Genomic DNA, 70,240 nt, shown 5'->3' with positions numbered 1-70,240 from the left:
TTCATTTATTCCACTAAATAGACTAGGTAACATATGCCGTAAATACCCAAAAGATGCATGCCCTAACCGACGATGCAACAACCACACTTCTTGTAAATTACTAGACCGAGACGCTCGAACTGCATTAGCTCTGCCAGAAACAACGTCGTCCACATAGTACAACCCCTCTCTCTTAGTGCCACGCCCAATTATCTCCTTGGTCTGAATATCCTGAAATAGACAAAAAGACGGATACATTAGAACAACACAATCCAATTGTTCAGTAACTTGTGGTATGGACAACAGGTGATGGGATAAAGAAGGAACAAGCAAGCAATGATGTAAGGGAAGTGAAGGGGTGAGATGCAAAGTGTCGGCACCACACACGGGTGCCAAAGTACCATTGGCAGTTGAGATATTTTTCCTGTGAGATGTAGTCATGTATTGAAACATATTTTTATCATATGTCATATGATCAGTTGCCCCAGAGTCCAGAATCCAACCTGTATGGTGCTGAATTTCGGAGGCTAAGAGAACACGTCCCACGGTACTTGTGTCGGAAGACGAGTCACCTCGAGTACGAGTCAACAAATTATAACTAGAGTCACTTGGGCTAGGCACGACTTCCTGGACTGTTGGTGTAGCCGTAGCAAGGGAGGCACGGCCTCCATTAGACCCGGCTGCTCCACGCTCCTTGGCACGCAATTTTTTCTTTAATTCTGGAAACCAATCAGGCACCCCATGCTTAGTAAAGCATGTATCTTCAGTATGACGGGTTTGTCCACAAAAAGTACACTTCAAATCATCTTTATTTTCTCGGTTGAAGGGACAAGAATTTAAAGATTGAGTAGAAGAATTACTAGGACGAGAAGCACCAACTGGCCGAGAGATCATGGCCATGGACGGCAACCCTCCGTGATTATTATTTCCACCCATCATAGTAGCATGTCGTTGAGCTTCACGCCGAACAACAGAAAACACCTCTTCAACAGATGGTAGGGGCTGAGTACGTAAAATATCACTACGCACTTTATCAAACACATCATCCAAACCCGCCAAAAAAGCATACACATGATCAATCTGACGTTCTTCTCGAAGTGTCTTGAGATCCACATCACATTCCATCTTGATTGGTCTCCGTTGATCTAACTCCTGCCAAACGGACTTGAGATCAGCATAATACACGCCAACTGGCCGACCCTCTTGACGAAGTCTGAACGATTTAACCTTCAATTCATAAATTTGAGAAATATCTGAGCCATCATAATAAGTCCGAGCCACCTCTTCCCAAATTTCTTTAGCGGTACGCAGGTGAATAAAAAATCCCATGATAGCAGGTTCCATGGAATTGATCAACCACCCTTTTACTATTGCATTCCCTGTCTCCCACGTCTCATACTCAGCACTATTCTCAGCAGGCTCCTTGGTGCTCCCAGTCACAAAGCCCTTCCTACCGCGTCCAGCAATGTGCATCTCCAAAACTTTGGACCAAAGAGGATAATTTGATCCATTTAATTTCACGGTATTTGGTACAGCAAACGCATCACTCTGAATAACAACCGGATTCAATACTGGATTATTGGTTGAGTTACTACCCTCTAACTTCAACATGCCACTGCTTCCTTCTGATGCCATTCGACTTTACTCACAAAAAAAATAAATAAAGCAAGACTGATACTGAGATTCACCACACTGCCACACATACACTGCAACACTGCAGAAAACCACACTGCAGAAAAACACAGCACACCCACGCAGCACTACCACACATACACGGCAACACTGCAGAAAATACTGCAGAAATCGCAGCAATACCACACACACACAGCAACACTGTTTGCTGCAGAAAAATTGCAGAAAAACCCCACCACCCACACTGCTACACACGCAGCAAGATTACACACACACACGATACCCCTGTTTTCTGCAGAAAATTTGCAGAAAAAACAGTCAACCAAGCACAGCGGAAAAACTAGGGTTTCGGCGCTCTTGATACCAAATAGAACTTTTACGGGAATATCTTATTGTATTGCTTCTTTAGAAATATAAATATATATACAATCAGTGTTCAACTAGGAAACTAAATAAAGCTTATAAACAACCTACTTAATAAAGGACTCCTACTATTTACATTCCCTTTTTTCCTAATATTGACTCATGACTAACATTAATATCTCTTTAAACCCAAATTTACTACCTACACTACCCTCACAAACCGAATGCAATATGTAAATTTATCATTGCACCCATTTGAAAAATAAAAAACCAAAATCAAAGTATTATCTTTTATGGCGTTCTTTCCTTCGAACATTTGCTTTTGATGGAGTCTCTAACTACAACATTGCTCTCGATAAATTTCCGGTTGCTTTGCGTGATCATGTCAAGCAAGTCGTCCCCTTTAAACTACCTTCTTGCATTTATTTTGGCTTCACCTCCTTGATGTGTGCATATATTTGCACCTAGAAGCAGTTTGAAGGAATAAAAAAAAGCTAGTTGACAGCAACTCCCATTTGGTGAGAAAACTTCTTGTTCACTTGTATTGGATGTTGTCATTTTTGGTGTAAGAGATAGAAGCATGATCATAAACATAAAAACTGTATTCCTGATCAATTTTTTAATAACATGTTTTGTACTCATACTACTAATTAACTTACCACAAATTCAAAAAGAAAGAAGTCAAATTCCTTAAAGTGAAAGCTTTTAACACTCACAGTGGGACATTGACTGAAGTGCAAGAGAGCTTCTTAGACATCGACTGTATTTCCAGAATAGAACGTATGAGAAGGATTACGTGATAGTTAAGGTTTGATTATTGAGTGTGAGTTTATTAATAAATCTTATTTATTGTTAATTTCATCTTGTAGTTGATATAATTATGCAATAGGGTAATAAAAACATGTCACATTGAAAGTTTAAGTTGAGTTTAGAGAGGTTAAATGGGTTCAAATAAAATTTTCCTTTTGAGTTTCAAAGAGTAAAGTGATAACTTTTGAGTTTCATGGCGCTTAACTAAAAATAAGCCTAAACTTAAACAGTAATACAACATAATACATAGAAACAAGCCAAAGTAGAGCGAATATTGAGTTTCAGAAGTAAAATAGAGACTTCTAAATTTTAAAGAGCAAAATAAGATCGAAATCGAGTTCCAAAAAGTGTAGCTAAAAATAAGCCTAAAAACTTTTCTGTGCAAACATGATCATCTTGTTCAATTACCTTCTTGTTTAATTAATGTTATTTGTTAATTGATCATATCATTGCTTGTTGACACTGTCATCCATATTAATAGATCCGTTTATAAATTTTGCACAAGGCCTAAAATCTAAGCCACGACCCTAACTAGGGCTTTCCAATTACCAAAAAAAGGTTGTACGTGTAAGTACAAGGTCGCCATGCATGCATACAATGGATCAGTTATGCCAAATCTGTCATGCATCACTACATACTAAATGGTGTGTGTGTTGCAAGCAATCCGATGTGTTTAGATATATATCTAGCTCACCAAGATGGGCAAAAGTCAAGCCATTCTATTTCTGTATGTCCGAAATACTTGTGAAAGTGGAAGTATCGACGGGCTACGATTCTCTGAACTATTTACCTACTTTGAAAAGATACTAAATAGATCCACGTACACCATATCCATAATCCATGATCCACGATTAATTAATTGTCATTTGTCAAAAAAAAAAAAGCAGATTTCGAAAGTGACTCCATTTCAGTCCTGCCGGACTATTTTTTCTCACAAGGCCAATTGTTTGAATTTCCTCTTTTCTTTTGTGTTTTTTTCTTCCATTTGTTTGTTCTTCTTCTTACTTATAAGTCACGCAAACCACCTATACAGGAAATCCATCTTTTTATATTTTTCACTATCAGCAAATAAACGTGTTACTTGCATTATTCAACGTACGGCTTCTTTATATAGAATAAGTTGAAGAAAATGAACTATATAACAAAAGAGAATTAAACTGTTTGACATATGAATTCCGAAAAAACTTATTTTGTACCAAACTGAAAAGAGAGCATGTTCGACTTGTGGTTTGGGCAACACTAGAGAGATTCTTTTGCGTGACATGAAATATATACTCATGTATGTACAACTTTCCTCATGTGAATTGTTAATACAAAGAGATATATCTTCGGTTGTATGTAAGAATCTATGATGATAATAAAAAGAAATAAGCTACGATTTAATGTAAAAATTGAGACTCAGATATATTATTTGATCCGTAACTAAACTCCGCAACTCTGTCCACAAGTTTGGAGTAATAAAGGCATTTGCCTTCAATTTAGTAGCTTGAAATTGTAATTAATTGAATAATTAGAATGGGTGATTGATGATTAGAGCCTAACTAGGAGGGGGATCCCTGGTGGGGTAGTTGATCCTCAATTATTTTGAAAGCATATAGAAATTTAGTGAAGCTCTTGTGATGCTCTAATTTATGGAATGATATTCGAAACCAAATGCAAGAGACGGTCATACTATCCTGACCAACTGATTTAACCACGTCTGCGACAAGAGAATATTAATCTCATCTTTTATGCTTCGTGGGTTAGCACTAATTTTGCCAGCTCTAATCTTCATTTTTTATTCCCTACTGAGATTTACATTAAACCAAAACCTCGAATACAACGAAGAATGAGATATTAACACATGTTAGACGCAATTCCCACACAAAGATTCCTAAAACCTCCACAAACTCCACCACCAAACATTAATTTATTAAATTGCCTTCTGGTTGCAAATTCCAATTTTGTTTTAATTCCAGCTACCTAATGTGAAAACCCTATAAATTAATACAAAATATATGATACGATAAATTTAAAATATGCGGGCAGCTGGCCAAAACATAATAACATGTGTGCAACTAATCCATAGGCAAACATGTCCTCTCCCAGTTGTCCAATTCACTACCAATCTGTCGCTGGATTTCCAAGCAGTATAATCCTGTGCGATCTAAGAATTGAGGTTAAATACTGTTTGGCATTTGTTGGGACTGGATTAAATTGGCCTTGGCTTAATGGGAAAAAAAATAGGGTTCCACGAGTGTCCCAAGGGACAGCTTGGAGGGCATAGCTTCCAATCCCAAGGGCCAGCCTGGTCTCATCCCAAAAACGTAAGAGATCGAAAAGCTGCCACAGAGATAGTTGGGGCCTGTTTCTGTCCAAAACAACACTGAAAATCTTGTTTTCAATCTAGTTCTAATGTTTCTGCAAACTATAAATAAATAAATAATAATAATTCATGTTTGAGCATTCCAAGTTGGATATTAAATATTCTCTGATGCTATGCAGTATACCAAAGATCTAACTGTTAAAATTTCGAGCATTCGATACTCCAAAGCACTATAAAAAATCTCATTGAATATGAGTCTTTCAATCCCAAATGCAAAAAATATAAAAAAATCAATCATTTCTTTTGCGTTCTTTTACCAACATAATGTGTTCGATTCCTGCATGCTCAAATTTTAAATCTTTGAGAATTGGGATAAAATGTCAAGTGTTTTAGTTAGAGACAGTATTGACGTTGCACCAATTAGTAGTCCATCGCTGATACGTTGAAACATCTTTATGAAATCATGAGATAATTACTCTATTAATTTTAAAGTTAATGGATCCGCTTATTATTTGTATATAAACTTAGGGTTAAATTAAGGATGCCCGACATTTTAGGGGATCTTCCCATTGGCAGTGCTGTCAATATGACTAAACTAATCTCATCATCACCTCCAATTTGTACTTATTTTTAATGCCGACATTGTTTACTTAAAAGCTTAATTTAGAACTTCTTCAGATAATAAAACTCAGAGGCAAGGGTCAGATGCAAATTACACCTCATCGATAAAACGAAGTTGACGGTCGAGAGGTGAACACCGCCTGCTGGTTGGTTGCCGGTCAGCGAATCAGGCCGAAATGACTGTAAATTATAGACCAATGACTAATCAACTCATGGATTGTGCATCGACCAACAACAAAAATAGGAAAATAATTTTCGCACATTTTTTTTTTCTTATGCACATTCCTGTTGTTTATTTCGGTATCTTAATTTTCTTTTAGTTTATTCAATGGACAAAATTTGGCCGTTGAAAAAATTAGCAGCAGCTCTTGTTGCTAGCCAATCACAGATAGACACGTGTCCAATATGTGATTAAAATTTTAATTAGTTGGATACATATCCATCTGTGATTGGCCAGCAATAGGAGTTGCTGCTCATTTTTCAGTAGCCATGTTCTGTTCTTATTCAATTCAAATGTCACAAATAAACATATATATATATGCATTGAGAGGAAAAAATTGTGCCAAAATTAGTTTCCTAAATCTATTAAAGCAAAGGAATAGTGAAATTCGTTATTTTTACTCTATTTGAAATTACCATTTACAATGCAACGTTCAATGGTTATCTGCCAAGCAAAACATAGCTCATTGAGATGCATTTTGGATCTATGTGTCTAAGCTTGTAAATCGAGAGATTCGAATCATTCTATTTTAATCATACGATTCTTATTAGCTCATTTCACCAACCTACTTTACAAACTCAAAAACTTAAACAGCTATAATTTTTCTCTTGAATAAAATCTCTTGATTCGTGAGCTTCGTACACAAAATCCAAAGTGATTCTTACTCCATCTCTATGCCTGCAACAACCTGAAAAGGTTGGGGACCCAGTGGGGCTTGTAGTTTAAAAAAAAAAAAAAAAAGACAGCCTGACATCATTTTCTAATTCTCTTATGATATATTTCATGTGTAATTCGACAATTTCTTCTGGACTACTCCTGATATGCCCCTCGAACATTTATTTTGACTAAGATTGACTAATTTCCCTTAACATTTTATTTTGACTAATTTTCACTTAAATTGTCCTTAACTTGTAGTAATATAAATAGAGAAATGTTATTGACATTCTAAAAATTTCATTCTACACTCCTCAGAACTGTATTTTTCTTTTCAAATATAAAAAGTTTGGAGTGTAAAATGAGATTTTTGGAGTACCAATAACAATTCCTTATAAATATGTGAGTAATGTTATTCATATCAAGTTTTTGTACCACATTTTCATACCACCTTAGATGGCATTTGATGTGGACAGCCACATCATTTGAATTAATCAGATTTTTAAATTTAGTTCATTATTTAATAAACTAATAATTAAGAAAAATTATTTAATTAAATGATAATTGTTGTATACAAGGAGTCTTTCTCTTTTCTTTCCTTGGGTTTTGCAAAGTTTTCAATCCACATAAAATGTCACCTAAGATGGTATAGAAATATGATATAAAAATATGGTATGAATAACATTACTCTAAATATATTTCTTCTTAACGAAGCGGATAATATATTTGAACATAAACAACACCGTAAGGATAAACGTTTTTAACTATCTAAACTTCAAGTTGCCCTATCACTGTTTACTAGCATTTCTTTTCATTTGTGAGTGAAATATTTTAAGTTCGAATTTTACACGAAATGACGAATTTGAATCATATTATTATTAGCTTATTGTGAAGAACTTATTCCTACACCCCACTTACTTAGTATAAATAATATCATTTATTCAAGAAAAAAAAAGTAAGAATTTTACTTAGTACTAGGGTTCGGTGTAATATATGATGTATAAAAAATTAAAAAAAATCCAAGTCACTTGCAGTCCATCCTTTTATGTGTATTTATTTCCAAAAACGTTGGAAAAAAAAGTCAAGAAAATGAAATCGAGCCAGTAAAGAAAGAAAAGGTCACAGTATTTATTAGGAAATGTTATTGGCATTCTAAAAATCTCATTATACACTTCTTACCATTGTATTTTTCTTTCAAAATATATAAAATTTGAATTGTAAAATAAGATTTTTGAAATGGTTATAACAATTCCATATTTATTATATCTGTGAAGAAAAACTCATTTGACCAGACGTTGTAGAACCCGTGGAGATCTCAAACTCATTGCATTTTTGCAGCTCTACAAAAAACCCAAAACCACGAGTCTTTCGAGCTCTCCCTCTCTTCTGCCCTAACCCCACGTCACGTCTGCCGAAATATTCATCTCCGAATTTCTGCAGACCTGCCACAGACCCATAGCACGCTACCCAATTCACATCTCCAACCTTCGTCCTCCCAGAGATCGATATTCCGATTCCAGACACCAGAACAAGAATACCCTTTTGTGTTGTTTGATCCAATCTGTGATTTTTCAGTCAGACATTTCATCAAAAACCTTGGTGTCCTTGGTCCGCCGTGCCAGCCATGGCGGACATAGTGAAGCAAATCTTGGCGAAACCGATCCAGCTAGCCGACCAGGTCACGAAGGCAGCCGAGGAGGCCAGTTCGTCGAAGCAGGACTGCTTGGAGCTCCAATCCAAGACTGAGAAGCTGGCGGGGTTGCTCCGGCAGGCGGCGAGAGCCAGCTCCGACCTCTACGAGCGCCCTACTCGGCGGATCATCGACGAGACTGAGCAGGTGCTCGATAAGGCTCTTTCTTTGGTGCTCAAATGCCGAGCCAATGGCATCATGAAGCGAGTCTTCACCATTATCCCGGCTGCCCAGTTCCGGAAAATGTCGTCCCAACTTGAAAACTCCATCGGCGACCTGTCGTGGCTGCTCCGGGTGTCGGCTCCTGCGGATACCCGGGAAGATGGGTACTTGGGGCTGCCTCCAATTGCTGCAAACGAGCCAATTCTGTGCCTCATTTGGGAGCAGATTGCAATTCTGCATACTGGATCGGTTGATGATCGATCTGATGCAGCAGCTTCGCTTGTTTCGCTTGCTCGGGACAATGATCGGTACGGGAAGCTGATAATTGAGGAAGGTGGAGTCGGGCCCTTGTTAAAATTGGTGAAAGAGGGCAAACCGGAAGGCCAAGAGAACGCCGCCGAGGCACTCGGGCTGCTTGGCCGTGATCCGGAGAACGTGGAGCACATGATCCATGCCGGTGTGTGCTCGGTATTTGCAAAAATCCTCAAAGAAGGTCCGATGAAGGTGCAAGCAATGGTGGCCCAGGCGGTGTCGGAGCTTGCAGGTCACTACCCCAAATGCCAGGACCTTTTTGCGCAGCATAACATCATTCGGCTGCTGGTTAGCCATCTTGCTTTTGAAACTGTTCAGGAGCACAGTAAGTATTCTATTACCTTCAACAAAACTACATCGATTCATGCCGTTGTGGTGGCAACCAATAATTCGAATGCGAATAACCATTCGAACAAGGCGGGTGAGGAGGATGAGAAGCAGGGTTACAGTCGCATTCCTCATCCGTTGGGTAATCGAACCCCGAGTCGGTTGCACAATGTGGTTGCTACTACCATGGCAATGCAGGGCGGGTCGAAGCCTGGTGGGAGTCAAACCACTAATGCCAAGAGCAATGGAAACGGAACTATCAACGGAAAGCAGAATCCTCAGCACCAACAGTCTCACCATCATCATAATCTTTCCGGGACGAGCATTAAGGGGAGGGAACTGGAAGACCCTGCCACCAAGGCCAACATGAAAGCAATGGCGGCCAGAGCTCTTTGGCAGCTAGCCAAGGGGAACTCGCCTATTTGCCGCAGCATCACGGAATCCAGAGCACTGCTATGTTTTGCAGTGCTCTTGGAGAAGGGCTCCGAAGATGTTCAGCTCAATTCTGCGATGGCATTAATGGTGATTACAGCAGTAGCAGAGAAAGATGCTGAGTTGAGAAGATCAGCCTTCAAGCCTAATTCCCCGGCTTGCAAGTCTGTGGTTGACCAACTACAGAAGATTACTGAGGAAGCTGATGCAGATTCAGACCTCCTGATTCCATGCATCAAAGCTATTGGGAATTTGGCAAGGACGTTTCGGGCAACTGAGACGAGAATGATTGGCCCGTTAGTGCGGCTTCTCGATGAAAGAGAGGCTGAGGTCACTAGGGAGGCTACCATTGCCCTCACAAAGTTTGCCTGTACAGACAACTATCTTCATCTCGACCATTCCAAGGCGATAATAAGTGCTGGTGGTGCTAAGCACTTGATCCAGCTTGTGTATTTCGGGGAGCAAATTGTTCAAATTCCAGCACTGGTTCTCATGTGCTACATTGCACTTCATGTACCCGACAGCGAAGAACTTGCCCAGGCTGAGGTGCTCACGGTGCTCGAATGGGCGTCCAAGCAATCATGTATGACCCAAGATGAATCACTCGAAATGTTGTTACAAGAAGCGAAGAGCAGGTTGGATCTTTATCAGTCCAGGGGCTCGAGGGGATTCCATTGATTCAATCACAAGGCAGAGTGGTCTTCCTCATACTTGAAACAAAAAGGAAGACATCTCATTTTTTTCTCTTGTTTTTATGATTCTCATTGAGTGTACATACTATGTAATTTACAACTTTCTTAGTCAAATTAAAATCTTCTTCTGAATTTCTGTTTCCCCTCCGTTGTTGTCGTGAAAACGGGTGATCAGAAGTTCGGATTCTTGACATATCAAGTTATTTTCCCTATGTAATTAACTTCTCGAAGCGAATACAAACGAGTTTCTAGTTTTAGCATACGTCTAAGTTCAGATTTTTTTATGCTAAAGATGGTTGTTATTCGCGTTATTAGCAGATTTGCTGACAAACTTTTGCTTAATGTACTATAGTCCCTAAAACATCTTAAGAACGGAATGCTAACTGGACCGGAGTGGTACTTGATCTGGTTTTGTAGCTGTCGTGAGATAAAATTTCAAACACCACGCCGTAAAACTAGATTAAACTTTAATTCTGTTCATCTGATTACATCAGTAACTAAATTATGAATGCTTTGAAATCAGAATGCAGAAGTAAAACGAATATCTGCAGTATACAAATCTCTGCACCAATCAGGATTCGTGATCGATCTTGCGTAATCAGCAAGACATTGTTTGGGTAATTATAGAAGTACCAGCTGATGGATGACTTTCCTGCAGCCATCGAAAGTGCAGGTTTTCTGAACGAAAATATGGTAAGAAAGGAAAAACACAACGTTTCCAAGCCAAATACAACCTACAATAATGAAATCCATGCAAGTTGAGAGGGAGGGAGGGAGAGAGAGCATTTTCAACGTGAACCGTTCAGAAAAATCGACATGAAACCAGGGCTACTCCGAGTGAGCTAATTCAAGTCGCGGTGCACGTTGAAATGTTTCTGAGAAGATAACCAAAAAATGATTTGAGCAATTTTCTAACTGGACAACCGGGAAACGAAAAACAACTTGTTTCCAAATCGGCACTTTTGGCGAGTAGGCCGCAAGTACTAGACAACAATACACAGCAGCTTGACAAATCTGATGTAGTTAAAACCTTAACCAATGCTCAAGAACCAACCACTTTGGGGAGTAGGTGACAAGATTAATGGACACCAATTAAGAACATAAAAAATCTGAATCAATGCTCGAGAACTCACCAAGCTGGCGACTAGGTACCAGGAATTATACACCAATCTGCATCAGAAGAATGGGTCTCCTTGTAAAAATCTGCAGCTGTTTGAGTACATAATTGCAAGAAACAGAAATTACAGCTTCGAACTAGCGGAACAGAGTCGATGTCCTGGTTAGTAAGAAATAGTGGAATACTGATTCCAGAACTTACAACTTTGGAGAAATTGGCTACTCAATCACAAACTGTATCAACGCCGAAATTGGTTAAACCAATTTTTCTTCTAACACGGTGTTCATTCAGGTTTACAAATGTTTGGGGCATTATGCAGTTACATCACATAGTTAGTGCACAAATCTTCTCCGTCCAGTATACACCGTGGGCGGTCTCAAATCAAGAACCAACCCCTTCCATTCCAACTACAATACCTCCCGTTGCGCCACACTCAGGTGATAGTGTTATGATCTTGGCTACACCAGAAATGGTGCAGTGGTAATTAAGTCTTGGGTCCTCCCGTCTATTGGACTTAGGTACTCAAGCTCAAGGGAAGAGCCCAACCCAAAAGACTAGTTCAATAGGTGGGAGGATCCCAAGGACTTAAGTACCACTACACTATTAAGCTTTGACCTGGAAATGATTACCTTAATGGGACGATCAAAGGGTGCGCAGCCGTTAAGAGTGAAAGCCACCAGAGTAAGGGCTGCCGTGGACGTCGGGTCTTCCGAAGGGTGGTGTAATGTTATGATCCCACATCGGCTACATTAGAAATGGTGTAATGGTACTTAAGTTCTTAGGGTCCTCCCACCTATTGGACTAGTCTTTTGGGTTGGGCTCTTCCCTTGGGCTTGAGTATGATGTATATTTAGCAAGCACTTCTTGATGGAAATAGTTCATCTGACCCGGTAAACAGCTTATTGCTTTCAAATGAGAATTTGCTTTAACAGTCTCCACAAGCAAATAGTGAGAACAAAATTTCAGCTAAAAGGTGTGAAAAAATCAGATACAGAAGCAATTAACCATGACATTGCAGAGATCACGAAGACATGAGTGATGAACATTTGATTACATTTCAGAAATTGAGAATCGGAAACTCACCCAGTGACTCCTTGAATTCAAACAAGTACAAAAGTAAATGCTCTTAAACAACTAAGTAGACCACTCTAACACCTGCTCCTACTTCAAATTGTCCTTGTCCAATAACATGCACTAATTAAAATGCAACGTTTATCATCTTGTCTTTAAAAGCCTCTCCAATGGCATGGTTTCGGGGTCATCATTCACATTTACATCGCAATTAGTCTTGTTCTCATCGTTAGTATGCACACATGAACAATTTCGAGTGCGAGATGGTTAATTAACCAGCAAGGGACTACAGAGTGTAGTGCAAAACCGTCTTGGAATTTCGGTTGTTTATCCGCGAGCTCAGACACTGCCCAAGACACACAAAAAGAAGGCTTTTTATTCATCTGACTAAAGAATTTGTAAATTCGAATAATTTGTACACATTGATTGAGTTAAGGGCATCCCCTTGAGCCCCTGGACTGATGAGGAAGATTCAGCCTACTCTTAGCCTTCGGTAACAATGTGTTCAGCGTTTTGTCTTGGGTCATATAAGATTGATTCGACGCCCATTTAAGCGCGGTGAGCATCTCAGCTCGTGTAAGCTCTTCAATCTCTGGTGCAATGTTGCAGATAAGAGCCAAGGCGCGAATTTGAATAATATCCGTCTCTTAAAATACAAAAGCTGGATTAATTGCATAGCCCCTCCAACACGTACTATTTGCTTGGAAAAATCATGGCGAAAATAGTTGTTTGGACGTACGAATTTTGTGAGGGCAATGCAAGCCTCTAACATCTCATCTTCTGTTTCGTGTAGAAATCCGACCAATGCGTCTATCATCCTTGTTTCTGTTGCCCCAAAGGCCCATGCCAAATTCCCAACAGCTTTGATGCAAATTCCCAACATATTTCCAAGCCGGAGAATTTGAATGCAAAACCATGTTGGCATTCGGGGTGTTCATCCGCAAGCATAGACACGGCCCGGGCCACAACAACCTGAACTTTCATGGGGGCTTCTCTAAGAATTTTTGCAAACACTTTAAGCACGCCCGCATGTATCATGCGTTCGACACCTTGCCGAACAAGTGCCAGCAGCCCATGGGTCCTGGCAGCACTCTCTTGTTCTTCCATTGTACCCTCTTGGACTAACTTCAATAAGGGTTCGACTCCACCTTCCCCAACAATGAACTCCGAATTTCGACAGTCGTCCCGGACAAGCGATCTGAGAGCAGATGTTGCATCAGATCGACATTCAAGTGAAACAGGCTAGCGGCGAAGAATAGCAATCTGCTCCCAAATAATGAACAGAATCAACTCGTTAGATGCGATTGGAGGCAGCGTCGAGTACTCGTACTCACAGTTCCAAATGAGATGTAGAATCCACGGGACATCTTGGATTGAATTGTCGAGTAACCTAGAGATAATGCGGAAGTCAGATAAGGGGGTGGTGGTGGTGAAGCAAAGCTTGATCTTGTCAATGACAGTGCAATTGACAGGACAACGCTTGAGCAGCTTGGACAGAAACCGGCTGAGGATTTGTTCGACGCCGTTGAGTACGAGCCGTTGTAGGCGACCGTAGGAACCGAGGACGGAGAGGTCACGGCTGAGGAACTGGCGGAGCAGCCCCGCCAACATTCGAGTCTTGGATTTGAGCTTGGTCGGCAAGTTCAACCGTCTTGGCCAATATTTGCTTCACCATTATTCTTGCTCTGCAATGTCAATCAAATGAATTCAGATTGAACAATAAAAAGGAAAAAAAGAAAGAAAAGAAATGGGAATCACAAAGAGCAGGAATGTGGGGAATTTTTCTTCACAAAGCCGCGAATATAAAGCCAAACGGTTTTAATTTCTGTTAAGAGGCTTTGACCTTTTCCTGCGTTTAATATCATCCGCTTTGTTATGGACACGTCTCGATTTCGCACTTTAGAGTAGGAAATTTTAAGAGTTGAATTTTAATTTTTGCATATTTAATACCGATATTGCGATATGTCTCGATCCTGATATTTTTCGAACTCCAGGGTAAGTACGTGCTAACCGACACCCAAAGGTGACGAAGCCATATTAGAATGCATGAGAACAAGAAATAAATAAGACTTATAAATTTAAATATAATTAATATGCAATTGAAGAACGTGTTCAGAGCATACAACTAATTCTATACACTAGAAAAGAAATAATATAAATTTAAATGAGCAAAGGAATGAGTCCTACACCGAGAGGACTCGAAGATGACGATGTGAGAGTGCCTTGATGCATGGATTGTATGCCTCGAATCTAAATCCTAAGGGGGCGCAAAATAAATATGAGTGTACCAAATTGATATATATATATATATATATATATAAAATACTGAAACAGTTATCAACATACTAATCCCCAGAGTTTATAAAAACATTAATAGCATAATACATAATAGGTATTCCGAAAACTCTAGCATGCCACAGAACCTTCATGGAATATATCTCGTATATAGTGTGCTAACTAGTGCTATCAGTGTCACCCAAAGGCATATAGAACTCTTCCTTCAGAACACTTCCGTCATAAGTATTAATCGCTTGTAAGCTCCTACAACACCTAACCCGAAGGTCAATATATAGTATCAATAGCACCCAACCTGAAGGTCAATATATAGTATCATCGCCCGTAGGCTCCTACAGCACCCAACCCGAAGGTCAATAATAATGACCACTAGGTACGCACAAAACATTGAACATAATCTTTCCAAACATGGGTACATATATCTCAAAAACATCTTCATAGTATAAAGTCATTCATCATTTATACTATAAAGAAGTGTGTAAAAGCATATTTATAAGCAGTATAAAGGCATCCATCATCTATACTACAAAGAACTTGAGTTCGATAAAATATGGTATTCCAAAATATTCTTAATAAGCAACCTAGCTGTTAGAATGAAACCTTATTTGTTTAAATAGTTTGATCAATGTCCGTAGCATCATTTAAGTGAATAACTATTGATATATTTTAAAACATAAAATAAACATATATAATTAGCATGGGTAAGTTCATAAAAAAAAATATTGGTACAAATTAAATTAAAAATATGGGTACATATTAAAATTCCAAACCACGGGTACAAATTAAATTGAAAATATGGGTACATTTTAAAATTCAAAATTATGGATACAAATTAAAACTAAGAACAATATTAGTATAAATTAAAAAAAAGGATACAAATTATAAATAGAAATATATGAAAATAATTTAATATTCAAATAATGAGATGAAAAAAAGTCAAGGGATCTTGATCAAAAATGAAAAAATAATAAGGTTTTAATTAATGAGAATGAGAAATGAGGGATGAGAACCTAATTTATCATTATATATAACTATTTTTGGATTAGTTTCTTACGAAAATTAATGAAAAATCCAATTGAAAATATGGGTACATTTTAAAATTCAAAATTATGGACACAAATTAAAACTAAGAACAATATTAGTATAAATTAAAAAAAAGGATACAAATTATAAATAGAAATATATGAAAATAATTTAATATTCAAATAATGAGATGAAAAAAAGTCAAGGGATCTTGATCAAAAATGAAAAGATAATAAGGTTTTAATTAATGAGAATGAGAAATGAGGGATGAGAACCTAATTTATCATTATATATAACTATTTTTGGATTAGTTTCTTACGAAAATTAATGAAAAATCCAAAAAAACTTCCCTTTTAATGAAAAGCCTTTTTTAAAGGTATAGTGAATAGTACCAGAGAAATATATAAATGTGATTTTTCGTTAAAAGTGAACAGTGCCAGAAGTGTTTTGTTAAACCTCCCTAGTTTCTTTCCAATATTAATAAAAAATAAAAGGTCACACGCGTGACGCAACAAAACCAACTGTTGTCTTTTTTGGTTCACTACGCAACCTGTGATGGATGCTCAAAATTAGGCCTGACAATTCCTGATACTACCCGATAACCTGACATGAAATTAACAGGTGTTTGAGTTGACACGATAACTAATCAGGTCGTTATCGGGTAACCCGATAAGCACATGTTAAGATAACGGGTTGGTTCGGGTATACACGTGGATAACACGATACACGATAAGCAAAATATTAATTTTATAATTTTATAACCCTAAAAAAATACTATAATAATTATATATATTAATTTAACAATTTTATACCCCTAAAAACTATAATAATTATATATATAGGGATGTGATATCCACACACTTTTTTTCACTTCTTCCACACCTGTTTAGTTTTCAGCCATCAGATCGAATGAATTGAAGAAGATCAACGAACATAAATTACCAAGGGGTGTGTGAGAAGTAAAAAGCAGTGTGTGGATAGCACACCCCTATATATTAAATTAAATTTAAAAAATTGGTGACCATTGGATCGGCTGAGATTTAATCTCAATTGTCCAATGTGCATTAGGTTGGAGACTATCCTTCTCTTCTCTCTCATTCACTCTGATATCTCTAGTCCATACTTACTCCCGCGCCGTCTTCTTAATCCTCATCTCTCTTGCATCCTCCTCCGTTGGCAAGGTTTAAATTTTTTAGAAAGGCTTCACAACTTTGAAAACAAAAATTCTTTCATTTTGCATATCCTTGCTAGGGATGGGCAACGGTTATGGCAAGCGGGTAACCACGGTTATTTACCCATAATCATTTAAACTTTTACCCATATAACCGTTTACCCGTTGGGTATTTACATAAACGGGTATACCCATACCCATAACCGTTTATAAACGATTAACCATACTCATAACCGCATACCCATTTACCCATAACTGCTACCCATTTACATTTTTTTTTTTTTTTTACCCGTCTACCTATTTTTTTGACTTGAAAATTAAAAAGAAATTTGTCATAATTTTCTTTTTTCTAACTATTAAATACCATTATAAGTACATTTAACATGTATTTTTATATTAACGGCCATATTATTTATGAATATATACGATGTCTCCCAATTATTGGACGGTTAATCTATTACTAGAACCATGCATGGTTGTAGGTTAATTAATATTCTTGTATGCACACACACACACACACACATATATATATATATATATATGTAAGTACGCATCAGTCTGCTAATAGGCTAATTTGATAAATATTTGGATTTTTATTTAGAAACATATGTTCATCGATCCAAGCCATTTAATCGATTTCTAATTTTGGGGTCAAATATTTATTGAAAACTCGAGGCCAATTAAATATATATATATATATATATAGGTACACATCATCTAATAATAACATGTTTCTAAATGCTCAAGGTAAGCATTATCTTGAATTGGTCAAAACTCCAAAAGACTCCAAAACAAAACTGTCGAACACTAATGCTTTAGCTTATTTAATCACATATATTAAACATTAGTCCATTCTATCAACTATATTTTTCTCTCAAATGAGGCATAAATATATATATACACACACACACATATCCCCTTATAACCAAATATATATCGGGATACTAAACTTAGTTAGAAACTAATTTTTTTTATTTTTAGTTTTACATATATTAAAAAAAACGGTTAAATGGGTACCCGTTTATAACCACAGGTAATACCTATAACCGTCCATTTAAATTTTACAGGTAAACGGTTATACCCATAACGATTTATTTATCTAAACGGTTACTCATAACTATAAACGTCAAATTTAAATGGGCGGATAACCTCGGTTACCCATAACCAATGGGTATTTGTCCATCCCTAGTGAGGATCCTCCTGACCAAGCCCATCGGGCCGTTGAAATTTTATCCAACGGCTACAATTATTATAATTTTTAGAGGGGGCCCCTATTTGTAGCTGTTGGATAATTTCAACGGCCCGATAGAATTGGTCATGAGGATCCTCACCCTTTGCTCAGGAGAGAATCTTGATCCACGTGTTTTGATATGGGTCTAATGTATTGCATAGTCATAGGTAAGGTCCAATAAGTAGAGCAATTAAAGTGTCCATAATTTGAAAATAAAATTGCATCAACTGTCGTTGAATGTTTCATCATGACTCTTCTAGAATTAACATGGAACTTTAAGTTACACATCAAATCTCATCATTTCATTAAAAAACTCTTATATTTTTTAGTGTAAAATATATCGTTGTATTTAAAAAAAAAAAAAAAAAAAAAAAAAAAGCTACTCATCAAATCTCGTTGTTTCATCAAAAACTCTATCCGACTCCTATTTTGAATTTTCCTCGCAATACATGTAGATTAGTATCCAAATTTGAATTTGAATTCGCATGAAGTTATGAGAACTACAAGTAATTTTACATGTTTTCGTTGAGTCGTTTACAATAGTAAGCTTCATTTTTGCTGGTATTTGTTACATGATTTTAGTCTACATGATTCACGAGCATTATACATTGATTGTCTTATGTAAGTAATTGCTCAAGAGGCTTTTGACATTGATTGTGTTAGCCTTAAGGGCTTTTAACATTACCAAGATGGAGGACTACATCTTACTGTTAAAATCATGTAAAAGTACTTATTCCCTCATGATAGGTAGTTTAACTTGTACAAGTACTTATATGGCAGGTAATTCAGAATGTAAAAGTACTTATATAATAGGTAGTTTAGATTATAAAATATTAGTTGAAATCTAAGTTTATGCCGACTAATATTATAATATGATAGGTAGTTTAGCTTGTACAAGTACTTATATGACATGTAGTTTAGACTGTAAAAATACTTATATGATATGTAGTTTAGATTGTAAAAGATCAGCTGAAATTTGGGTTTATGTCAACTAATAGGGTACCTAAGTTGAAAAAAAAAATAGAAAAATAATATAACTAATAGCGAGGCCCACCAAGAGATTTATAGGTGTCCAAAATTTTGGAAATGTCCTAAATTAATTTTAGGAAATATGTGGTGCGAATATAATGACTCTAACTTTGGCTTATAGCACTCAGTTTTTTATGAAAAAAAAAATTGAAATTTTTAGCTTTAAGAAATATTTTGCGCTGGAGTTAAGGAAAATATTGCAAAACCTTTGTATGTGATCCTACTGATTATTAGGTCTTGAAACTATTTTTATTGATTCTTAAAGTGAGAAAATAGAAAAATATCTTTAAATTTAGGTTTTAAATAAAATGAATTATAATATATTTTGCATGGAAAAAATATGTTTTAATGTGGTAGTTTGTTGTTATGGTAAGAGAAATAAAAGAAACATTAACAAAATAAAAATAAAAAACTGAAAAAAAAAATTGAAAAGGGATGGATCGGTATGAAAATAGCGACCTTTTTGGGAATCACTCGCTATATTTATAGCGATTATTATTCATAATAGTCGCTAGAAAAGTACCGATCGTATCATTTTCTATATATATATATATATATATATTTTTTTTTTTTTCTTTTTCCATTGAATAGCTATAGTAGAGTAAAATAGTAATCACAATGCAAAGTATCAACCTAACAACAAAAAGCGTTGACACATGGAGTCCTATTCATGGACCTAAATAAAAAAATAACTAAAAATTAGACTAATCTAATTGTTAGGCCATAAAATTGGGAAAATGATCATTTCCGAATCTCTTCCACCAAATCCACCCAATCATCTAATTCGGACCCTTGAAATTTAGTACAACGGCTAAAGTAGTTATAACTTTTAAAGGGGCCCCCTACTTGTAGCCGTTGGATCAAATTTCAAGGGCCTGTATTGATTGATTGGATGAATTTGGTGGAAGGGATCTGGAAATGATCTCTTTCCATAAAATTAGACATATTTCAAGTTAATTTATTTACACATAACAGATTTGTAAGGAAGAAGTTAATTTAAACCACATATTAATGAAACTCTTTTTTTCAACTATAAGAGGGTGAAAAAACATTTTTTTCTTCTATCACAAAATAAAATTATGGACAACAAAGTAATTTGCACAAACTAAATTTTATAGTTGTTTTTAAAATCATCATCTACATGTAATCCTACCAAATCACCTACAAGAACTCCGGATTTTTACGGGTGTATTGTTTTATGAAACTTCGAGTTTCTATGGCACTTATTTTCAAAGCTTCAAGTTCGAGTTTAAGTACGAACTCTAGGTTCATGATACTTGCAAACAAACACAATACACATATGCAGTGAATGGGAATAGTGCGAGACCTATGTGTGAAAAGAATGAGTGACGACCCAAAATATGGGGCTGTCGTGGCTTGCAGGCCCAAAAGAGTGGTTGTTGGGTTGCTGGGCAACAAAGGAGAAGTAAATAGGTTAACAGATTATATACCCAATTATTGGGCTAAGAAGGAAAAGTGAAAAACAAGGCCTAACCCATGGGCTTGTTATTTCATGCGAGCCAAAAATGGCCCAAAAGAAAAGAAAAAAAACTGGGGGACGATTTGGTGCATATGCCCAATTGGGTTGCGGGTCGACTGCAGGCAGCCCATGTCCGTATGAAAGGTGATGCAAAACGGCTTTGTTTTGGACCTTAGAGTTTTGGAGCAGGAACGACTTAGTGGCTCGGGCAGTGCGGCTTCAGGCTGCGGCTCCCATGCGTGTAGGGTTTGAAAAATCCCATTTTTTTCCTTCTCTTATTCACGCATATTCAATTCACCACAATTATAAGAACAATAAATTTAAGCTAAATTTATAATTTGAAAAAAAAAAAAAAAAAAAAAAAAAACGTAAAATTAGAGTTCATGCTTCATGGTGAATGATTAATGCAATCATTGCTGAAAAAAATATCAAAATTGAAACCATGCTTTATAGATTACTTGGATTGCTTGATGAATATTGTGAACTGCTTTGTAGTAAACAAGCATTCAGTTCCTTAGCTCAGTGTCAGGAGCGTGTTTAACAATGCGTTGTGGCCTAAATTTAATTGAAGGAGAGAGAGGGGGGTGCAGCTGCATAAAGAGAAAAGATAGGCTTGCGTTTTACTGTGATAATATTTCTCCATACCTTGTGCCTTTTTTAAGAAAAATAATGGGGTTACTTGCCCTACAAGTAATACAAAGTTGTGCCTTTTTGTTTTTTGTAATTAATTCTTGAATTGTTTCTCACTAACATTAGTAGTTGTTGAGACTATAAATACTCAAGTAATGATATTTCTGTTGTGAAATTGGTGTGAATGCCCACATAAGAAAACAACCACATATGGCTAAGGGTGGAAAGTGGAAGAATAGAAGTCAAAATTATATTGCTTAAAATAGTAGAAGTTCGGTTTTTATTGTTTTGGTGTGTAAGCCTTTTATATTCATTAAAAGAGACGTATGCTTGTATCGTATGGCTAGTACAAAAAAATGAAAAGCATAAAGTAATAATCATGTTTTCCTCATTTGTCCCTCTCTATGTTCATTTCTCTTATCTGATACTAGTGAAGAAAATAAACAGAATAATACATGGCTCCCGTTTCACTTCAATCTCTAACAACTTTGATAATATATATATATATATATATATAGAGGTACGCATCATCTGATAATAACATGTTTCTAAATGCTCAAGGTAATCATTATCTTGAATTGGTCATAGCTCTAAAAGACTCCAAAACAAAACTGTCGAACACTCTAATGCTTTAGTACATTCAATCACATATATTAAATATTAGCCCGTTCTATCAACTATATTTTTCTCTGAAGTGAGGCATAAATATATATATATATATGTATATATATATATATATATATATATATGTATATATATATTTTATGGTCCTTTATAACCAATTATATCTTGGGATACTAAACCTAGTTAGAAACTAATATTTTTATTTTTATTTTTAGTTTTACATATATTAAAATAAACGGTTAAATGGGTATCTGTTTATAAACGCGGGTAATACCCATAACCGCTCATTTAAATTTCACGGGTAAATGATTATACATATAACTGTTTATTTATCGAAACAGTTATCTATAACCTTAACCATCAAATTTAAATGGGCAAATAACCGCGGTTACCCATAACCAATGAGTATTTGCCCAACTCTAATCCTTGCACATTTAATATTTTGTAATAGACTAGTAGTGTATGAATATTTTTTTATTAGGCTCTTATTTTCGAGTATAGATATAGTAGTTAAACGACAAATGTGTTTTAATCTTTTGAAGTAATATTTATGTGGCAATGTATGGTATGTGCAAATTTAAGAAATTTTTTTTTTTTTTTTTTTTTCTTAACAGGTCAAAACGGGTCAGGTCACTTTACCCGTTGGGAAAAGTGACCCGACCTGTGGGTAAAGTGACCAGACCTGTTAAGGACCCGTTAAGATAACAGGTGTGACACAACATGACCCGTTAAGATAATAGGTGTTACACGAAAACGACACGAACACAACAAACACGACCTGTTTGCCAGGCCTACTCAGAATGCTCATTCCTTGGATAGGCATGCAATGAGATGAGTACATTCTGTTTTCTCCTGACTAATACCATAATGTGCATGCAAAACAAAGCATGGATGCATGGAAAAGACAACCATAAAACGATAAGAGCTGTTTATGTAAGTTAGAGGAAAATGATTATTAGTGCAAATTAAGGGTATAAATTAAAAACCTTGTATTAATCCTCCCATTAAGCATACATTCGTGTTTTGCAAACTGGGAATGGAAATCTCTTCTTCCTAATTCAAACCGCAGTGTAACCAAGTCTTGAGCAAATTAATAGCAGTATATTGCCAAATATATTGATTGTTTCTAAGATTAGGGCAGTTTGGATTGGATGCCTGATTTGCTGGTTTAAGAAGGATTTGGGAAGGTGGTAATTTGGCTTAGCTAGGGCAGTGATAAATCAATCCATCTAATCTATTGTCAAACCCTAGTTTTTGTATGATCAATTCCAACAAACGTCATTCATTCATGTTGTATGCCTTGCTCATGTCTAGTTTTAATCTCAGTAACGAGCAACTTCACCAGCTATGAAGCTATATATTACCTGTTCCCGGATTAATGAATGCACTTTGCCCTGGAAAGATGATTTGATTCAAATACACTTGAATCTAATCTACTAGTCAAGACGTAGGAGCAATTTTACATATAATTAACGTTACAAAGGATGACTGGTTGCGGTTTAGTCCTGTTCTTTGGTTTCTTGAATAATTAATGCCCTTGATTTTTAAAACAAATATTGAAACTCTGGCATGCATTTACATGCTATATATAATAGTCATCTCACCGTCATTGACAACCAAATAGGGTTATTTTATCGCTCGTTTACGTAACCATAATTATAATAAAAGGAATTAGATTGGAGAAAAATCTTAATTAGTAATTAACCTGTAAACATCAATTATTTGTTATTTTTCATTTCATATGTTTAAAGAAACGTGAAATTCAAGAAAAACAACCCAGCAAAAGCTCCCTTGTTAGCAATGAACGGTGTTGGGCGTCAAAAGTGAAATTATAGTAAATATCTAAGGACATAATGAGTAAGAAAAATTGATTGCAATTCTTCCATACCATCTTATATTGTGTCGGTTGGACCTTTCATTTTGTTCCCAATCTCGTAGTCACTAAAACCGTAAAATGATAAAATTTCTTATTTTCTTCAATGAGAATAAAAGAAAATAATAAGATTTGATGATGATAAGAATTAACATCAATATCGTTAAAAAAGAAGAGAAATATGGTTGATTACAGCATTGAAGATTAATTCACAATAAGTAACGCTAGATTTTTCGCAATTTTTCATACCGCTTAATTTTACACGCAATGACGGAAAGTCCATAAAATGTTTCACTTTGAAAGAATCTCTTTATAATTTCTTTATTTTATTTTGTAGATGGACAAGTGTTAACAAGTTTAAGCGACTGCAAGGACTGGCCAAGCAAGATACAAATCTGGTCCATAACACAACCATCGTCCTCATCACCTCCATCGTACAACAGCATTCTTCCAGGCCCACCTATGGACCATTAACATTGAGTTCGGCAACACTAATGCTGGTGGGATTTATTCGTCGAGCTAAATGAAGTTTTGTCCCGCAAATAGTTTTTTCACTAGTGATACATATAAGAATGGGTCTCGATTCCAATTTTAGGGTTTTATCTCTGCTTCAAGAGGCAAATTTTGTGATGCAATGCAAGCATTCATCGCATCGTAACTTTCTATTTCATGTAGAAGACACATCAATGAATAAATTTTTCAATGTTCGGAACACAAAGTGATACACTACATGTCATTATACAAGTGGAGACACACTTGAAAGCTAAAATTTTCCTCTACTTATATAATGACATGTAGTGTACCACTTCATGTTACGAAGACACTGAAAAATTATGAATGAAAGAAGACATTTGGTGAAGCAAGGCATATATATAGCTTTCTTGAATTGTAATGAGAAAGAACACTGAACTATCAAAAGAAGCTGGCGCACCTCTATATGATCACATTAATTAATTATGAATGAAAGAATACATTGCCTTCGTCCTCTAAGAGCAGCTCTAGCAGGAGGAGTTGTTGGAGGGACGGGCTAAGGAACAGTGGGCTATTGCCCGAGGGAGGAAGTCCAGCGGGAGCTGGCGATGGAGCCGGTGACACACCCCGACCGAGATCAGGGCATGCTGGCCGTCACGTGGAAGTGACGTAGCCATGTGCACAGTGCGAAAGCTAAAACTAATAATAAAAGTACGAATAAATAAAAACCCAGCTATACACAAAGTAATAACATACATGTGCAAGCGTAAGTGTAAAAAACAAAGTTTAGAGCACGGAAGACCTAATGCAGTCCGGGAGAAACAACACTACATAAACACACCCAAAGGTGGTCCTATACCTGTGATAATCTGTCAGATAAGCCGGGAAAATCCTCTGGAGAGCCACCAAAAGCGCTAGCCAAACTAGAACCTGGAGGGGCGCAAAACAGAAAGCGTGAGTGGGCAAAAACAAAGTTTTTCAAAAACCATTTCTAAAACAAAGTTCTAACCCCTCGCCGTGAAACCTGTATACTTCCTAGAAAAATAGAATATATACATATATACAAATCATGCTCGGAAATATGCCATGCCAAATGCCTCGAAATAAAATGCAAGTACTTAGGTAATGCCAAACAATGCCATACAATCTGTCAGCCGGAGTCACCTAACGTGACCTGTACAGTTGAATCTAGAGCTCAAATCTCCAACTCACTAACTATACCTGCACATGAGTCGGAACCACCTAAAGTGGTCTATACGACAAGACTGGGTGTATAATAAGTACGCTCAAGTGCTACGATCACGTGAAGGCTGGGCGAATAATCGCGGGTCACCTACGAGTCGGAACTACCTAAAGTGGTCGTACGACATGACTGTGCACCTAACTTGGATCCAAGATGAGCGTGTGGTGCGGGAGGTGAACATCACGTGAAGGACTATGCCCTACTCTGGACGGAAGCACTAACAACGGGGGTGCAGGTTATGAGCTCTCTATGCATCTCAAATCACTACTGAACATAAACATAAACCATAACTTACCTGGCACTTACCTGTGCGCCCGCAGCACCAAACATATATATAAATGCAACTAATAATGCATAATTAAACGAGCAAACATAATGCATGCATATAAGACATATAAACGTTTCATTTCACTTTCTGGGAAAAACATAAGTATATAGGTATATACAGAAAACCGAAAGCCCACTCACTGGTATGTAGAAGGGTCATAACCCCCTTACCTGGAGTGACCGCGCTTGTCCTCGGGATAGGTCTCACCTATATGCGAAACAACTATAAAAACGTAAATTTTAAAGCACATAACCAACCATACGAAATAATTTCTCATACAAAGCTCAAATGGGGTGTATGAATACACCAACGTGATCTACTCAACCTCAAGAACATCCCCATATTTTTAGAAAAAAATTCCGACACCGCACGCGTCCCCACGCGACGGCAAAGGCACGGCCATACACGCAGCCCACGCGCAGGCACGTGCCTGGCACACTGACGGCGTCAGTTAACGTCGTCAGGAATATTCCGTTAAATCTAACTAATGTCGTTAAAGTCGTTAGGAATATTCCGTCATCTTCTCCAGCCAAACTTCGGCGCCGTCGCCAGCGCCGGAAAACCGGGAAATTTTCAAAACTTTGTATCTTCTTCGTTTTTCAACCAAAATTCACAAAATTGGTACCAAAATGAAGCTTACAACAAGAGGAACAAATCCATACCACTTTCAAGCACCAAAACCCACGGAATCTCGCCGGGAAAACACCACCAACTCCGGCCAAACCTACAACTCACGATCCCGACGTCCAAAACCTTCAAACGAACCACCCCGAGCCTCCTAAGGACCTCACTAAGCTTCCTACAAGCTTGAAATTCCCAAAAACACAAGAATTAACGTGTGCATGAACAGTGACCAAAATCGGGGATTCCGAGTTCGACGTGAAAACGAAGGTATCCTTACTTGAAATGAGTATGGTTGAACTCCTAAGGACCTCACGAGCACGAATATGTAAATTGTTTCCTCGATCTGTGAAGGTTTCAAGGGTTTTGGTTGTCGTCCGTACAAGAAAATAGGAATGGGAGAAAGAGAGAGGGCTCGGGACAGGGCAGAGAGAATAGGAGAGAGGGATGAGGATGATGATGGATGTGTGGCAGGGATGCAACCAACCAAAAACCCAAAACAACCACACAAACAACAATTATCCATTATGGGCAAAACCGTCATTTCACCTATACGGTACGAAAAGTCCAGAACGGGTTGTCACAGCCGGAGTAGGCTTGAGGAAGCAGGCCATGGATTTGTGCTGGCCCAAGCGCCCAATGGCCATCTGATGTGGGCTGGTGTCAGGGAGACGTCAGCCGCGCTTTTTTTATTTTTTTTGTCAAGCGCATGGACTTCAAGCACGCGTAATTCAAATAAAATCAGAAATTGGGCCCCGTGGCGTGCTCAAAAATCTTACCGTTGGGGAGTCACGTGGCTTCCCTACGGCCCTTGGATTACAACATATATAAATTTTGGACCGTTGGATTTTCAATGGTAAAAAAAAAAAATTCATTTAATACCAGCCGTTAAATCTGAGATCAATGGTCCACGTTATTAGACTTTAAAAATTAAAAAAGAAAAAAGAAAAAGCAATTAAAAAATCAGAAATGTTATCGTTGTGCCACATGGCACAATCTGGAGTGTTGGAATTCAAATTGGTTTAAATCCAACGGTATAGATTAATTAGGTGAATAAAAATTTAAAAAGAATGTAAAAAATTATTAAAAAACCGAAAAAAAATTGAAAAATTAAAAAAAAAAAGATTTTACTTTTATATAAATACATTCTCATTATCTTCTACCTTACACCACAATTTCATATCTTCTCAAAGTTTCAATCCAATTTCATATATTGTCAAGTTTGAATCCAATTTCATAGTTTTATATATTTACTTTTCTATAAATTCAACACATATTGTCAAGTTTGAATTCAATTTCACACTTTTATATATTTACTTTTCTATAAATCTAATTTCATTTATTGTCAAGTTTCAATCCAATTTCATACTTTCTTAAATACCTAGCTTCTTCCTCTTGCTGATCGATTTCCCACATCATCCTTGAGGAAGAAGAAGACATTGTAAGAAGGAAGCAAAAACTATGGATAATGATAGAGATTTAGGTGAATAAGGAAGCATCATAAACTATGAATAATGATAAAGATCTTGAGAAAATTGGTGTGAGATTTATAAGGATGAATGGTGGATTATATGAGAAAATTGTAGATAATGCCATGTGGCATGCTGTCATTCGTTAAAAATATGGTGGAAATCTATCCTCAAATATTGTAAACAGATTGTGACACGCGGCGCGACATGATTGGTTAAAAATCTTATCCGAAATCCATCACCAATAATTGTCTTTTCGGATAATGACACGTGGCGCAAAGAGAACGATTAAAAATCTTATCGGAAATTCATCACCAATAATTGTCTTTTCGGATAATGATATATGGCGCAACGAGAACGATTAAAAATCTTATCCGAAATTACGAATAAAATTATTTTGAATTATTTTATAAATAAAAAAATACTAATATTTTATTGCTATTGTCTTTTCGGATAATGACATATGGCGCAACGATAACGATTAAAAATCTTATCCGAAATTACAAATAAAATTATTTTGTATTATTTTATAAATTAAAAAAGTATTAATATTTTATTGCCAATTGTCAGGGTTATTGAGTGTAGGAGTAGAGATGCAAAAGACGATTATTGTTCATTAAAAACATTTAATGTTCACTGGATGGATAACATTGTGGATTGCCCTAGGGACAATACACCATGCTGAAACTGCTCTATTATAACTAGTACTACTCATATTAACCATTTTTGGATTAGTTTCTTTCCTCTAATAATAAAAAAAAAATAATAATAAATAAATAAATAAATCACTTATGCTGCGAAACGTCGAAACTTGTGATTTTTCTTTTTGGTTCAAGAAGCAACTTGTGATGGATGCTCAGAATTTTGGCCCAAAATAAAAGCACCATTTAATACTGGAAGTACGACTTTAAATCTTTGAAAGTCACTTTTCTCCTATGAAATTAGACATAAGCTTTTTATTCATTGACTAGATTTAACATAAGTAAATTTATTAATTATGTCCGACTCCACATCCTGATTATCTTCAGCTCCAGATTTCACAAATCCCGCAGGTTGATCTACATAGACTTCTTCTTGTAATACTCCATTCAAGAATTCAAGAATGTTGACTTCATACCCAATTGATATAGCTTTCCAATTCGTTTGTGCGACAAGAGCAATTCAGGTCCTAATTAATTGTATTCAGTCTTGCCACTGGTGTAAAAGGTTTCATTCGTAGAAACATGTTATTTGATTCAAAATTTATTTTCCCACATTTGACATAAAATGTATAGGTGATTATTTGCATATAATAAATTCATAATTGTGCAGTCACTCTTCACAGAACATAGTTTTTCACTTCCACAAATAGTGCACCTACTATTTGAATTTCAAAATGTTAGATTGCTTAGAAGAAGCTAGATGGAAATAAAGATCTCACGTGGAGAAAAAGAAAAACTATGAAATCATGTCTATTAATACTCAATGAATTTCGTCATTATTGTAGGTAATAACAGAATTCATTAACATAATTAGGGTATTGTGATATAAGTTGTAAATAATTTGTAATAATTGGTTACTTTTTTTTTTTTTCACATGCCAACACATTTAAATTGTGGGTTTTATTTGAATTTTTTTTTTTGAATTCATATGTTAATCAAAGAAACGTGAAATTCAAGAAAAACAACCCAGCAAAAGCTCCTTTGTTAGCAATGGACTGCAGTGGGTAGCAAAAGTGAAATTATAGTAAATATCTAAGGATATAATGAGTAAGAAAAATTGATTGCAATCCTTCCATACCATCTTATATGGTGTCGGTCGGGCCTTTCATTTTGTTCCCCTAAAGTTCGTAAACGAAAGTATATCCCATGTAATTAACATCAACATGGTTAAAAGAGGAAGCGAAAGATGGTTAATTACAACATTGAAGATTAATTCACAATGAGTAATGATAGATTTTTTGCATTTTTTATACTAGTTAATTTTACACGAAACGACAAAGAGTTGATAAAAATTTTCGTTTTGAGAGAATCTCTTTATAATTTTTCTATTTTATTTTGTAGAGATGGAGGAGTGTCAATAAGTTTAAGTTTTGTTAATTTTGTTGTGTCATAAATTAAACCCGCGAGAATAAATGATAGACAACGCAGAGACATTGCACAAACAAGGTGCGCATAATTTGATATCCAGTAGGCTAGATCATCCCATGGAAATTTTTTTCATTTTGACCGGAACAAGAAGGATATACCACATCTTTTTATATAAATAGTGAGAAATTGTATTTTTTAAGTTATTAACTTTTTAACACATATATCCTATCATTTATATAATGACACGTGATGTACCACGTCACACTGAAAAATCTTTCCATCCCATGAGTGATCAATCACCTCGCTCGTAATGATGCTTTCTGCAGCCGGGATTTGTTTCGGAAATTGCAGTGACCCGTCCAATCAAATTAATTAATAATATGATCATTCCAAATGTCTTGTGCTTTTTACCGGATATACAAATTATTAAAAAAATGTAAATTGGGTATTTTCGAGCAGGCAGAGGAGAGAGAGAGAAGGAGGTTCGAAATGAAATTAAGACAAAATAATGGCTTCAAAACCGGAAGGGGACACGTGTTTGTAGGATATGTCAAATTGCAAATAGAACCCTATACCTGTATAAAAGCTAGCCTCTAGCTGCTGCTGCGCAGACCCTAGTTGCTACCCTAGAGTACTAGGAGAGGAGAGCGGAAGAGTATGGGCAACTGCTTCCCGGGGGAGGAGCTCACGGCGGCGATGCTGCAGCTGCAGGTATAAATTTTATTAGCATTTAACAATATTTTCTTTACATATTTTTGGGATTAAGCGAGCTATTACGTCAAAGTAAAATTCTATCTATGTATTAACATATAGATAATGAAAAAAATCATTTTTTGACTAAATTTGTTAACAGAATACACCATTTATCACCACATGGATCATTTATCCGATTTGGCCAAAGTTTTAGTAGCATTTAACGATATTATTTTTATATATTTTCGGAATTAAGCGAGCTATTATGATGTTTCTCCATATTTTCTTTACATTTTTGCACAAGAAATGGGTTTTATTTGGGGCAAAACCAAAAACTAGTTCTTTCATTTTGCCACGTTTTCTTCTGGGTGTTTCTCAGATGCCATGCTAGCTAGGGTTTTGAGCTCAAATATTTGCTTTTTCTTTTGAGCCGTTTCTCTTAAAAAAAAAAAAATAAAAATAAAAATAAAATAAAATAAAATCGTTCGACGAGTGCAGTGAGTTGACAACGGCTCCTGTGAACGGAAAAGGTTTCCCTTCCCACTTTCGGTGTTTTTCCATGTTCTTCTGTTTGTATGATCACGGTTAAGTCACGTTAACATTTTATATTATTATTTTTATAAAAAATAATATAAAATATTAACGTACCTTAACGGTAACTACGCAAAATAAAAGAACACGAAAATACATCAGAAGTGAAAGGCAGACAATCCTTGTAACTGTGAAGGAGACGACGGCATCTTTTCAAAAATAAATAAATAGTTAGAGAATTTCGTTGCATTAAAGAGGACTAATGTCAGGACTCACCCAGGCCAGTTGTATATTTTCTAATTCTTTATTCATTAAATTTTTCATAAATCCGGGCCTGTTGTCTCTGGTTGGCCGAATTATCCCAGAAGAAGAATCGACCCCCTTGCGTGTCTTTAGCCTGGCTGAAATAGCTATGTCAGGACTCACCCCTCACAATCTCGAACGGAAAATGCCGCTTCCACGGGAGCAATTCACAAGGGAAAAACTCCTCGACCGCGTATGCTCTCCGACCTACCCTCCGTCAAGGTCTCCATGTAGCTTGACGGAGGGTAATTAACTAACTCACCACTATAATATTCCATTCCTTATATTAAATTCATTGCAACATCACTTAGTTAGCCCAGGTGCCAATTGTTTTGTTGGCTTTCTTTAGCTGAGATGCAAAGGGGAATGAATATTTGATTGTATCAGTCTTCTTGTTAGTATCTCTTCTATTTGGGTAAAGGTTCAAGTGGGGTTCTAACATTTTCCAAACAAATGTGCAGCGAGAAGCATCGAATCACTGGAACTCTTAAGGAGCTTCTCGAAACGGATAAGCTGTTTCTCATTGGCGGCAGAGGATTAGGGTGACTCAACTGGTATCTTCAGTCATCTGTTTTTTCCACACCATTCAAATGGAAGGCTACAGGACTGCCTTCTACCCTAAGTTATCTGCTCAGAACGTCTACTGTAAAAACAGGCTTCTTTTCTTAACTTCACTAATTAATTTAAATTTAGCTTTCAAAGTTGCTAAACTAGTCTTTATACAATTTGTAACTCGCAAAAGTTGCCAAATTTTACCTCATAGATAATGAGGGCAAGCCAGCAACATATTTGGCTACGAGAAGACTAGCGAGTCAGCTCCAACGGGTGATTGGCCACTATGTTAAGGTTTTTTTAAGGAATTCTTGTGCAGTGCCTTTTATTTATAGTAGAATAAGAAGATTAACTTTTCCTCTTAATATAAATTCAATCCTAACTATAAGAAAAGAATAATTAGAGTAATAAATAATCAAGAAACCAAATATATATATATATATATATATATATATATATATATATCTAGAAATTTATATTTCGATAAATATTGAAAAATCATTAAATTTCTAGATATAAAGTTGGATGCATTAGATTTCAATATTTATCAGAATCTATATTTCAAGATAAATAGATTTGGTTTCTTGATTATTTATTACTGTAGTTATTCTTTTCTTATAGCTAGGATTGAATTTATACTAAGAGGACAAGTTAATCTTCTGATTTTATTATACTATAAATAAAAGGCATTGCATAAAAATTCCTTAAAAAAACCTTACCATAGTGGCCAATCATCCGTTAGGGCTGACCCGCCGGTCTTCTTGCAGGCAAATATGTTGCTGGCTATTGTTTTTACAAAACATGAAAGAGATAGCAGAGGGAGTGAACAAGAGATGAAAGTGGGCATGGAGGGTTCAAGATTCATATACTGGGATTGATGCTTGCCCCCAAATTGTACGAATTACAGGAAGACCGATCCTTCACCCTTGTCCTTTTTCTATTAATCCCTCACTCGGATAGGGTTTAAAGATGATAATGGAGATCGAGAAGAAGATTGACGCCAAATTTACTTTGCTCAAGCGTAAGTATTTCATCGTTTTTATTTTTAAATGACAAATAAAAAAATTTAACACAGTTATGTCTCAATTAAGTCATAGGACATATGTTAAACTATTAGCAAAAAGGTACAATATGAGACACAAAAAAAAGGGACAACAAATCCTTGGCCGATCCGGAGCGAGGAAGAACGAGGAAGCGACACTGAAATTGTCGAAATCCTCTTCGACCTTCTGAGACTCTTTCCATTGCAGACAATTTTTTTTTAAGGATTTTTTATTTTAGCTCATATATTTAGAAATTATACTATAAGAACCTCCTATCGTGGATAATACATTGTTTAAAAACACGAGCATTGTTTAAAGTTTCTAAATGAGTGTTTAAAATTAGCGATGAGTCTCTAAATAGGTACTCATTTTAGATGAAACACATACGGGTCCACTGACTCGAATCTGAACCCGGTCCAATAAGTATGCAGGACGCCAAGTCCGCTCCATGAGTCATGGGTACATTGCCCCAATTTTCATTTTTGGTCAAAATATTTTTTTTTAAATTTCGTGAGGTCAAAATGTGTAATTTGGTTTCATATAAAATTTACGAAAGTCAAACATAAAGTTCTCACTTAGGAGGAGAATAACACTAAATCATTATACGAGTTGGTACCATTAAATATTTATGTGTACAATATCATGTCATTCAGGAAACAATGGGAAATGTTACCTTCCCTTGTGTAGATTTCTTCTTCTTTCCAACCCGCGATGTTATTCGATGATTGGGTCGTTCAATTCCAAGTCATTAAACAAAAGGTCAAATTTGCCAAAAAAAAAAAAAAAAAAAAAAAATTAAAAGTTCTCTAGTCATTTGTTCAGCACTGTGATAATTTTAGTGACAAACTCAATATTCATTCATTTATTTGATAAACTAGATGTTTAAACAATTTTTAATCTTTACCTAAAAAACGATTAAATAGAAAATAGACGATTTTGATAATCAAATTAGATAGCAGAACAAAATGAAGAAGATAGCTTGCATTCTTTAAAATTACGATGTCTATTTGTACAAAGTACTTATGGTGTGTAGTAATACACTTGTATGGTATGTGACCAAAGTCACAATCATCTTTTGACAGGGGTCTCAGCCTATACAACAAAACTTGGGTGTTGCACTGTTTGTGAATCAAAAAAGTTAAAAAAAAAAACTAACGAAAAATAAATAAAAAAAACTTCATTTTTAATGAAAAATTATTTTTAAAGGTATAGTGAATAGTATCAGAAAAATGTATAAATATGATTTTTCGTTAAAAGTAAATAGTATCGAGTGTTTTGTTAAATCTCCTAAAAATCAAAGGTTGGGTGAGAGTCATACATTACACAAAAGACTTATCCTCTCATCTGCCACTGCATTGGCCTTCAAATCTCTACCACCAATCTTTAATCCAAAACCCACCAAAAAGTTCTCCCATTTCTTCAACAAATTTTCTCATCAAGCATCAAACTTTTGCTTCTCTTTTATTTCTTCTCCCTCTTCTGCTTCCTCAGCATTCTAACTCCACAACCATGGCTGCAGCTGTGACTGCTGCTGTCTCCTTCCCCTCCTCCAAGTCCTCCTCCCTCCCCACCAGGACCTCCTTAATCTCACCTGACAGAATCACCCTCAAGAAGGTAAAAAATTTCAGGTCCTGGTAAATCAATCACTTGGGGACCAAGTTCGAGTTCCGCTTCGTCTAATTTCGATGAAATTAGTGTAGAATACCGCTTGTACGAATCAAAATTATGTGACATGGGTTGTTGTTGGTTTCTTCAGGTTCCTTTGTACAACAGCAATGCTGGTGGGAGAGTGGTGTCCATCAGAGCCCAGGTGACCACCACCGAGACTGCGCCACCTGCCAAGGTTGTGAAGGAATCCAAGAAGCAAGATGAAGGGGTGGTTGTCAACAAGTACAAGCCCAAGAATCCGTACATTGCCAGAGTCCTCCTCAACACTAAGATCACTGGTGATGATGCGCCTGGTGAGACCTGGCACATGGTCTTCAGCACAGAGGGTATGTTCCAAGCCTAATAATTTATTTTGGAAATATGCACAAATAGCCCTTACAAATTTTTAATAAATAATAGAACTCGAGGGACACTAAAGTGGTTTATATTATCATGACCGCTTAAGTGCTTATTGTGTGTTTATTATGTTTATTGTATCCCGGTTCTAATGTGCGGAAAAATGTGTAACCGGTTCTATTTGCGCATATTTCCCAATTCGTTTTCGTCTTGAACTAGTGACTTACAACAACTACCCTCACTTGTATTTGCTTGTAGGAGAGGTGCCCTACAGAGAAGGGCAGTCCATTGGAGTTATTCCAGAAGGTGTTGACAAAAATGGGAAGCCTCACAAGCTGAGGTTGTACTCAATTGCCAGCAGTGCCCTCGGTGACTTTGGAGACTCCAAGACTGTGAGTGTTTACACTTTTCCAATCATATGTACGATCCATTGGATTTTCTGCTCAAGTTATTTACCAAATTGATGTGAATATGCTGCCATTTTAACACGAAATGTTGCAACTTTAGGCAATTAGTAAACACGTTTCATTGATCTGAAATTTTCGATTGATACTTAAAATCTGATTGCCTCCATCCAGGTTTCTCTGTGTGTGAAACGTCTCGTGTACACCAATGACGCAGGCGAAATTGTTAAAGGAGTGTGTTCAAACTTTTTGTGTGAGCACACAGATCTCTACTTCTACAAAGTTATTATTCCATTGAGGCACTAAGAAAAACCAATTTGTTCTTTACCACAAAATCAGAACATCTTGTTATAAATTTTCCGTGTTTCAGGTGACTTGAAGCCCGGAACTGAAGTGACGATTACCGGACCAGTTGGAAAAGAAATGCTTATGCCAAAAGACCCTAATGCAACCGTCATCATGGTATAAGTACTTGCCATATTACGTATTTAGGAAGACAACTCCATCATCAAATGTTTTACCCCGCGTGAGTAGTGTTGGTTTTCTGAAATTTCTTTACTAATGCAGCTTGCAACTGGAACTGGAATTGCTCCTTTTAGAGCATTCTTGTGGAAAATGTTCTTCGAGAAGCACGAAGACTACAAGGTAAGCATTACCGCTAGGTTTTTTCCTTTAGACACTTTCGGACATAGAACACTCCAGCCCGCTGCACATGAAAATCACACTCATAAAACGTTATTCAAGTGCATACATGACCAATGAATTCTCATTTGTTCTTTGATTGGCTCTTCGTCTAACGAACGATCAAATTTTGACATTGCGTGTAGTTCAATGGTTTGGCATGGCTCTTCTTGGGTGTTCCTACAAGTAGCTCACTGCTCTACAAGGAGGTAAGATATGCCAAGACACAAGATTTTCTTAATTCCAAGTCAATCCTTTTCAATTCGCCGAAAACTTGACTTAATAAGAAATACTTGTGGGATACAGGAATTCGAGAAGATGAAGGAGAAGGCCCCTGAAAACTTCAGGCTTGACTTCGCCGTCAGCAGAGAGCAAACCAACGAGAAGGGTGAGAAGATGTACATCCAAACCAGAATGGCTCAGTATGCAGAAGAGCTATGGGAGTTGCTCAAGAAAGACAACACCTACGTCTACATGTGTGGTCTCAAGGGAATGGAGAAGGGTATCGATGATATCATGGTCTCGTTGGCTGCCAAAGACGGTAAGAACTATGGATTGCATTGCTCACTTTTGTTGAAAAATGTAAAATCCCATGTCGAAAATGTGACAAAACAAGGCATAATATATAATGAATGGTTCTAATACCAATTGCACATAGGCGTTTTGTGATAAAAAGTTAAAAAAACCTTACGTATGTTGCGCTAGTAAGTGATAATATGCAAGTTGGGGACATTATTAATGTGATCAGTGGTGGGGATTGCCGGTCCGTCTCTTTGAAATCTTGACAAAATTTTGATAGAAGATTTTTGTGTTCTGATAAATTTTGCAGGCATTGACTGGATAGACTACAAGAAGCAGTTGAAGAAATCAGAGCAATGGAATGTGGAAGTCTACTAATTTCTGGTCATCTTGTACAAATCTCTCTCTCTCTCTCTCTCTCTCTCTCTCTCTCTCTCTCTCTCTCTCTGCGATAAAACAAGGAAATGTCTGTAGATAGGTGAACGTCTTTGCATCTCTACTTTTTTTTTTTTTGCCTTCTATTTTAATGAAGCTTTTGTATTATACTATTAAAAAATGGCGACAATAATTTTATTTATGAGGGTGCAACTTTAGTGGAAACCTTGTAGACTCGATGTTCCTCTTCTCTCGTTTCAAGAAAGTGAACATGTCGTAAGTTTTTCTTGTTTTAAAACGTTAGTTTAATTGTCTACAAAAAACAGTGATCGCTTTAAATTCATAACATTGTTGATGTCGTTCTTTGAAGTAGACATTCGGTAGGGTGAGGCTTGATGAAACCAAAGTATAAAAAGTTCCTAAGTTTTTGTGAGAGGAATGCTAGCTACCTTGCCTTTTCCTATTTGTCTTTCTTACTCATCACTTGACACGTGTATTTCACTAACAAATTAAACTGCATAATTAATGCATTAAAATTATAAATTCTATATGATACAATGGTTTAAGCATAATCATCATTAGTGAATTCTAATAGTGAATTAAGTAGAATATCAACATTAGGGATTACTTGCACGAGAATAGTCTCCTTTTGTAGTTGAGAAGAGTTACACACTTACGTCTGCCATCGATGTGGGACTCTAGGAGCTTTATTATGATGTTGACACATGTTGCGTTGTGATTGACCTCCTGGTTGGATAGAAACTGTTGTGCTTCAGCACAAAGGTGCCTCAACACAAATCATTTAGTGATGCCTTGAAGTTATGAAGTTAACAGGTGCTTGGTAGTTCTGGAATTGGTAAAGTATGGTGTAGACACTAATTTTCCACCTCAAAAGTATGAATTATGTAGTTTAATTTGTTAGTGAAATACACGTGTCAAGTGATAAATGAAAAAAGTAAATAAGAAAAGGCAATTGACGAGGTAACTGGCATTCTTCCGATAGTATCTTACGAATAAGGTGATCGGAGCATCTTATGGACATTTTCCTTCGTCCTCCGACAGTTGATAGATCCACGTGTATCCATGTCCTGATTAAAGTACAACCACAATTTTGTTAAACTACAGAGTCGATTCCCATTGATTGTGTAAACGTGCTTATCCAACCTAAATTTCATTCCTATTCCAACATAAAATCTTGGCCGCAAATGATAGATCTTGAAAGGCAAATCGAATTTTTTTTTTAATTAAATAATAATAAAACTAGAATATTTTACAGGAAATAATTAATTAGAGGTTGCAGGATTTGTTACAATACATCGAGAAGCAGGAGATCGAATCATTAGAAAAAGCGTGAAGTAAAAGAAGCCCAAAGGTAATTAAGAAGCGGGCCTCAGACGGATTAGGGCTGTCTTAGGGTTTTGCTTAAAGAAAAATTTTTATTTAAACCCATTAATTTTAAGAATTTTAACGAAAAACTTTTACTACTGTTTACTTTAACGAAAAATTATATTTTTACAGTAGAAATTCAATTCTGGTACTATTCACTTTACCCTTTATTTTATCCTTATCGTTAAAATTCAAAGTTTTCAAATTATTTTCATTAGTTTTCCTTTAATTCTATTTTCTAACCCAAATTTTTTTTTTTTGAATAAACGATATTATCTATACTAAATGAGAGATATGAGCTTAGTCTCATAATGGCTTAGCAATAATGTGGTTCAAACTCGCTTTTAGCGAGAACCGAACGTAACGTCTCTCACTTACAAATGAAAGAGAATATCACTAAATTGTAATAGTAAGTAGCAACCCAAACTTAATTTTTTAATCGCATGAAGACACTGATTGGGTTTGAATAAAATTTATCATTAATAAAATACTAATCATCCTTAGATTTGCCTTTGCCCTCACTGCAACTCTCTCTCTCTCATATATATAATCAGTCTCACTCTCTCTCTCTCGCCTTCAAACCCTGCGCATAAATCCATATCGGTAACCTTTTACGATGGCTGAGGAGAGATCGACCGGGAAGGTGCGGTGGTTCAACGACGTCAAGGGCTACGGCTTCATCACCCCCGACGCCGGAGGCGAGGACCTCTTCGTCCACCAGTCCTCGATCAGATCCGACGGATTCCGCACCGTCGCGGAGGGCGAGTCCGTCGAGTTCCTCATCGACTTCGGCGATGACGGCAAGACCAAGGCCGTCGATGTGACAGGGCCTGACGGTGCGCCGTTGATCGGTAACAAGAAAGAGAGCTTCGGTCGCTCTGGTGGCCGCGGCGGAGGTGGTGGTGGTTCTGGATTTGGCGGTGGATCGAGAGGCGGTGATCGGAGGAATGGAGGTGGTTCCGGTGGTGATGAGTGCTATAGTTGCGGCGAGCCTGGGCACATGGCTAGAGATTGCCGTCAGGGCAGTGGAGGTGGCGGAGCCGGTGGTGGTGGCTGTTTTACTTGCGGTGGGTATGGCCACGTAGCAAGGGCCTGCCCTAATGGGACAATGGGTGGTGGTGGAGGTGGAGGTGGCGGCGGCGGCGGTGGCGGTGGCGGCGGTGGCTGCTACAAGTGTGGTGCATTTGGGCATTTGGCTAGGGACTGTGCTACTGGTGGGGGCGGCGGCGCTGGAGCTTGCTATAGCTGTGGGGCATATGGCCACATGGCCAGGGATTGCAGCAGCGGTGGTGGCGATGGCGGTGCTCGTGGAGGAGAACGATATGGATTCAGCTCTGGATCAGGTTGTTATAACTGTGGGGAAGCAGGGCATTTTGCTAAGGAGTGTTCTAATCCTCCTAATGCCAAGGCTTGAAGATAATAAGAGAGAAGAGAGAGAGTAATAGTAAATATTCTCTTCAAGAATCCTTAATCTGTTTTTGCTAAAGCATTAGTCTTTTAGTAATTGGGTCTCTTAATTTTGCGTTTTGGTGGGATATACATATGATGGTTTTTGCAAAAGGGTTTTGATATCTCTGATGGATGATAAGTGTTGTCGTTTGGCGAACAAGTTTTCCCCTTTTACATACATATATGTGGCGGTTTGGCTATAGAACTAGGTGCCCTTTTCATATTAATCCTTGTTATCGATGACTCTCGGAGCTATTAAATTGAAAGCCTTATATTTCAAGTGTTAACCTTGGTCTCTACTTTCGATAATCGAACAATGTGTGTGGTTTGATGATGTTCTTTAAGTTGGAAGTTGAATTAGATATTTTCAACTGTTGTGGCAGTACACGGCTGCATGCTCTTGATTTTCTTGTCAAGTGTGAATTTATGTTATCTCTAATGCATTGATGTAGTGGTTTGACTGTGTTCTATTATTTTTGGTTTGGCGGAAGTTGAATTGAACGTCTTCAATTGTCTTCAACTTTAGGCAATAGAGTTGATTATCATCTTGTTTGCAGCTAGGTATTGCCACTTGCTTTTGTCATTGTTGTTGATACTGCATTGCTTATCGGGATCCTGTTTAAATTTGCTATTGTTACATCTTGTTGATGTTGAGAGATCGAGATCATGTGCAGTCTAGAAAAACTTTGAGGTGTTTCGATCATTAGGAGAAAAGGAGATGAACCACTTGCTTTTGTGTTATTAGTTAATAAGGGATATGATTTGAGATTATGCTTGATTAGTGAACTTGTGATAATCTTTGTCATAATCGATTGTTACATATAGTATAGCTGCCGCCCTGGTGCTGCATTCACTTGAAACCTACTGTTGGCTTTTGCTCCACAAAGCCCTGAATTCACATTTACACTGTCTTGATTTGGGTTTAGGTTGTATTATAGCATAAGTTTGGGTTTTGATTGTTGTTTTTTGTGTTAGGTGGACATTGGATTTGAAGTTTTAAATGGCATTTAGCATTAGGATTTGACGAGCAGATTGTAATAGGGTGTGTGTGTGTCAGTTCATATCTGCTGTTGCTTAAGTGATGGTGGGTGGGGGTAGGGCTGCAAATGACTTAAGCAGCTTGTCACTCCCATCTGCGCCTGTTTGGTTCTACCCAAGAAAAGCCTTTTAAGCCTTCCCGGCAAAGTGTTAGTAGATCCCGAGCTCAGTTTTCAAACTAGCATAAGCTTTAATAGGACCTGTCAAACTTGCGAATCCTTTCACGTGGATTGTTTACCTTGGAATGTTGATGGATAGATTGGAGTGTTGGTTCTATAAATCTTTTGTTGATCCTTGTCTGCCTTTGTGTGGTTTCCTTCCTGTTTAGCCCTGTGTTTCAAAGGTTACGATATAACTTTCCTCGTAGCTGTAAGCCTTTTACTTAACTCTGGACATTAAACGCTTGGAGTGAATCGTTGTCCTACTTCCCTGTCGGTCCCTGCTCATTGTGCTGTATGAATAGTTGATAGGTTAGGAAATAGGGATAGTTTCTAACTGAACATTTGGAAATCTGTGATGGTCTTAAATGAAGAGAACCTTCAGGCGGATGTCATGTTCTTGTATATTTCAACATTGAAGGTGCTCTAATTCGGCTCGTGATAACTGTTGGTTGATTAAGGTCTAAACTGTTATTTCATTATTTGTAGCAAGCTGTTAGTTTGAGTAATTAGAGTCGTTATGATCAAGGGCAGAGATTAGATCAATTTGTAATAGGCTCAAATGTGAGCAAGTGTCAAGATCTCATAGGGTCTTGTAATGAATGGTTGGATGAGCTCATAGGCTCTCCTAGATTCCTGGTGTGATGAAATGAGCACACGCAGAAGAGCATTCTAGCTCTCTCTGAAATTCTGAGCACTCTCTTAAAATCTCTTCACTCTCTCTCTCTAAATCTTCTTCCTCTCTGTGCTAAATTGCTGCAAATACACCATCAAATAGTTCAGATTCTAACAATAACAGCGGGCGAAACCTATTGTATGCATTGCTTGGTTCTTATTTTTGGTAATCCTGTCACAAATGTAGATACAAGAGTTTTTACTGTCACCTATTGAAGCTGCGCTGTAGAGGAAATGGAAATTATATATATACTAAAAGAAAAAATTGCCTAAAACACTGTTCATTCGACAGTGTCACGCCGTTTTTACCCCTGTTTTAGTGAGGTGATGGTGGACGCGTGTTCTCTCTCAGATTTCTCGACCTCTCTCTGGAAGATTCCAGTGAACCTTTCCGTTTCTTTCCTGTGCAGACTTCTCGAGTTCTCTCTCTAAAATTTCATCTCTCTCTTCTCCTTCAAACCACTTTCTCTCTCTAGAACTCCCTCGCCGCGGCCTTTTCTCTAATGGTTGAATATGGGTCTGCATAAACCCTATGACGAGTAAGTACCTTCGATCTGTTATTTTCAGTGTTTTGAAAAGGGTTAGCTGAAGCTCATTTGATTAGAAAATATTGAGAATTTGAGAAATTCGAGTTTCGGATTACTGCTGTGATGTCGGAAGAAGAAGACCGACACATAACAGAATATGAATCAAAAGCAGAAGAAGAAAGCCAGCTTTTCAACGGAAAAGCTAAAACCAATCCCTTCGACCTCCTCATCACGGCGGCGGGTGCTCCTATATTCATTGTTTCTCTTCTTTTTGTATGTGCAAATCTATGCTTGCTCACTGATTATTTTAAAAAATTGATTCTTTTTAAATTTTAACTTATTATGTTGAATTTTTTTTGTTGTATTTTAATTGCAGAGGATGAGCAAGCTGTTGTTTGGTTTTGGCCGGAGAAAGGGAAGCCACATGAATGTCCGGTATGCACACAATACTTTGGGGTAAGTGAAGGCTTGAACTTGATGTGATAGAATTTTTTTTTCCAGCTCCCTGATCTGGACTGGGGAAACGAATCGAAATCCAGATATGAACTTTTATGTTATTTTTTGGATTATGATCCAATGGCATGTGGTTGGAACTATTAACCAAATAAAGTCAGTTAGAGTTTGTTGGAATTAGTTGAAAGGGTAAAAGTGTAAAATTGTACATCTTAGTCTCTATATAAGAAAGGTCTTAGAGACTCAGACTGGTATGATGTAATAGTTCCTCTTAAGAAATACAACACAAAAGTTTCTCTCTTATTTTCCTCTTCGTGTTCTTTAGCTTCTTCTTCCTTAAGATTTCTGTAAATCAATAGTGTTAATATGGTATCATCGCCGGCATTGGCTCACTGCCGTTGTCGATCCTAGGTCTTCCGCTGCTATACACGATTGAGGAGTTCGAAGAGAAGGTTCATTCCGGCTTTGGATCAGGTGATATTGTCAATTTTTCTGTTCGGTTAATTGGGTTTCAGTCCTGATTAGAAGGTTAATTGGGTTTCAGTCCTGATTAGAGAGTTCATTGGGTTTCAGTCCTGCTTAGAAGGTTTGGGTTTTCAGATTTCGGTGTGTGTTTGATTTTGTCTGTATTTCGAGATTTTCTTTTCAAGAAACGTTTCAGTCGTTCTTGATTACAACGGGAGTTTCAGTCTCTCTGGATTTTGTTTCTGGATAGCAAAGATTGGATATTTGTTTGGTGTTTGATAGTGCGTGTATTTTTTTGTCAAGAAAGCATGGCTACTTCTCCTGTTAAGGTTGAAAATTTGTTGGGAATGATAACGATTAAGTTGAAGGATGATAATTTTGCGAAATGGGCATTTCAGTTTAAGTCTGTGTTGAAGGGTAATAAATTGTTTGGGCATTTTGATGGCACTATTGCTTGTCCGTCAAAGTTTGTCGTTCGTTCTGAAGGAGGAGTTACTTCTGATCTTAGTGATGCATACCTTGAGTGGGAATCCACAGATATGGCGTTGATGAGTCTCTTATTAGCTACTCTGTCAGATGAGGCTATTGAATATGTTCTTGGATGTGTAACTGCGTACGAGGCTTGGTCTAATCTTGTAGATCGGTTTGCTTCTGTATCTAAGTCTAGAGTAAATCACTTAAAGACAGAGTTGCATACAATTCAGAAAGGAGGAGATTCGATTGATAGGTATCTGTTACGATTGAAGAATATAAGGGAACAATTAACTGCTGCTAGAGAGTTCATTTCTGATAATGATGTCATTATTGCAGGTTTAGCTGGTTTACCAAAAGAATATGCTATAATTCGAACAGTGATATTAGCCAGAGAATCTTCTATCTCTATTAAAGAATTTCGAGCTTTGTTGCTTGGGGCTGAAAAAGAAATTGAAGGTGAATCAAGCGGTCTTTCTGCATTATGTGTTCAGTCTTCTCAAATGACTTCGGGAGTGTCTTCTGCTTCAGGGTCGAATCCTGCAGGTCATAGTCATGTACCTGGAACCACTGGGGGTGTTCTAACTTCTCAAACATATCCTTATTCTGGTGAGGCTTATTCTCAGCCATACACACAACCATATCCTTCGTCATTTACTTCACCACAGCCTTCTATGCCTCAACAGCCATATTCCCAACCTTTTATGCCTCCACAACCATATTCTCATCCTCTTATGCCTACACAATTTCTTGGTCCTGCTTATCCTCAAAATCCTTATGGTGTTGGTTTTATGGGTAGCCTTGCAAATTCTGGTTCGAGATCTCAGTTTATACCAAAGCCAAATTATAAGGGACACAACAGTTTCAAGCATAATGCTGGGTTTAAAGGCAAGGGGTACAATACAGGCTCTTCTGGTGGTTTTTCATCTACTAATACAAGGCAGTTTAGTACAAATATGTGGAATGGGAATACAGAAAATCGGTCTTCAACTGTGATTGAGTGTCAAATCTGCAATAAGAGAGGACATACTGCTGCTAATTGTTTTCACAGGAACACCAATCCACCAAGTAATGGTTTTCACATGTTGTGTCAGATTTGTGGGAGGCATGGTCATTCAGCTCTTGATTGCTATCACAGGGGAAACTATGCGTTTCAGGGTCAACAACCACCTGCACAGTTCACAGCTATGACAGCCCAGCAACCAGACCCGCAAATTCCTCAGGATGCTTGGATTGTTGATACTGGTGCCTCTCACCATATCACTGCTGATATCAATGCATTGAATTCGGTTACACCATTCCAAGGTTCTGAAACAATTTTAGTTGGAAATGGGACAGGTTTATCTATTGCAAATACTGGTGCTACTACTATTAAAAATAATTCTCATAGTTTGGTCCTTAAGAATGTTTTACATGTTCCAAAAATTGCTCGAAGTCTGCTATCTGTACAACAATTGTGTGCTGATAATTGTAGTTGGTTTGTGTGTGATGAGAATGAGTTTTTTGTGCATGACAAGAAGACAAGGGACATACTGTACAGAGGAAAGAGTAAAGCAAGACAGTTGTTTCAAATCCCTGTTATCAAGCAATCAAGAGGAGTTCAGAGTGTGATTCAGCAGCCTTATGGATTTCTTGGTCAGTTGGTGAAGTCAACTTTGTGGCATCAACGGTTTGGTCATCCATCTAATGAGATCATGTCACTCATGTTGAAACAGTCCAATATACCATTAGAATTAGATATGAATCATAGTATGTGTACTTACTGTCTTCAAGGAAAGATGTGTAGGCTTCCTTTTTCTTCTAGTAGTGATAGATATTTCTCACCGTTTGAAAAAGTGCACTCTGATGTATGGGGCCCTTCTCCAGTTAAAACAGTAGAGGGGTATCGATACTATGTTACCTTTGTTGATCAATATACAAAGTATGTTTGGATTTTTCCACTTTATAATAAATCAGATGTGTATGCAACTTTTGTGAGGTTTTACAACTGGGTTTTTACACAGTTTGGTGTTGCCATTAAATGTATGCAATCTGATGGTGGGGGAGAATACACAAGTCATTCTTTTAAAGCTTTTCTTGCTGCAAAGGGTGTTGAACAAATGATTTCTTGTCCATACACTCCACAACAGAATGGGGTAGTTGAAAGAAAACATAGGCATATAGTAGAGACTGCCATTACTCTTCTTGCTCAAGCTAATTTGCCCCTTGATTTTTGGTATTATGCCTGTGCTCATGCTGTGTTTTTGATCAATCGAATGCCCTGCAAAGTGTTGTCAATGGTGTCTCCTTATAAGAAATTGTATGGTACTGATCCTGAGTTGCAGAATTTAAAAGTCTTTGGATCAGCAGTCTATCCCTGGTTAAGACCATATTCTGCACATAAGTTACTCCCTAGGTCTGATCAGTGTGTGTTTTTGGGCTATTCTAGGGGATATAAGGGTGTCGTTTGTTATAATGTTCAAAGTAAGAAATGTATTGTGTCAAGACATGTTGTGTTTAATGAGAATGTGTTTCCTTATGCATTGTTAAACTCCAAAGCTCAAGGACAGAGAGTTTCTTTCAGTCAAATTCCGTGCAGCACTGTGGTTATACCAATGCCAGTATAACAAAGATCTTCAGCTCCTGCGAATTCCATGCATCGAGATGTTATTATGGGTTCTGTTTCGGGTACTGGAACATCATCTACAATACACACTTCGGCTTCAGAATCTACTTCACCTATCAATAGTTCTTCAGACCACTCAGCCACTGGCACACAGGGATTTGAAACACAAGACTCCACAAACACTCTTTCATCTCCTCAACATACAGTTCCCTTACTTCCTGTCCTTGATTCATCTCAGCTTCAGGTAATTCTTCCTCTGACCTGTTCAAATGCACAAACTCAATCTCCATCCCATAACACTATTCAAACTAGACTCAAGACAGGTGCTATTATGCGACGAGATTACACATCTTCTCTGGCTGCTTTACCTGAATTAGCATCTCTTCAGTTTAAGGATGTTGATACTGGGAATGTCAATGGTCATGTACCATGTGGTGTTTCTTTTTTGGCTGACATTCATGAGGACGAGGAACCAAAGAATTTCAGGGCTGCATCCCTTATCTCTCACTGGCAGATTGCTATGCAGGAAGAATATGATGCTTTAAAGTCACAAGGTACATGGAACTTAGTACCTCCTCCACATGATAGAGCTGTGATTGGTAGTAAATGGGTCTATAAAGTGAAAAGAAATCCGGATGGGACTGTGTCAAGATACAAAGCCCGATTGGTAGCACAAGGTTTTAGTCAAGAGCAAGGGCTTGATTATTCCGAAACCTTTAGTCCTGTGGTTAGACATTCCACTGTGAGGCTTATTTTAGCATTGGCGGCTCAATACAACTGGAATTTAAGACAATTAGATGTTAAGAACGCATTCTTACATGCGGAGCTTGAAGAAGAGGTGTTTATGAAGCAACCTCAAGGTTTTGTGGATCAGCAGTACCCAAATCATGTGTGCAGATTAGTCAAATCCCTATATGGATTGAAACAAGCTCCAAGAGCTTGGAACTCAAAATTTACAAGTTTTCTGCCAGCTCTTGGTTTTCAAACTTCCATGTCTGATACAAGCCTGTTTGTGAAGGTGGATGACAGTGATGTTATTTTGCTCCTTTTATACGTTGATGACATCATTTTAACTGGTTTTAATAGTGAGAAAATTCAGACTGTTATTGATGATCTAGCAGCTGTGTTTGAGCTAAAAGATATGGGCAAGTTGACATATTTTTTGGGTCTTCAGATTCACTATCAGGCAGATGGATCTTTGTTTGTGAATCAATCCACATATACAAAGGAGTTGTTGAAAAAGGCTGGAATGGAGCACTGTAAATCAACCTTCACACCTTCAAAACCTCACTCACAATTACTTACAACTGAAGGAACCCCTTTATCTGATCCTACTCACTATCGAAGCCTGGTTGGAGCTCTACAATATCTGACTTTTACCAGGCCAGATATTGCACACGCAGTGAATGTAGTGTGTCAATATATGACTCATCCATCTGACTCTCATATGCATCTGGTGAAAAGAATCATGAGATATCTTCAGGGCACATCCGACTGTGGGTTAACCTACACTCAGTCTTCTGATTTTCAAATTACTGCTTATTCTGATTCGGATTGGGCAGCAGATATCAATACCAGGAGGTCCATTACTGGTTATGTTGTTTACTTGGGGTCCAATCCCATATCTTGGCAGTCAAAGAAACAAGCTACCGTGTCTCGAAGTTGTACGGAAGCTGAGTACAAAGCCTTGGCACATTGTGCTGCTGATGTTTTTTGGATTCGATCCTTGCTTAAGGATGTTCATCAGGTTCTTACACAACCTCCTACATTGCATTGTGATAACATTTCTGCTCTAGCATTGTGTTCCAATCCGGTGTTTCATTCGAAGATTAAACATCTGGACACTGATTATCATTTTGTCCGGGAAAAAGTTCAGAGGGGGGATCTTCGTGTTCAATACATCTCAACACATGAGCAGGTTGCAGATGTGTTAACGAAAGGCTTACATAGTCCCGTATTCATTCAACACTGTCATAGTTTGCACATTGGAGTCTCTGGTGTTGGATGCGTGCCAGATACAGAACCTGTTAGTCACCACAGTTCTTCATTACAGATGCAAACATGACTTGGGACTTCCCAGTTCTATTTGAGGGGGGAGTATTAACCAAATAAAGTCAGTTAGAGTTTGTTGGAATTAGTTGAAAGGGTAAAAGTGTAAAACTGTACATCTTAGTCTCTATATAAGAAAGGTCTTAGAGACTCAGACTGGTATGATGTAATAGTTCCTCTTAAGAAATACAACACAAAAGTTTCTCTCTCTTATTTTCCTCTTCGTGTTCTTTAGCTTCTTCTTCCTTAAGATTTCTGTAAATCAATAGTGTTAATAGGAACAACTGCGAAAGAGCATCAGAAGATTTTGCAGGAGTGGAATCAACTTGGCTGTGTTGAGAATATCATGTTTAAGAATGGGAAAAATAGAACAAACTCTGGAAATCGACTTGGTTGTGTCCAAATACTTATTTGAAAGCACATTACAGGTGCTCAGAAGCGCTTCTATATATTGTGTCAATCACAGTCAAAAGTGGTTTTGGTTGTGAGAAATGAAAATGCTTTTCTCTTCCATAAGTAGTACCAAAACTATTATGTTCGACTAGGAAAGTATGATTGTATGGTTTTACCCTTAGATCGATATGTATTGGAAGTTAATTTGATTGTGTTTGGGATTAGGTATGATTGTTTGGAACTCACCTTTTGTTTTCTCATTTATCATTCAAGGTTTGGGCGATTGCTGACACGAAACGACAGGGATTTTTGGGGTTTTTGGAGTTCGTTACTGCAATGCAGGGTTGTGCATGATTTTTGGGATATATTTCTTGATTAGTGTATGTTTTATTAGCTATTGAGAATTGTAATAGAATCTTACCCTCATTTGTGGTTGAATTTGGTAGATGATTTCCTTGGCACAAGAACATGAACGAAGCCCAGACATCCTCAAAACTGCAGGCAAGAATGTGTTTTTGACTCTGTTTTATGTGTTTTTGACTATTAGTTAATTTAGTTTATCACAGGTATCTTTTTCCCTCTGTTTTATGTGTTTTTGACTATTAGTTTATTTGCTCTGGCTTCAATGAAAGGATGCGAAATTTACACTGCTCGATAATCTATAAACATTGAAAACAATAGAAGGTTTGCTGCTGAGATGAAGTGGTTAGCATGATTTGCTCTCCCTTCCTTTCACATGCAATCAGCTTTTCTAAATTGACTTTCTTTTCATGAGATACCTTTTCAATTCCATTCCATACTCCGAAAATGAATCAAAAACATCAAATTACACCTTATGGTAATAACACTCTCTTTAAAGCTGAATTTTCAGACGAAAACTATATAAAATTCAGAAGTCATCCATGGTTGCTCATCTCCATCTACGCAGCGTAGAGAAAAAACTTAATATTATGTTCTAATTTATATTGTTACAAACTGTGTGTGACTTTTGTTTGAGCAACGAAAACAGATATTATAATTTATATTATATTATATTGGAACAATATAAATTAGAATATTATATTCAAAAGTCACACAGTTTGTAGCAAGTTAAAATTCGAAAGCTAAAATCTTTATACAGTTGACTAATCAACTTTTTAACGTTGGTTTTGAGTACAAAAGTATGTGATCTCACATCCATGGTTACTTGTCTCCATCTATGCAGAGTGGAGAAAATACATAATATTATATTCTAATTTATATTGTTACTGACAGAAAATTCAACTGTCTCATAGCAAGTTCTCACATCATCTTTCATTGCATTTTAAAAATTCCTTTTTTTCTTCTTATGTGCAGGTGTTTTCATTTCTCTATTACAAATTGAAAAATAAATAAATAAATAAATACAAGTTGATCATGGAGTTGTATAGCTATTTTTGCTGCATAGATGGAGATGAGCAACCATGGATATGAGATCACATGCTTTAGTACTCAAACCAATCGTTACAAAGTTAATTGGCCAACCGTATAAAGATTGTTAAAATATTTTGGAAAATAAGCAATTAATGATGTAGATGAGAAAATTTAGATGATATTTGAACCTATTATTTCCTTCATTTATTCAAACATTTACACTTGGTGATCTTCAAATATACTTTGGATGATTTTTAGATTTTGATATCGATGTACAACATAACTCTTTTGTGGTTCCCACCCCAAATCAAAATCTCACATTTCTTTTGTGGTTCCCACCGCAACTATGTTGGAATGAACTCTTTTGTCGTCCCAACTTCCTACCACAAATCAAAATCTCACATTTCTTTTTGCGGTGGAATCTCAGTGAAAGCTCTGCTTTATTTATTTGTTAGGCACGGGGAGGATAATAATGCTGACGAAAGTTCAAAAACATATAAATAAAAGGATAAATAAAAGAAATTATTATTAGCATTTCAAAAATCTCATTCTACATTTCAAACTTTCTATATTTGAAAAAAAAAATATACTTGTGAGGAATATGTAGAATAAAATTTTTGGAGTACTAAAAACACTTCTCAAAATAAAAGCAGGGGTAGGATACAGTGGGTGGTAGGTGGTAGGGCGTACGTCACATATGTTTTCTCGAATAAAACAGTGCTGGCTTTGACTTAGAGTGTGATATATAAAAGGATAAATAAAATAGATAAGCAGGGGTAGGATGGAGTGGGTGGTAGCGGCTACGTCACTGATTCTCTGCCCGCCCGCACTCCCTGCTGATAATTTCACGCCGCCGTTGAAAAGGTCTTTTATATTACTTTCGACTCTTACACAAATTATGTAAGGGGCTACGTCACTGAAAAACCGCCCATCTCCCATTTATGTTCTCCCACATTTCCCAACTGGGCCAACTCTCACCCCTTCCCTGTAAAACAGCCATCTCCCACACGATCTACTGAAACAAAAAAAAAAAACATTTCACTTCCAATGGCTTCCCATCAAGTTTTTTCATCCTTCCTCTTCCTTCTCTGTCTCCTTCAATCCATTAGAGTCGGCTACCCGGCGACGTTCACCATCGCAAACAAGTGCACCACCACCATATGGCCGGCCATTCTGTCTAATGCCGGGACCGACCAGCGACCGGCCACCACTGGATTCGCTTTGCCTCCTGGAGAGTCCAACACGTTTTCTGTCCCCACGTCGTGGTCCGGTAGGTTGTGGGGACGAACGCTCTGCTCCCAGGACTCAACCACAGGCAACTTCTCTTGCTTGACAGGCGACTGCGGGTCTTCTGCAGTCGAATGTGCTGGCCGTGGAGCCGCGCCGCCGGCTACTTTCGCAGAGTTCACGCTGAACGGTACGGGCGGGCTTGATTTCTACAACGTGAGCTTGGTCGATGGGTATAACCTTCCCATGTTGGTGGTGGCCGAGGGCGGGATCGGAGGGAACTGCACGACCACCGGGTGCGTTGTGGACTTGAACAACGGGTGCCCCTCGGAGCTGAAGGTGACGGCTAGTGGCGAGGGAGTGGCGTGTAAAAGCGCATGCGAGACGTTTGGGGAGCCCCAGTACTGCTGTAGCGGGCCCTACGCTACGCCGGACACATGCATGCCGAGTTCCTATTCGCAATATTTTAAAACTGCGTGCCCGAAGGCTTACAGTTATGCGTATGACGACGGCACCAGCACCATCGCCTGTGCTTCCGCCAATTACATCATCACCTTCTGCCCTGCTCCTTCGATCAGGTAACCATTTTCACTATTGATCATTTTTAGACTAAAATCACGATTAAGATCAAAATCTAATTTTAGTCCTTTATACATTAATCATTTTATTAATTGTTATTATTATTCTTTATGTTTTAATTACTTCTCTTTTCTTCCTAAGTTTAATGTATTAATTTTATTTCATTATAATTTTTATTTTCATTTCATTCATTGTAATATATTTTGTTGAAAATATTTAGATAAATTAATTTTTGTTATACAATATATTTTGATATACTTTGTCTTCTACATTTAGGTACATTAAATTTATTATAATACATTTCAATGTACACTAATTCACTATAATACATTTCGGTAAATAAATTTAAGTATATATATTTCGGTACACATATTTAGATACATTAATTTAATATAATACGTTTTGGTGCATAAATTTTAATATTAATATTTAGGTACATTAATTAAGTCTTTTAAGTTTGAAGAATATTAAATAAAATTAATAAATTAATAAAAAAATTGGTCAAAAAAAAATTAAAACGTGCATATTAGTTTCGACCACTTTTGAATAGTCAAATAAATAAGACATGGCTGGCACGTTCTTGTTTAATAATTGACATGTATCGCCATCCATGCATTTGTGATTGCAGCAACATGTAACACTTTTCTAATTATTTAATTACATATTTTAATTTATTATATAGTTTTAAAAAATGTATTTCTGATTTTTGAGTGAAATATTGACGGTGGGTTTTGCACTTGCAGCGTGAAGTCGTCGAATGGGACAGTCCCTGGTGCAGTCGGTGTCTCAGCTAGTTTACGTTCTACACCGCCCAACATCATCGTTTTCGCCGTCACGGCGGCGGCTTGGCTGGGCTGCCGCTATTTTGAATCAATGTAGCAGATTTCACGCTAGAAATAGATTTGAGTAATAATAGACAATTGGGGAAAGATTTTCTGATTGCTTTCACCCAATTTGCTTTACTGTTTCTGTTCCTGGTTCACTAAACTATCACCCTGTTTCTTAATAAGAGATCCAGCTTGAGATTTTATTAATGCTTCTTCATTTTTCTTATTTCTTCTTTTTAGAGACCTAGAGAGATATTTTCTGTTTCTGTTAGTGGGCTTACTATTTCTAATAGGAGACATGATAACCAACTGTTTTTCAATCAAGAAATCACAACCTCACAATCAACAATCAACTCAATATTCTGTAAACAACAAATTGACAGAGAAACAAACTAAAATTCAAATTTCATCCACTACCCAACACAAAAATTTGATACAAATAACACAACACAAAATGAGGCGCATAAAAAATACGGTAAAATTCAACATCAAAACTTTGAATTATCTTGAACCAAAACTAGTTAGGAAGCAAAAGTAACCAACCTTGTTAAGTGCATCCATAATCCAATTATCTTCTTGAAGGGATTTAACCACTTTGTTAAGTGCATCCACAAGTTCGAATTTTATAATTACAATATAAACACTAGACAAGTGAACATTGATTTCGCATAAACAATACACATTAAAATAAACAAATTACAAACCCTAATTATATTTACAAACACTCACAAATGAAATTATAGAAAACGAAGCATAAGAGAACATAAGGAATGATCGGTGAGGTGTCTATGTAAGTGGGAAAGAATCGATTCGCAGGCGCAAACTCACCTTGCTACCAATATGATGCGCGTTAAATTCCAAAAAAAAGTTAAATTGTTGCTAAGAGCAACTCCACCCCTAAAGACTTTGCGCTAGCACCCAACCCATTTATTCACTTAATTGAACAGTAATGGACCCAATGAACAGTAATAGGTCAAAGCATCTCCACCAAAAAAAAAATGTGTTAGCACCCAGTCTAAAAATGCGCTGGCACAAACGATCTCCACCCCTACAAAATGCGCTGGCACCCAGTCCATTTAAAATATTAAATAATTTTTTTATAAAATAATAAATAAAAAAATAGTTTTAATTTCGGATAGGATTTTTAACCAATCTAGTCACGCCACGTGTCATTATCCGAACGTACTATTTATTTAATAGATTTCCGCTAAGATTTTCAACCAATCCCGACAACCCACGTGTCACTTCCTGTTTACAATAATTTAGGCAAGATTTCGATAAGATTTTTAACCAATCTTGTCACGCCACGTGTCATTATCCGAACGTGCTATTTTGTAGATAGATTTCTGATAAGATTTTCAACCAATCCCGACACGCCACGTGTCACTTCCTATTTACAATAATTTAGCCAAGAGATAAGATTTTCAACCAATCACGTAGTGCCACGTGGCATTGTCCATAACCTCATCTTCTTTTTTTTTGTCCATATAAACCCTACAGCATTTTCCCTGATCATGTTTTTAGACGTCGTTTTAGAATGCAACGAAGTTTGTTCGATAAAATCATGAGTGATGTTTGCAACCATGATCCATATTTTGTGCAAAAAGATGATGCTTTTCATGTTCTAGGTCTTCTTCCTGAGCAAAAAATTACGACTGCCTTGCGAATGCTTGCATATGGAGCATCTGCAGATCAAGTGGATGAGATCGCAAGGATGGGAAAAACAACAGTTCTGGAGTCCCTGATGCGGTTTTGCTCTGCAATTGAAGCCCACTACACCAATGAGTACCTTCGGCAACCCACGCCAAGGGACATGCGAAGGCTTCTGAGGAAGGGTGAGATGCGAGGCTTCCCTGGCATGATTGGAAGCATCGACTGCATGCACTGGACATGGAAAAACTATCCAAGTGCGTGGCAAGGAGCTTATGGCGACAGAAAATGAGCCAAAAGCATCATTTTGGAAGCGGTGGCTTCTTTTGATACATGGATTTGGCATGCTTTTTTTGGTGTTCCAGGAGCTCAGAATGACCTAAATGTCCTTGCCCAATCTCTAGTGTTTGACGAACTGCTACAAGGAAATGGGCCGAGATGCACATATTGGGTTAATGGTAATAAATACGAGGGACCATACTACCTTGCAGATGGTATTTACCCAAGGTGGTCAACATTTGTCAAAACAGTGCCACATCCGCGGAGTGAAAAAGAGAAACACTTCGCAAAGTGTCAAGAAGGGTGTAGGAAGGATGTTGAGCGTTGTTTTGGTATCCTGCAAGCTCGTTGGGCCATTGTCAGGGCTGCAGCTAGAATGTTTGATGTCGAGGCTCTTCGATCCATCATGATGACGTGTATTATTCTCCACAACATGATTGTTGAAGACGAGTATGATTATGATGCCGTCGATGAATACGAGCCGGATCCAATGAACAACTCAAGAACACAAATCTACTATGCTCATGACCGGACCGAAGATCCCGTGCAACATGAGCCGTTGGAACGAGATGGACGTTACAATGAATTGATCGTTCAACGGTACACTTCATTGCAAGAGCCATATTGGCACATAACCCGCCAGAATGACTTGATTGACCATCAGTGGAGATTGCACGAAGGCGAAGATAATTAAAATAAGGCTTGTGGTTGAAGAATAAAGTGTTTTTTTTTTTAGTGTTTTTTTTTTTTAAAGTTTAAATGGTGAGGTTATGTAATGTTATTTGGTGTGATTTTAAATAAAGTTCTAAAAATAAATAAGAAATTACATAAGAAATTAAATAAAGTTGTAAAAGTAAATAAGAAATTACATAAGAAATTAAATAAAGTTCTAAAAACAAATAAGAAATTACATAAGAAATTAAATAAAGTTGTAAAAGTAAATAAGAAATTACATTAAGAAATTAACTAAAGTTCTAAAAATAAATAAGAAATTAAATAAAGTTCTAAAAATAAATAAGAAATTACATAAAGTAGTATAAATAAATGCGAAATTATACAAAGTCTGTGGAGTTAGGATATGTGGTGCTAGGATCTTGGTTGCTAGGATTTCTGTAGCTGGAACCCCCTTGACTTGTTTCGGCATCTCTTGCACGCCTTCTTCGCACGACATCTCTTTTTTCTGATGTCCAAAAATATTTTGAATTCGGAGACAGTCCTACTAGAGACTGGTTCATAGTGTCACGATCTGTTTGAGCCATCCTTTCTTCTCTAAGCATCTCATTCTCTCGATGAAGTGCTTCTCTAATCATCTCGTTCTCTCGATTAACTATTTCTCTTTGTCTCTCAGCCGCGACATCACGAGCCTCAGTAGCTGCTATTATTGCTGCCATAGCAGTAGCTTTTTCCTCATCTCGTTCCTTTTCCCATGCCATGTTCAGTTCACCTTGATGAGTAAGTTCTTCCATATATTTAGTGTAGTCATTTTTGGAAGAACTACCTTTTTTCTTTGATGCCTTTTTACCTTGAGGCCTGAGGGACTGACGAGTCGGTTGGTTCTCTGGCACTTGTTCAGGCGTCCCTTCCGTGTCTTCAAATGTGTTGGCTTCTTGTTCGGCTGTGTCTGCTTCTGGCGAAATGTGTAGACCCATACCGTGCATGACAACTTCTGGACCGGTTGCCACAATTTTGTTTCTAGGGCAATCTTTGACAATTTGCCAACATTCCCATTTGTTGAATGATTTGTTATGGTTCTTTGCATTGTAGAATGCTTGTGCTTGTAGTGTCTATAAAAATGTGGGATAAGATAATATTAAAAAATACGGGTGTAACACAAATAAATAAATTAAAATATTGATGGACGTGGAATGCATATAAATTACATAAGAAATTAAATAAATTAAAATATTGATGGACGTGGAATACATATTACATAGAAATTACATAAGAAATTAAATAAATTAAAATATTGATGTGGGTGGAATGCATATAAATAAATAAAAATATTGTTACCTCATCCGCTAAACTTGTCCCACTACGCAGATTACCAGAAGCATGAGAGATGGCGTTTTTCCAACAAGTAAAGGATGCGTTGAGTTTTTTCCAATGACCTTGAAGACCTTGACTAGATCTGGCATCTTTTCCATGTACATCGCAAAACGATTTCGTAATTTTACTCCACATTTCTCGCTTATCCATCTCATTACACGTAATCGGGTCATGAGTAGTGCGAACCCAACATTCGCACAACGTAACATCTTCACTGAGCTTCCACGAAGTCATTTTTTTCTCTCAAAGTGTACAAAATATTCAAATGTAGAAAGTGTAGAAAGTGTAGAAAATATTGAAATGTGGTGTAAGGTGGAAGATGAGGGTTAGGTATTTATAGAAAAAAAAAAAAAAAAATTTAAATTTTTCTGTATTTTTTAAAAAATATTCACAATTTTTAATAAATTTTAATTTTGTAATTAATTTGGACCGTTGGATTTGAAAAATAATCAAATCCAACAGCCAACGAGCTGCCACGTGGCCAACGGTCAAATTTCTGACCGTTGGGCCTTTTTTTTTTTTTTTTTTTAAATTTTTGGTGAAAAAAACGTGGACCGTTGATCTGTGATCGGACGCTCCAATTTAAAAGTCAAATTTAAATTTTTTTTACCGTTGGAAATCCAACGGCCTACAAAAACTAGCCGTTGGAAATCCAACGACTCTGAGGAGGGCCACGTAGCCCTCAGCCGGGTATATGCAAGTGGACTGAGCAGCGGGCCTCACCGCCTGCAATGCCTGTCTGCTACTCGCGCACAGTCGCGCGTGTTGTGCACGCGCCAGCCTTTTGGACCGGCTTCTGAGTCTGTCCGAAATGGGCTTGGCTGCTGCCTGGCTTGGGCTGGGTGCCAGCCTGTTTTGCGGGCTGGAGGTGATGGACAGGGTGCCGGGCTATTTTTTTCACTTGGTGCCGGTCCAAATGGCTTGGGCTGGAACTGCTCTAAAGTTGCACCCCACCCAAGAACACTTTGCACACCAAGTTTGAAGACAATTATATGATTTGGTAAGGGTAAATGGTATGAGAAAGACAGGCCAACAAACAAAAAATAATAAGCAGCACATGACATGACAGAACCGATGGATTTGGATCCTCTCCTGAGCTAATGGAGAGAATCATCATGACCCATTATCGTGGATCGTTGGACTACAAATAGGGGGATCTTTCCATTAGCTCAGGAGAGGATCAAAATCCGGAACCGATGGGCCAAGCCAATTCGACTGAGATTAGTGGCTAGATCTTGTTCAGCTGTTCACAAGTCTTGTTTCAGAAGCCGAGAGTCAACGTTTATAGTCGAAAAATAGTCACAATAAGTTTTTCAAACTAGAAGATATCTTTTTTTTTTAATATTCAAACTCTTATATATATACACACATATTTATCTCCCCCCCCCCTCCCAAAATGCTGCACGGCAAGGTCCCAAAAAATATTTATAATTTCATACTTATATTTTACTCAAACTACAAAGTTATATATATAGAAAATTGTTATTGACACTCCAAAATTCTCATTTTACATTCCAAACTTTATATATTTGGAAAGAAAAACAATTGTAAAGATTGTAGGATAAGATTTTTGAAGTGTCAATAACGTTTTCCTATATATATATATATTTGGGGGTCCTAGGTGGGACGCCTAGTTAGACTACTCTTGATCCACCTCTGATGAGATTTGATCTAGACTAAATCAAGAAAGCAAATATTACAAAGATAATTCTTAACATACAACTTTGCATGTGGGTGTTAAACGGCGCCGTAACAAAGCTATGGCCCCATGTATGCAACTTTGGTGATACATACAAACACATACACACTGTGATCCACATCGTCTGGTTTCAAAAGGACAAGAAGGTTTAGGTTTTTTAATCGGGAAAGTAGAGGTTAGAGGGTGAGATGATTGGATAAATGATTAGGAAAAAATATAAAGTGCATATATAATGATAATAATACATAAATATATATAAATGAATAAATAAATGATATAATATTAATAGTAGTGGTACTGTATGATATACCGCTGGTAATAGTTTTGAATACCATAATAATACCAAAAATGTATGGTACGGTACAAATACTGTACCATTACCAATGGTACAAATATTTTGACTCAACTTTAATATGGTACGATTGATATGGTAATTCGACAAAAAATTTCACCCCTAGCTAATCACCAACTGTGCTTTTTTTGCCTCTATCATCTACGTCAAGTTCTTCAGATTCCCTCACTTCTGGCCCGAGAGATAGCAGTCCGAAAACGTGGAATGTAAAAAAAAAGGTGTATTCTAGGGCTGAGGTGATAGAATTATCAGAGGTAGGATACTATATTGATACTTTCTAATAAAGATAAAGTCATCAAGATATATGTATCACATCTTTATTAGAACAATGATACAAATATGATATGAAAAATATGATAAGAGTAACATTTCTTAAGTTGCATATATATATATATATATATATGGTGCTTGGAGTAACAGGCTGGCAGGTGAGGTAAGGTTAACTGGTGGGTCAGACACATGGTCATGTGTGTCAAGCACTTAAGCACATGTGGGTTTAGGCCCCTTAGGGTATGTGAGTGCTTGTTGAATTTGGCAAGTGGGTTTGCTTATCAGAGAAATTTTTAATTGTGACGAGAATATATGTGGTACATTACATGTTTTTATGTAAGTGGTGAAATTTTTTATTTTTTAAGTTATTAACTTTTTAACACATATATCTTATAATTTGTATAATAATACTTGATGAACCACTTCGTGTGTCGATTACACTGAAAAATATCTCTAAAGATTGGGTGAAACGACGAACCTGGGCACAAGTTATTATGTGACCCCTTTCATAAGGTTCTGCAATTTGTACATCATACATGTGAGGTTGGACTTGGTCGATCACTCCCAAACTCCCAATTAACTTCTTTCCTCTCTCATGTTGCAGACAAAGTTATAGACCTCAAAACATATGTACTTTTTCAGCTGGATAAGTCAGTTATGATATCAATTGTAAGAAATAAATCGAATCGAAAATTGTGATGCCGTAGTTGTTTCGGTACAAAGTCCTCCGATGATCAAATCAGTAAAATAAAAACGTGCATGTTAATTATAGAGAAATGACAAAAATAAAAACATGGAGGAAGAGAGAGGAAGGGACCGGTGGGAGGAGTGAAATGGCTATTTAGCACGAAACAAATTGAATAAGAATATCACTTTGAATTACTTTTTAGTGTTCATTTTATAAGTATCATTATGAACATATTTCTTTCACTTTCACGCCTCATTTTTTCTCATACAACTTTTTTTTCTCTCTCTCTCTCTAACCAAAAAAACTTCAACCAAAATTAAATTAAAATCATCACCAATCGAATTCTAAACAGAATATATCTCAAAATACTATAAAGTATTGGCCGATACTACATCGATGTCATTCAGTGCAAGATTTTTCAATTGAAGTTGATTCAGTGCAAGTTTCAACTATTTTCCAGATTAAAAAGACATCTTTACCCCGACAACTCAGATATTTGTTTAGTCATTTCACAACACTAACCTCAAATCTCATTGGATCAACTTCTTACTATTAAAATTAAATTCAGACGAAAATTAAATTTATGCATTAAATTAGTGACCCATCGATTCCATTTAATGAACAAATTTAATACAAAAATTTGGGTGCCTATTAGAAATTAAAAAAAAAAAATCTTCCCGTGATAGTAAGTCGGTGATAGCTGACACTCACATTGCTTTTCTTCTCTTTTTTTATTTTTTTTGACAGAAAATGATACTGAATTTCATTAATCAACACGAACTATTATAAGGATGTAATTAGATGCATAGCTTTAGTGATCAATAAATTGATATGGAGTGAATTACAAAAATAAACAAATAAGAAGAAACCTCTAAACGACAACCACAAAATCAAACATACAAACGCCAAGTGCACAATAGCTACCAATACATATCTGTTACAATAAACGATAGTAGCAACAGAAAAATACAATAGCCACAATGGATATCAATGATATGCAAGGCCACAAAAAATCACCACTAAAGAGCGAGATCACAAGAAGTCACCATTAGCAACTTAGCAAACGAGACTAGCAAAACACAACGCACAAAGGCGTAGACCAATTTGACCAAAACAAACAGCGCCACCACGGTGCACAATGGCGAGTGGACAACGAGACAACGCCGGAAAGGGGTCCGTTGCACAACTCAGCTGATAAATAGACTCTCAGCTGATCATTCGGATCCTCCCACCACTCCCTCTACCACCCACCCCCACCACCACCCCCTCCTCCTCCTCCTCCTCCTTCTCCTCCTCCACCCTCACTTCATTTTCTCACACAACATTTGCCATTTGCAGACTCTGTTTCTGTGTGAGAAAAAAACCCAACATTCTGTGCCATTCAAGATTTAATCCAATTTCTTACCACTTCACCTTCATTCTTCTAATCATTACCAAAGGTAAAAAAGACAAAAAATTTCAATAATTCGAGCAATTTTACCACCTGGGTTGTTCTTCCATTTTCACAATTCAATTTGAATTATCACTAATTTACACATTTTTCTCTGTTTTTTAGGGGTGTTAGGGGCCACATTCACGTTCACAAACAAGAGTGACTTTACAGTATGGCCGGGAATTCTAGCCAGCAGCGCCAGCTACAAGCTCGACAGCACCGGCTTCGAGCTTCCCAAAGGCAGTTCCCGCGTTTTCCAAGCCCCGACCGGCTGGTCCGGTCGCTTCTGGGGCCGAACTGGCTGCAGCTTTGACGGTTCAGGTCGCGGTTCTTGTTCGACCGGAGACTGCGCCTCGGGCGAGCTCGAGTGCAACGGTGCTGGAGCCGCGCCACCACCCACCTTAGCCGAGTTCACACTCGGCTCGGGTTCTCAAGACTTATATCATGTTAGCCTTGTTGACGGTTATAACTTACCAATGATCGTTGAGGGGAGTGGGGGAACCGGTGCGTGCCCGTCCACCGGGTGCGTTACGGACCTCAACCGTAGGTGCCCTGCCGAGCTCAAAGACGATATGGAGTGTTCTAATCCTCCTAATGCCAAGGCTTGAAGAAAATAAAAGAGAAGAGAGAGAGTAATAGTAAATATTCTCTTCAAGAATCTTTAATCTTTTTTTGCTAAAGCATTAGTCTTTTGGTAATTTGGTCTCGTAATTTTGCGTTTTGGTGGGATATACATATGGTGATTGTTGCAAGAGGGTTTTAATTTCTCTGATGGATGGTAAGTGTTGTCGTTTGGCGAACAAGTTTTCCCCTTTTACATACATATATGTGGCGGTTCGGCTATAGAACTAGGTGCCTTTTTCATATTAATCCTTGTTATCGATGACTCTCGGAGCTATTAAATTGGAAGCCTTATATTTCAAGTGTTAACCTTGGTCTCTACTTTCGATAATCGAACAATGTGTGTGGTTTGATGATGTTCTTTTTGTTGGAAGTTGAATTAGATATTTTCAACTGTTGTGGCAGTACACGGCTACATGCTCTTGATTTTCTTGTCAAGTGTGAATTTATGGTATCTCTAATGCATTGATGTGGTGGTTTGACTGTGTTCTATTATTTTCGGTTTGGCTGAAGTTGAATTGAATGTCTTCAATTGTCTTCAACTTTAGGCAATAGAGTTGATTATCATCTTGTTTGCAGCTAGGTATTGCCACTTGCTTTTGTCATTGTTGTTGATACTGCATTGCTTATCGGGATCCTGTTTAAATTTGCTAATTGTTACATCTTGTTGATGTTGAGAGATCAAGATCATGTGTAGTCTTGAAAAAGTTTGAGGTGTTTCGATCATTTGGAGAAAAGGAGATGAACCACTTGCTTTTGTGTTATTAGTTAACAAGGGATAGGATTGTAAGCGTATTGTTCTGATTGTGCTTGATTAGTGAGCTTGTGATAATCTTTGTCATAATCGATTGTTACATATAGTATAGTTGCCGCCCTGGTGCTGCATTCACTTGAAACCTTGTGTTTGAAGTTTTAAATCACATTTAGCATTAGGATTTGGCGAACAGATTGTAATAGGGTATGTGTGTGTCAGTTCATATCTGCTGTTGCTTAAGTGATGGTGGGTGGGGGTAGGGCTGCAAATGACTTAAGCAGCTTGTCACTCCCATCTGGGTCTGTTTGGTTCTACCCAAGAAAAGCCTTTTAAGCCTTCCCGGCAAAGTGTTGGTATATCCCGAGCTCAGTTTTTAAACTAGCATAAGCTTTTATAGGACCTGTCAAGCTTGCGAATCCTTTCACGTGGATTGTTTACCTTCGAATGTTGATGGATAGATTGGAGTGTTGCTTCTATAAATCTTTTGTTGATCCCTGTCTGCCTTTGTGTGGTTTCCTTCCTGTTTAGCCCTGTGTTTCAAGGTTATGGTATAACTTTCCTCGTAGCTGTAAGCCTTTTACTTAGCTCTGGACATTAAACGCTTGGAGTGAATCGTTCTCCTACCTATCTGTCAGTCCCTGCTCATTGTGCTGTATGGATAGCTGATAGGTTAGGCAATAGGGATAGTTTCTAACCGAACATTTGGAAATCTGTGATGGTCTAAATGAACGGAACCTTCAGGCAGATGTCATGTTCTTCTATATTTCAACATTGAAGGTGCTCTAATTCCCGTATCCATAAACCGGGATATGACTTCAGCTCGTGATAACAGCGGCTGAAACCATTGTATGCATTGCTTGGTTCTGTAGGTACAAGAGTTTTTACTGTCACCTGTTGAAGCTGCACTGTACAAGAAACAGTAGTTAAACGTGCAAATCTGGTCTTAATTTGGTTTTGCAAATCTGATGGAGTGGATGTTTCTCATCTTTTTGGACTTTCTGGGGTGACTTGAATTTGTGTTTTTAACTGACCCAAAGAGCATGGGCTGCAGCAATACGCAAATGTTTTGGGTCTCTTTCGGTCTGGCCCTTCAGGTTTTCAGAGGACACTGCCCCTGTTCCCCTTCTGTTTTTTCACCAAACCCTTCCCCTGGGCTAGTTGTCAAGTTGCTTACTTGTAAGCAACGTTTGCGCACTCGTCTTCGTTGAAATTTAAGGTTGCCTTCCCTAGGTTGATGTCAAGTTGTTTGCTTGTAACAAAAGCAACGTCTGCGCACTCGTCATTGAAATTTAAGGTTGAATTTCATTCTCTAATTGATAAGCTCATGCTAGCCACTTTTTTTAATATTTGGTGAAGACCAATCCACCTCTCTCGCCCGCTAAAATTAAATATTAGAGAATCGTATTGGCACTTGAAAATGAGACGATTGTTGAATAATTATTTCAGAATGCTGGTAGAAACTCTATATTAGTATTACAAGTTTCCAAGTTGAGATTGGCTTTCCAAGTTGGTCTATGTACATATCAAAATACAACTGTGTTTGAGAGGGATTGTTTACCATTTTCCACTATTTGAAGCCTTTAACTTGTTCAATCTTGTTCAGCAAAAGAGTAAGTGAAAGCTAGGTTAGAATCTTGAGAGCAAGGCACTTGATCAGGTCACGGCAAATTTGTACTCGATCGAAATGCGTTTTGTGTACAGTTATTTAAGAGCGGTTTTGCCATACAATCGGAAGTATATCTTTATATTTTTTGTACATGTATAAAATTTGTGTACATTAACACTAAATAATACATTACATATATTAACGGCTGACCATCACTTACAAACTTCAAGAGTACGATATTTGATTCCGATTACCTAACCGTGTTGCCTAGACCTAGGGAGGAAGACCATGTCAGGATTTATTAAATACGTGGCAGTTTCCTAATGCATGACTCATGTTGCTTCTGACACAATAGTGTTGAAATTCCACGTGTAAGGTGGATATTTGGTACCATCATTGACTGGTCTGATATTTTCAACTGACACGCTGAGAGTTCACGGGTCTGGCTTCTACAGGATCACTTCCGAAAATCAAATCCAAATCCAAATCCAAACATGTAAGTTTGGAGCCACACTTTCTGAGCTCTGGAATAAGCTCACATTAATACAAGAAACTTTGGGCGTCCCGATAGCAAGCAAGTTTTATAAACTTCTCCAAACGCATAAGTCGTTTAGCAAAGAAACTTATCCACAACGGAAATATAATTGTGTTATTGTCTCAAATTAACCAACTTAATATAGTTGATTATTTAACTTTTGATGGTTTATAAATAGTTTCTAGTAATAATGCTACAACAATATTCACGTTGCTTGAAAGTTTTTCTAGTAAATCGGCCAAATTATTTAGAGTAATGCATCGTTATGTTCACTCAAATTCAAAACTAGTTTTCGAAGATTAGAATAATTTAAAACATCGCATTAGTTGAAAAAATTAGTCATCCTTCACAAGCTTCCAAAAGTTGTCTTCTCCCAAATGTTATTTTCTTTAAGAGCAATGTCAGAGAGACCAACTATTTAGATCAAATTTTATAAATTATATGACGTAATTGTTAATGATTGAATTGTTAATTAAATGTAAATTAATGTGCTTAATCATTATTAGTGACACATCATATAATTTGTTTATTTAGTTTTAAAAATGAGAAATGCAAAGATGACTTTCAAAATCTTTGAAACTTTATAATTTAACGTTAATTTCTATATTAATATTATAAAATATCGTAAAAAATAAAACGACGAAAAAAATCATAAAAAATTTCACTTAAAAAAAAAAAAAAAATCTGTAGCTTTTATCAAAAAAATTAATTTCTCTGAAGTAACTCATAACTGTTCAAACATATTATTACAATTTACAATGCCTTCTCTGCACAAGTTGCCGCCACTTAAGATAGAGACACAAAAACCCGTCACATGATCTCTGCCATGGTGACTCGTGAGCCCCCCACCCCATATTCTCCCACACGACTCCCAACTCTCTCCCCTTCCCTATAAAAACCCCATCTCTCCCACACGACCTACTGAAACAAAAAAGCACAGAAAAAAGAGACATTTCACTTCCAATGGCTTCCCATCAAGTTTTTTCATCGTTCCTATTCCTTCTCTGTCTCCTTCAATCCATTAGAGTCGGCTACTCGGCGACGTTCACCATCGCAAACAAGTGCACCACCACCATATGGCCGGGCATTCTGTCGAATGCCGGGACTGACCAGCTACCCACCACTGGATTCGCTTTGGGTCCTGGAGAGTCCAACACGTTTTCCGTCCCCACCTCGTGGTCCGGGAGGTTATGGGGGCGGACGCTCTGCTCCCAGGACTCAACCACAGGCAAGTTCTCTTGCTTGACAGGCGACTGCGGATCTTCTGCAGTCGAATGTGCTGGCGGTGGAGCCGCGCCGCCTGCTACTCTCGCAGAGTTCACGCTGAACGGTGGGGGCGGGCTTGATTTCTACGACGTGAGCTTGGTCGATGGGTATAACCTTCCCATGTTGGTGGTGGCCGAGGGCGGGACCGGAGGGAACTGCACGACCACCGGGTGCGTGGTGGACTTGAACAACGGGTGCCCCTCGGAGCTGAAGGTGACGGCGAGTGACGAGGGCGTGGCGTGTAAAAGCGCGTGCGAGGCGTTTGGGGAGCCGCAGTACTGCTGTAGCGGGGCCTACGCTACGCCGGACACATGCAAGCCGAGTTCTTATTCGCAGTTCTTTAAAAATGCGTGCCCGAAAGCTTACAGCTATGCGTATGACGACGGCACCAGCACCTTCACCTGTGCTTCCGCCAATTACATCATCACTTTCTGCCCTGCTCCTTCGACCAGGTAACCATTTTCACTAATTTTTTTAAAGATGATAGATGACCTGAAACTTAAAAAATAGACGGTTCGAACCGAAGTAAATACAAAAAATAATTTATGTTTTAAAAAAAAAAGGAGATCCTTCCCTTCTTGGTTAACTAGTCTTGAATAACCCACTAAACGATTGTATCTCATGATCCCGTTCGTTTGTCTGAGTTGCATTGTGTTTAGCTATAACGTTGCATGACATGTTAAGCATGAGTTGGTTCTATTACAGTATGATCATTGTCTAGGGTAACAGTGCTAGTGTTAGGTTCGAATCTGCTTGATAAAAAATCTGAAATATATTATTGAGGTCACTTTAAACCTATTACGTGTGATTAAAGTCTTATCGAAGAACTATGAAAGTAAAACACAATTAAGATCCAATGTTGCGAAATTGTATGAGTATTTGGTGAAATTGTTGTTTTTACTTTACAAGATCGGTTGAGATTCGACCATTTTTGGATTGTCAAACATGTTAAGACATGGCTGTCACGTTTTTGTTTTAATAATTGACATGCATCGCCACAAGCACCGTCCATGCTTTATGATTGCAGGCAACTGGCACAACATGTAACATTTTTTGAATTATTTAATTACATTATTTTAATTTATTTATCGTTTTAAAAATGCATTTCTGATTTTTGAGTGAAATATTGACGGTGGGTTGTGCACTTTGCAGCGTGAAGTCGTCTAATGGGACTGTCCCTGGTGCGGCCGGTGTCTCAGCTAGTTTACGCAATACAACGCCCAACATCGTCGTTTTCGCCGTCACTGTTATGGCGGCGGCTTGGCGGTGGCTGCCGCTATTTTGAATCTCTGCAGCAGATTTCACACTAGAGATATCTCATCGGAGATCTGACGTAATAGGCTAACAGTTTGATTTCGAAATACGTTGGGGGCCCAAACATGTTGACTTTTCTGAAAGCGGACGTAGGAGAAAATGGGGCCCACGATTCGATCGGAGGTTACAACTTTGCATGTGGGTGTCAAACGGAGCCGTAACAAAGCTATGGCCCCATGTATGCAACTTTGGTGACACATACAAACACATACACACTGTGATCCACGTCGTCTGATTTCATAAGGACAAATCAGGAGCGTTGCCCTTGCTGCCATAAGCACAAAGGGTTTTCCACTTCTTTTTTTTCTTAATTATTGTCAATTTTCGGATTTTAGATTGAGATGTAAATAATTATATATATTATAGTAGAAAGCAGATAGAATAAGTAGCTGGAAATGTGAATCTTTTGCTGCTAGATGTATGTTTTGGTCAGCATCATGAAAGTCTGAGCAAAATGCGGTCATGTCGTAGTTTCACACTTCGAATTGCTGATCAAAACATGCAACAACAAAGAGCATGTTATCGAATTAATTAACATTTCGTCTTTCTAATTAGTGTGATAATTGAATTGAATTTACCTTTTGACGTAGAACAACACAAAGTGAGTAGATACAACTGCTTTTTCAACAATTTCTTGTAGATAAAAAGGGTTGATCAATTAAGTAGCTTTTACACCTAGACATTGCTACATGCATGTGCATGGAAAGCAATCCAAATTGGCTATGCACTTTTCCATTTCTCATTCATATTTTTTTTTAAATTTTTAGAAACTTTAATTCCACAAGTTGTACGTAGAATATAACCTGTAAAGCTTTATATTCTTTCTAGCTAATTTCCTAACTTTTTTTTTTTCTAATATAAAAGACCAATTATGGCAAACCAAGCCAGATCCCATCTTAGTGCTAATTTGAAAGTGATTTTAAAATGACAGAAAACGTTTTTAGAAAGAAAAAAAAATTTGGTTCCAAAAACACTTCCAAAATTCACCTGCATTTTTACTAAAAATTAGTTCCAAAAACATTTTCACCAAAAGCTATTTCAGTCATTTTGAAAGTATTTCCAAACCAGCCCCCTTAATCAGTTTAAATGTTTGATAATTAAGTTAAGATTCTAAATATCGTAGTCACCTTAATTAATATAATCAAGATTTTGTTGAACAAGTTACAGAAGATTCTTTACTCGTGATCAAATAACGAAAATGTTTGCATTGACTTCCTGGCAGGACCATTCATACATATATACATTGTAGAGCAAGTAAAACGTGGAATTTTCATACAAACTATCCCTGGAGGAAGATGAAAATTCATATCTAAGAGCCTGTTTTTAGTTTTTTATTTTTATACTTTGTGCTTGAGATATGAGGAAATTTATACGAAAGAAACGAGAGTGTGAAGAGGAATGGTGATGGGAGAGAGGAAATAAATAAGCAAAAATGAATGAAAACAAAGTCTTGAAAGTGAAACAACTTAAAATAATTTTTGATTTTCATTTGCAGGAGAAAAAGTCAAATTTGCCTACGACTATATATATATATATATATATATCTAATCTCCGTTATTAATTGTTTTCTAATGTGCATTTATGCTGAACTTAGCAACAGAAATTATCGTTTCACACTTAATTTTCTTAGCCTTTGCTAATATTTTTCCAACATAATCACTCTCAATCTGACTAAGAAATTTGCCTAATGGCATGCCACGAAAAACAAGTTGAAAATTCTGGTGGCTGTGAGAGTGTGAGTAGAAGAAATTCAAAAGCAAATTCTACCTTTGGGCAGGTGATTGAAAAGATGATGGGGTTTTAGCATCCAATTTAGTGCGCTTGGTTGGAAAAAGTCCAATGCCACCTCAGAAGGATGCCTAAATTGTTGAAGAATCATACACGTTTTGCCTAAGTTGATGGAAAAAGTCCAATATGTTACCATCTCGAAATTCGAATTGGTATGCATGCATGCATGTTCAATTAATGAAGCAGGAAACAGATGATTTATGTCTTAACTTTGAACTATATATGTTACAATATTGTCGGAAATAATTTTTTCTCCTCCCAAGAAGGGGAGGTGCCCTCGCGATTAAACAAATATAAAGTAAGGAAAAATCACTGTTGAATCGGCAAAATTGTAAATAACAAGATAGCATGGAAACCCTATTTTGCATTAGTTTAGTTTTATGACTCTGGGAGCAGAGAAGAAAAAAAAACTCTATTTACCCAAACCATTTGAATCGGCATCTCAATTGTGAACATACGACTATAATGTACTTCAATATATGGCGAGAACGGAAAATTCTGAATTACTTGCTTATTGACGAAGAGCTAATCCCATCAAATCCTCTTCTATTTTCTCTAGAAAAACGAAATAAGACCATCAGGAATCAACTAGTTTTCAACACAATCGTTTCACGATACTAGCAACCAAAGTATTGTTCTCGTGATTGGGCGACCTTACTTTTAAGTGCTTATACCTACAAATCCCTCATTCTAATATAGTTGTAACTCGCCAGTCATCCATGCACGACTCACACCTGTCGATTTAACTATAACAAAGTTATAAAGCATAGATTAAAAAGCACTTTTGATTACCATATTTTGATAAGCAAAACTAATTAAAGCACCTCTTTTTATCATGACTTATTGCCTCTTCCATGTTCACTGCCCCTTCACACCCCCTCCCCTTCCATGCAACTTGTATCGTTCCTGTTAGGATATCAATTATTTTACTTTTCTTGTGTCAAAAGGCATCTAATTCTTCTTCGTATAGTTATCATGTTTAATTGTCTAATTAAGCCAACTTTACTGTGAACAACCTTTTTCCTTTTCACCATTAATCATAATAAAACCATGCATTTCTTTTCTTTTAAACAACAACAACTAAGCCTTATCCCAATAAGTAGGATTGGCTATGTGAATCATGGAACGCCATTGCGCTCGTTTTTTCATCAAACATTCCGTTAGCTTCAAGTACTCTATATCTTTTCTTATAGTTTC

At 37.2% G+C, this 70,240-nt stretch overlaps 6 protein-coding genes across 6 annotated transcripts; all 6 read left to right on the top strand.

The window, feature by feature from the left end:
* The first annotated feature begins 7,887 nt into the window (after nucleotides 1-7,887).
* Nucleotides 7,888-10,456, top strand: LOC137747710 (uncharacterized). The gene has a single exon (XM_068487871.1). The coding sequence runs from the start codon at nucleotides 8,209-8,211 to the stop codon at nucleotides 10,183-10,185; it is 1,977 nt and encodes a 658-aa protein (XP_068343972.1). The 5' UTR covers nucleotides 7,888-8,208; the 3' UTR covers nucleotides 10,186-10,456.
* A 23,955-nt stretch (nucleotides 10,457-34,411) lies between these two features.
* On the top strand, nucleotides 34,412-37,131 carry LOC137747095 (ferredoxin--NADP reductase, leaf isozyme, chloroplastic). The gene is made up of 9 exons (XM_068487106.1): nucleotides 34,412-34,680; nucleotides 34,823-35,060; nucleotides 35,329-35,462; nucleotides 35,649-35,727; nucleotides 35,845-35,936; nucleotides 36,042-36,119; nucleotides 36,302-36,364; nucleotides 36,462-36,696; nucleotides 36,985-37,131. The coding sequence occupies exons 1-9, from the start codon at nucleotides 34,576-34,578 to the stop codon at nucleotides 37,050-37,052; spliced, it is 1,092 nt and encodes a 363-aa protein (XP_068343207.1). The 5' UTR covers nucleotides 34,412-34,575; the 3' UTR covers nucleotides 37,053-37,131.
* Nucleotides 37,132-38,946: 1,815 nt separating this feature from the next.
* Nucleotides 38,947-40,171, top strand: LOC137748362 (cold shock protein 2-like). The gene has a single exon (XM_068488507.1). The coding sequence runs from the start codon at nucleotides 39,052-39,054 to the stop codon at nucleotides 39,847-39,849; it is 798 nt and encodes a 265-aa protein (XP_068344608.1). The 5' UTR covers nucleotides 38,947-39,051; the 3' UTR covers nucleotides 39,850-40,171.
* Nucleotides 40,172-51,147: 10,976 nt separating this feature from the next.
* On the top strand, nucleotides 51,148-52,940 carry LOC137748555 (thaumatin-like protein 1). The gene is made up of 2 exons (XM_068488724.1): nucleotides 51,148-51,915; nucleotides 52,660-52,940. Exons 1-2 carry the CDS (start codon nucleotides 51,158-51,160, stop codon nucleotides 52,793-52,795), a joined length of 894 nt encoding a protein of 297 aa, XP_068344825.1. The 5' UTR covers nucleotides 51,148-51,157; the 3' UTR covers nucleotides 52,796-52,940.
* A 4,589-nt stretch (nucleotides 52,941-57,529) lies between these two features.
* On the top strand, nucleotides 57,530-62,062 carry LOC137747787 (thaumatin-like protein 1). Its single transcript, XM_068487933.1, has 3 exons — nucleotides 57,530-57,694; nucleotides 60,938-61,166; nucleotides 61,283-62,062. The coding sequence occupies exons 1-3, from the start codon at nucleotides 57,530-57,532 to the stop codon at nucleotides 61,765-61,767; spliced, it is 879 nt and encodes a 292-aa protein (XP_068344034.1). The 3' UTR covers nucleotides 61,768-62,062.
* A 3,531-nt stretch (nucleotides 62,063-65,593) lies between these two features.
* On the top strand, nucleotides 65,594-67,936 carry LOC137747308 (thaumatin-like protein 1). The gene is made up of 2 exons (XM_068487398.1): nucleotides 65,594-66,393; nucleotides 67,094-67,936. The coding sequence occupies exons 1-2, from the start codon at nucleotides 65,639-65,641 to the stop codon at nucleotides 67,224-67,226; spliced, it is 888 nt and encodes a 295-aa protein (XP_068343499.1). The 5' UTR covers nucleotides 65,594-65,638; the 3' UTR covers nucleotides 67,227-67,936.
* Nucleotides 67,937-70,240: the final 2,304 nt, after the last annotated feature.

The sequence above is a fragment of the Pyrus communis genome, chromosome 10 (assembly GCF_963583255.1).
Source record: "Pyrus communis chromosome 10, drPyrComm1.1, whole genome shotgun sequence".
Lineage (NCBI taxonomy): Eukaryota > Viridiplantae > Streptophyta > Magnoliopsida > Rosales > Rosaceae > Pyrus > Pyrus communis.
Note: the sequence above shows the minus strand (reverse complement) of the source record. Positions and strands in the feature narration are given on the sequence as shown.

Bases quoted from the DNA above. Each gene is read 5' to 3' on its own strand.
- LOC137747710 (XM_068487871.1), top strand. From the start codon at position 8,209: ATGGCGGACATAGTGAAGCAAATCTTGGCGAAACCGATCCAGCTAGCC.
- LOC137747095 (XM_068487106.1), top strand. From the start codon at position 34,576: ATGGCTGCAGCTGTGACTGCTGCTGTCTCCTTCCCCTCCTCCAAGTCC. The intron at 35,728-35,844 runs GTGAGCACACAG...TCCGTGTTTCAG, and splicing joins AGTGTGTTCAAACTTTTTGT to GTGACTTGAAGCCCGGAACT. The intron at 35,937-36,041 runs GTATAAGTACTT...TTACTAATGCAG, and splicing joins CTAATGCAACCGTCATCATG to CTTGCAACTGGAACTGGAAT.
- LOC137748362 (XM_068488507.1), top strand. From the start codon at position 39,052: ATGGCTGAGGAGAGATCGACCGGGAAGGTGCGGTGGTTCAACGACGTC.
- LOC137748555 (XM_068488724.1), top strand. From the start codon at position 51,158: ATGGCTTCCCATCAAGTTTTTTCATCCTTCCTCTTCCTTCTCTGTCTC. The intron at 51,916-52,659 runs GTAACCATTTTC...TTGCACTTGCAG, and splicing joins TGCCCTGCTCCTTCGATCAG to CGTGAAGTCGTCGAATGGGA.
- LOC137747787 (XM_068487933.1), top strand. From the start codon at position 57,530: ATGGGCTTGGCTGCTGCCTGGCTTGGGCTGGGTGCCAGCCTGTTTTGC. The intron at 57,695-60,937 runs GTTTGAAGACAA...ATAGACTCTCAG, and splicing joins AAGAACACTTTGCACACCAA to CTGATCATTCGGATCCTCCC. The intron at 61,167-61,282 runs GTAAAAAAGACA...TCTGTTTTTTAG, and splicing joins TCTTCTAATCATTACCAAAG to GGGTGTTAGGGGCCACATTC.
- LOC137747308 (XM_068487398.1), top strand. From the start codon at position 65,639: ATGGCTTCCCATCAAGTTTTTTCATCGTTCCTATTCCTTCTCTGTCTC. The intron at 66,394-67,093 runs GTAACCATTTTC...TGCACTTTGCAG, and splicing joins TGCCCTGCTCCTTCGACCAG to CGTGAAGTCGTCTAATGGGA.